At 40.6% G+C, this 72,089-nt stretch overlaps 1 long non-coding RNA gene across 1 annotated transcript; it reads right to left on the bottom strand.

The window, feature by feature from the left end:
- Positions 1–42,340: 42,340 nt before the first annotated feature.
- On the bottom strand, positions 42,341–61,678 carry LOC120506913. Its single transcript, XR_005628632.1, has 4 exons — positions 61,279–61,678; positions 43,939–44,120; positions 43,733–43,802; positions 42,341–43,147 (listed from the first exon to the last, which is right to left on the bottom strand). It is a non-coding gene; the product is annotated as an uncharacterized LOC120506913 (long non-coding RNA).
- Between the last annotated feature and the right edge of the window lie 10,411 nt (positions 61,679–72,089).

Below are 72,089 nucleotides of genomic sequence, written 5' to 3'. Positions count from 1 at the left end.
TCTACATGATTCGCCCCCTTAAAAAAAAGAACAGAAGTGGTGACAGGGACCCACCTCTACATGCTTCGCCCCCTTAAAAAAACCCACCAAAACACCAAAACAAAACAAAATATATAAAAAAACCAAACAAAACAAAACAAAACAAAACAAAAAACCAAAAAACCAGAAAAACCTCTACATGCTTCGCCCCCTTAAAAAAACCCACCAAAACACCAAAACAAAACAAAATATATAAAAAAACCAAACAAAACAAAACAAAACACCAAAAAACCAAAAAAAAACACCCCACAAACCAATCTCCCAAAAAACCCAAACCAACCCAACAAAACAAAAGAGAGAAAAATCCTTTGTGGTTTCTCCATCAACAAGTAGTAGTAGAAAGCTGACCCGCTTTCAAGATGTTTCTGGCCAAATTTTGGTATCTTCTTAAACCTGGAAATCCCAGCTATGGGGATTAACTATTTACTATCCAAAAAAACTCATACCTCTTAAATTTCTTCTGTCCTTCACTTTTCTCAAGCCGAAGAATTACGTGATTTCACCAAGGTGAAAAAAAGTTCATAACCTGTCTCCATGACTGTCCTGTCTGGATGTATTCTTTACATGACGCTGCTTTCAAAAAAAGATAATATACCAGCAGTCCAATACATTGGACTGTTAAAATAAATGGATAACTTAAAAATAAAAGTTGGAGATTTTTGTCTATAAGAACCATAAAAATACATCATTCTGTAAAATGAAAAACTGAAATGCTACCCACCACTTCTGCAAACACAACAATTTCAATGTGTAAATATCTTCAGCTTTCCTACAGTCACCAGAGGAAGAATATTATTCTCTAGGGCAGACAGAAAGATCCAAGGCCAAATAAATGATGCTAAAGCCTCTGAACAAAAATGAGCTCTGACTTTCCTTTATGGAGCCCTTTGAAAGCTCCAGCTACATTTAAACATCTCCTCCTCATCCCCTCCATGTTTCCCCCACTTATTTCAGCTAACAGATGCTCAATCTCCCAGCAGCTGGCTGAAATGCCAGACAAGGTTCTCTCTTCCTAGAAATGCTTATCTGCACAGAACAAAGCAGCATCTTGCCAGTCACATTTAGTGATGTCTTGAGGTGCTCTCTTAAGCAAGAAATCACCAAATACCAGTGGCTGTCTTGGCTCTGGGCATTACCCTCTGTTAGTGTACTTGTCTTTCCCCACCATAAAATGTTTGTTGGCAAGAGTGAGCACCTACACTTACATGGAAGGCAGACTCACACACCACGAGGAAGGCTTTTTCCCGCCCTCCACCCCCCTTTATGAATTGCTGTCTTTGATCCATTTTTCATATGTTTCCCCACGCAAGTGCACAAAGACAAATATTCATTGTAATATTTATGAACGCAGCCTGATAGTTACTATGGTTTCAAAGAAAACAGGAAAAATGGGCACAAAACTGGATGCGCTTCACGTCAGGCAGCCATAGGTATGGCACATGTTATAAATTCTGTTCAAACTGACTCACTTCTTTCGATGAGGTAAGTGTTGACGTTAGACAATTTGGTGGGGAGCATTTATTTCTGCATTTATTAAAACGTCAGTAACAGCAGGAGTAACACCTCCTAAAAGGCTTGCAGGTGCTTGTCTTCAAAAATGCAACATTTGAAGAGGATGAAAAGGCACAAACTACATTTGAAATTATTCACCAGTGGCTGGAAGAGAATAGATATATTTGGGTGATTAATTAATACATGTGATGCACAATTGACATTGCTCAAATCCAGGGGACTGCCCAAACTGCTAAATTTCAGCATGTCCAGAATGCTCTGGAGAATCAAAGCAAAAAAGAAGGATTTGTGCAGATCTCAATATGCTGCCAAAACAAAACATTTAATTTATTCAAGGGACATGCTTTCGACATACCCAAATGCAGGTAAGTACTACCTCTGAAATGCAAAGTACTCGAGTGAAAAGGAAAGGGATGAAAAATATATCAGTAAAAATGCATTCAATATATAAAAATAACTCTGCAGAGGTCAGGCATTAAGTGGAGGCAATGTCTAGTGGCTACAGATGAAGCCTTGGGCTCAGGCTGGTACCACAGCAAGATTTTTTCATTCTGTCTCTCTGAAAACCTTTCAGGAGGCTACATGCATCCCCATTTGCTCAGTTTGCCAAAGAAATTGGTAAGGCCGGAATAAGACGCTGGCTTGTTCACATCAGAAGGAAATATAAACTGAGGTCAAGGAAACCACAACATCTGGAACGTGAGAAAAGGATTTACTGTTAAGGGCTTAATGAACTCTGAAAATAAAGTTCTCAACTCTGCTAATTTGTTTGGGCTTCGAAGAGGAATAAAACATAAAGCTGGAAGAAGGTTTTATGGCTCTCCCAAAGAAATAAGAACTACATCTGTGCTAAAATTAGCCAAACCCAATGACAGTAGGGAGTGTGTCACTATTACTTAGCCGATGCTAGGAAAAAAGGCTACATTGTAACTGCTGGCTGTTTATGTGCAAATTATTGTGGGAAAAGAGGAATTATGGACTCTTAGGCTTTGCAGCTGTGGGAAAGACAGTATTCCCAAGCTGGTGGGGGGTGGGGCTGGGTGGGGATATGCAGGTTCTTGCAGGTAATAACGATGTGGCTAATGCCAATCACTCAGTATTGGACGGATGGAAGGATGCATCTGTCCTCTCATTTTAGTTTGAATTAGGAATGTGTACAACTATAGCACTTTGATTCAAACCATGAGCTGTTTTCATGGTGTGCAAAGCAAAGATCCATTCAGATGAAACGAAAGCTGGAAGATATATATTTAATGCATTCCAGGCACTACACCAGGCACTCAGTCCATGGGAACCAGATGAGAGCTAATCCCGGGGAAACCCTTCTACAGCGCATGCACAGCATTGGCTGTCTTGCTCTATACATTCATTGTGACTTTGCTGCCCCTGTGCTAAAGTAAACAGCAGCAAAGCATAGCCATCATCAATTGTTTGGGCTATTTCTACAGAGCACCTCATACCTTCAGGCATCAGTTCTTCCCTTCATTCCCTCAAAGAACAGCATCTAGTCACCAGTGAGGCCAGGGACAAGAAGCTGGGTGAAGACACAGGTACAGATTGTTCCCAGGGAGCTTTTACTGCAGTGATGTGTCCAACAAACAAGAAGTAAAAAATCCTTTTTAGATTTTGCAGCTCACTCCCACAGAGTAGCGAATGCGCTTTTCTTGCAACTGTCAACACGAAGAGCAAAATCTTCCCTTGCAAAAATGCCACAGATTTGATCCCAAGTCTCCTCACTGGGCTAATCAGATCCAATTCTGGTGTTTGACCCCCAGGAACAGGATCTAATTAGGATTGACACATGCTTCCCTACTTGTAGCAAGGGGCCATCTTCTGCCAGATAATTGGAACTGTAATAACTACAGTGATCCAGGCTGGGAGGTCAGTGGAAGGAGAGCATATGGAGTAGCAACTGGGACACAAGACTTTGATGACATTTATGATGCTTTTGCCCCCAGCCATCAATACAGCTGAGGTTTGCTCACCACACAGATCTTCAGGCTGCAAATTGGCTGTAAAAAGCAGGGGTTGATACATAGCAAAATATAGTTCTCATTCTGCTCCTACCTGGGAGATCCCAGTTTTCCTATAAGCAGCAAGTGCCTTTAGGCTTGGGCTACTTTTGTTTGAGCAGTGGAAGACGATCCTGGAAGAGCAAGGAGAGAAACAGCAGCTGTTCTCCATAGGATGTTACTTAAAGGATTTTCACCAAAATCAGGGTTTTGCAAACTGGAGTGAGCAACAATGTAAGAATAACAGTGTTTGGGGCAGTGATCTTCAGCAAACAGACTACTCCTGCCCTGCACATGCACATGTCTGCATCACTGATGTCAGCTCACATACTGCTGGCCCAGCCATTAAAAGCTATACACATGTGTGGACACATTTCTGCCCATGTTTGTGTGTACATGTGCTCAGCTTATGGTGGGACAGAATGCCCTGTTCTCCCTCTGGAAAATCACAGCAGGAATTGCCTTCATGAGACAGCACCATGGGCACTGATTTCCCCACTCTCTCAGTTTGCTTCTGCCCTTCAAGTGCAACGTACTAAATAATGATCACTTACCCCAACATGACTTATCAGTCCTCTTCTACACAAGAAAAACAAACATTTCTCTGTACCTCCACTGGGTTTTGAGATTCCTCACTGCATGGAAAATACATAACAAAACAAACGCACTAAGTTAGGATATAAATATTACAGGTTTGTGTTCTTCGTGGTGCTCACTGAAGGTATTGGTGGGTGCAGGTGTCCTCACTACAACTTCACCACCACAGATAGCAGTAAATGCTCTTTATCTCCTACCCAAAAGGTACAGTCTCATAATGACCCTTTTTTTCTCTTTTCCATATCACAACCCCAGTTACACAGCCTCCTCCCTGCAAGGATTTCTACTGACATTACCAATATCAGCAATTTACTGCTCGGGGCACCCCTGCGATGAGCATTATTTCTCAGGGACTAAAGACATCAGAAATCCCATGTGCCCAGGGCAGACACCAAGAACCCACATAAGGGATGAGAAATGAACTTGAACCTCCAGGCAGATAAACTGGTCACGGTCATCATGCCCATATGCAGCACTGTGCAAAACAAGGACATCATGTCAGGAGCCTAACCAGCCACCAGAGAGTTCCACCAGTGGAGACACAAACCCGCTACACGTCAGCAGTCATTTCCCTAAGTGACCACACTGAGCCATAATGTCACCTCAAAGAGAAGTACGGGGTGTGGGTTCCACTTATTTCCTTCACTGAGGCTTCTGCCATGGAAAGGACTCAGGAAAGAGCTGGTGGGGATGGCTGGTAAGTGGCAGGTGGGATGGGGACAGTATGGGGACAAGGCAGCTTCAACTACAAGGACCACCAAGGGCAATTTGACTCAGACCAACCCAAGAACTTTCCTATGACAGTGGGAATAGAGGCAGGCTTCCCTTCTTTCTGCAAGTATTAATTGTAAAATAATGATTTCCTCAAGAAAGAATGTTAATTCTTCAAGTTAACAGTACACCCACATCTGTTTGCACTAAATATTTCAGAGTGACTTTGGGGGAGAAGGAAAATCCCCACCACCCAAACTTACATGTGTTTAAATCAACTATTTGCAAACATATAAAATATTGTGTAGAAAAGATTGATTGAAGTGCTGATGAAAACATCATATTTGTGACACCAAGAAGGTTACTCAGAGCAATACATCTTGAAGCCATTCCCTTTTGCTCCTGCACTGATGGGGCATTGGGCTGAACAGAAGCAGGTTCCCCACTCTCCCTCCCCACTTAGGAAAAATGGCAAAAATTGACCATTAGCTGGAGATTAGCTCATACATTAAATAATGTTGTAAAATACTTTTATGGTGCTGCTTCTAGTGGTCTTAAAATTACTATTCAGGACATCGAATTCTCAGGTTAAAAGATATATATACACTTTTTTTTCTTTTTCTTTTTTTTTTTTTTTTTAACAGGAGTGTAATCTTTAAAAGGAAGAAGACGATTGTAAAAAGGCAGAGCATTGACCTTTACAGTGAAATTGTTCTTCCCTACCAAATTCAAAATATCATAAATATAATCAACTCATAATAACTACCTAATCCTTATTATTTTGCTTTTAGAATATTTTTTTAGGCTTGGGTTACTAAATTTTCAAATAAAATGGGGTCTGCTGTCATGGGGTTTTGTCCAAATGACTCGTAGTCTCTTGTAAACAGTTCTGTGATCTGATTTCCATTGGGACACGAGTTGTAAAAGGCCAGGGATTTGCGATGGATTTACACGTATACTGTTTCAGTTAAGTTACCAAGGTCGACTTAACAGCCCTTTTCCTCAGAGTCTTAAATGCATTTGCCACCCAGCCTTTCAGGACATGGTGAAGGAAAAGGGTGATGCCAGTGCAAAGGGTACTTGAACTTTACTGGAAACTCCAATTTACATTCTTTTAATCAGCAGTAGAATGAATTTATTTATTTATTTATTTGTATTTAGAATAGGCTTTGTGAAGTAGCTAGAAAAGTAATTCTTGCACATGTGCCTGACACAGACTCCTCCAAAGGTCATTCAGGCTTTGGAATACAACAGAGGCCAACACTTGGAACTCAGTTGTATTGCAGATATTAGCCTAGCCCTCTGAAGTCCAAGTCAGGAACAGAATATCAGATTACCGACCCATGCTAATAGAACTTTTTTAAAAGCAAAGGTCCTCCAGACTAAATACCAAACAAACAAACATCAGTCCCCTTTGATGGCTCACCACTTCTGAATAAAGTTCAAATAGTCTGACTTGTGATTGTGCAGAAATGTACTGATAACGAAGGTAAATGAAATTTGTGGTTATTTCTGAAGGTTGAATGACTAGTCTGATTGTCTCATTCACTAGGCAAACAATTTCTTTTCTATATATTATTGTAGCCACAGATGTAATGTCTCTGGCACTGTAGAAAGAATCAGATTAAAATATGATACAGAAGGAGCACTTACCTTGGGCTGATTAATATGTTTAAGCTGTTATCATGCCACCATGCTTAAAAGCACAAAGATACGCCTTTCTACACTAGTCTATATATATTGATACCTCCCGTGTGCCAGCAAAACCTCTTTGATTAGTCACACTAAACCATTCCTTAAGTGGTATGAATTTCTCAGACCTGCACTTTCAATAATCAAGTAATAAATTTTGGGACTAATCATGAGCCGTGCTGTCTCTCCTAGGTGATGTGCAAGGAGATTCATCAAGAGTTTCTTTAAGAAGAAAAAACTAAAATGCCTTAAGTAATAAAAACTGCATGCCATAATTTGGAGCTAAATTAATTTCAGAGGTCAGACATAGACCACATGGTACACCACTCCATGGCAGCCACTTGACTCTGTGTTTTGTAAAGGAGTTTTGTTGGACGGCGAACTGCTATGTCCTACTAGGTTCAGCCTGTGAAAAAAATAGCCATTTCAGCAGGTAAAACCTAAGTGTTAATGAAATAAAGATAGCTGGGTTTTTCTTTTCATCTTTCACAGACTGACAGCAACAGCCTGGGGAGGCACATACATGGTGATCTTCTACAATCCAGAAGCTTTTCTCAACCCATGTGCCAGCCCTTGGAGCTGCAACAATGAGCTTTGAGCAAGGGGCAAGGACATCTGAGCCAGACTTCTGAACTTGAATATACAAATATATGAAACCCTAGGACCTACACAGCTCTCTGTGCACTCTGCTGCCCTAAATGACAACATTCTTTAAAACTGTGCATGAAATTTAATCTAATTCTTTTGTACTCATGTTACCATTCACTTGGCTAAAACATTGTGTTTTTGAGCCAAAACACAAAGTTAATCTATCATAATGCTCCTCCAGGTGAGATTTATTATAGATCACTTTCTAAAACCCGTGTGTTCTATGTGCATGTGCATACCATATTCATCTTATTATTATCCAGTTGAAAAATTCCCAGTGTGTGCAACGCCTCAGATATAATAGCAGGCATGCCAACAGAATATGACACTTATGCTAATCTGCACCCCGCTGTGGAAAAACATACACAAGGATTCCATTACCACATTCATTAGGCTGCAGTGCACTTCATCTTGAATAGGGATTATGAACTATAATAGAGTGAAAACAGTTGATTGAATCCACTTAGCTAAATCTATGACATTAACCAAATATTTCGGCATCAGGAAGAGGAGGAGTTGAACCTTCTCCTGGTGGGATGTGTTGCCTTTGCCTTGTCTTTCCCTGGCACTTTAGTTAGTATGAGAAAAGGTCTGAGAAGGCCAATGACACAACAAAACTTTGCTTTGAGACAGAGTTTTAAATATTCAAAGTGCTGCCCAAGAACTAGTCAAAAGGGACGTGACATTGATGCTGTTGGGACAGATGGGGACTTTCCAGACACATGCACTATTTCTTGTTTTGCACAGGTTCTTCAGAGCACATTAGCAAATCCTCCATGCACCTGTTATACATCTTTTTGGCACCCATGGAGACTTCCAAGCTGACCATACGTGCAGCAAAACCTCCCAGTGACAACATTACACTGCTTGAATGGCAAACACATTCAGATGAAAAAAAGATATTTTCCAGTTTTGTGTTCAGCTTTCCCAAGTACACTTGGAGTGTATACTCCATTTTTTCGGTCCTACACAATACAGTTGTCGTCTGACAGCCTGCCTTTCTTGGCTAAAAATTAAACTCAAACTATTTAAAATATTGTCAAAAATAATAAAGACTGGAATACAAGTTACCACTCGAGAAATATTTTGGAACTTGATTGTGCCTAGAAAAAAATAAAAAGAAAAAAGAACGAATGAAACCTTCCCTGTGTACAAGACTCAAAAGATGATAATAAAAACCTCCTGTGCCTAGTATTTAGTCATTTCTGTGACTCTCCTGTTTATATACATCCTTTTTAATGTAGCAAGTAAACAGGAAGTTCCTGTTAGGAGCAGCGCAATGGAACTGAAAGGGGAATTGCTGAAACTGGCAATAGAAGCTCTGCCATGATCCTTTATTTCAGTTTAAAAGCCAAGAAAAAGGAAAAGAGTAGAAAAACATGGGAAGTGTCATCAAGCAACCAAATATATTCAGTATGTCTGAGATTTGTTTTCCTTCCATACATCTGACCCACACTGCATGGTGCTTACTCGGGGGGTCTTGCTGAGCTCAGTTATCCCCCACACGTGGTTCCCACTCCCACTACTCTCTCAGCTCTTTTTCCATTCAAGTTTTGCAAAGCTGGAGGTAGCTCCCATCAGGACAGATGAATACAGCAGCAGCCAACACCAGTGTGGAGAGGGGACACCCTCCCACATCCAGCCAGCCACAGGAGGTTAACCCAACTGGCATGGATGACTCCTGAGCCCTTCCCTCCTGGAAACACAGTACCATGGAACTGGGGGATGAACAGAACTTGCAGGTGCTCCTTTCTGCACTTCCTTCTGACTGAGGCTGGTGAAGAAGCTAAGGAATTATATAGATAAAAACATGAGTATTAAAACAGGAAAAAAAGGATGGATGAAGTTGATGGGAAGGTTGGAAAAAAAAAAAAGTAGGATTTTGTGGCAGAATGCATGTTATGAGAAAGGTGATAGAGGTCAGATGGGACTTGGCAGTGAAGAAGCTGGAAAAGACCAGTTTGCTGATGCTGTGGGACTAAATACTGAAGTGATTTGAAGTTTGGGACGAAAGAATTTCTGGAAAAAAGAAGGAGCTTGCATTATGGCAAAATATCCAGCATTGTGTTAATCAATGTGCTTGGGAGACAAGGTAACTAATCACCACACAGGTGCTGGGTACAGACTGCAGGGCGGCTGGTGAAGAAGCTAAGGAATTATATAGATAAAAACATGAGTATTAAAACAGGAAAAAAAGGATGGATGAAGTTGATGGGAAGGTTGGAAAAAAAAAAAAAAGTAGGATTTTGTGGCAGAATTCATGTTATGAGAAAGGTGATAGAGGTCAGATGGGACTTGGCAGTGAAGAAGCTGGAAAAGACCAGTTTGCTGATGCTGTGGGACTAAGTACTGAAGTGATTTGAAGTTTGGGAAGAAAGAATTTCTGGTAAAAAGAAGGAGCTTGCATAATGGCAAAATATCCAGCATTGTGTTAATCAATGTGCTTGGGAGACAAGGTAACTAACTAATCACCACACAGGCACTGGGTACAGACTGCAGGGGCTCAGGGATAAAATCATGTGTCATGGACAAGGCTTACTGCTGATGTTATTACATTTGTGTTTTTATAAATAATATCTTTTGTATGGGATTTCTGGAGAGTTAACAATACCCTCAGTGGAAACGGTACCAGACTCCAGCCAGCCTCATAAATCCCCTTTTGGATTTTGTATCTGGCAGTAATCCCTGCAGGTGAAATCTTTTTTGCCAGCATTACTTACCCAGTTTTCAAAGTCTTGCCCAAAAATAAAGAATTTAGTTTCTGCATACACATAGGTATTTATCTCAGGAGGATGCTGAGTTCTGTCTGAAAGGGTGATTTCAGCAGAAACTAAGGTAAGTTGTTATTTTATGGCAGATCTTTGGACTACAGGCTCAGTGTTAGTGGAGAAAGTTTTATTGCTAACTACAGAGGGACAACCCTGTGGCCTGTATAAAATATCCAGGAAAAGAAGCAGCACTCTATAAACTCCTGAAGGAAATGTGACACTCAGGAACAGCACGAGAAACCCTGAAATTTCACTAAAGGTAAACCACTTAATTTACCAGAGAGAAGGAACACACCCTTGGGACAATATTTTTCCCTTTTTTTTTTTTTCAGTTGAGGTCCAGCTTTGGCTTTTCAAGTTTGAAAGGTGAGTGGGAGCATCAAACAGGTTGAACGAGGCCCTGTTTTCTTGCTACGGGAACATGGCCCTTTGCACTGAGATTGTAATACAATCCATCCTCTCTGGGACTGCAAATGCTACAGTGCAAAACTGTGTTTGAAAACCTCTTTTATCATTCATCGTCTCCAGACTGAAATCATTTTTGACAACCTCTGCAGAAAACAAGCAGCTTTCTGGCTACTGGCGAGCCGATTAAAGGGAGGAAACACATGTTCACTGTCAGACAGAGCCCCTGGAGAAAGCATTGACAACCTTTTAACCTCCTTTCCCAGTGAAAGTGCCCAAATGTTTCTCTGGAACAAAACCCCAGCATTGTTTTAAGCATCTTTTCATTTAATGCACTATATTTTTCAAGATACGTTAAGAGTCAGAAGAATTCCATTTTAATATGGAGGTTTCACAATCAGTACAATTCCTATGCAAATGGTCATATAAATAATTATTAAGAGGGAATTTCTTTTCATTAACTTCTTTCTTCTCTTTCTTACATTTTTCTTTTCTTTTTTTTCTTTTTTTTTCTCCTTCACTGTCTGACCACAGTTTAAATACCAACACATTGAAAAGTTCACTAACCTCTACAGTGATTTCTCAAAACAAGCCAAAAAGCCACAGGAGTGAAATTTCCTGAGCAGTAGGAAGGCTGACTAGCAGACATTATTAGCACTTTGAGTATTCAAATCTAGCCATGGAAACTTTTGTGAGTTACAAGATGCTGGAGCAGGAAGCACCACACGTTACTGATATATTTGTTATCAAGGGAACTACTTTCCACTGTGATTAATCATCAGCAATGGGGGAAAATAAATTTTCTTTTGAGAAGTAAAACAAGAATTTTTTTTTTTAATGGAAAGTGCTTTCAGAGCAACTGGTCTGGTTTTCTTTGTAGTTATAAAAGTCCACTCAGAGGTTGTTTAACATTTAACCTTGCTATTTTTACCTTAATATCAGCAGCTGGAATAGTTCTGTCTGTTTTGATAAAACAAGACTTTTTTCCATGTTGCCTATTTGCTTTTACAGCTGAAAGGAACTGTTCCAGCTGAAGTAGGTAACTATAAAACTGCAGTGGGCTAAGCCGCCTGGGAGAAGAATAGATTATTTGATTAAATGTTCCTGCAAGTAACTGCACAAGGTACTGTCCAATAACACACAATATCTGCTAATGAAAGATAAAAGGCCGTGAGGTATCTGCAGGTATGGGATCCCATGGGGATTTGCTTTTCCTTTTCCAAAGGCCTTGTTCTAGCCATGCTCAATAGCTCTGTTACCATTTAACTTGTCTCAGTTTTCACACAGATTACGACTTAGCTAACGATAGTTGTGGTGGGGAAAAATTTTTGAAGTTGGAGTTTGGCATCTCCAATGTTTCTCCAAAAGTACTTACTCTATTTTATGACTTTTTTTTTAATTATTTTTTTTTCTTTCTTCAAAAATATCCTTGCTCCAATAGCAGAGTTCAAAACGCAGCCGACAATTTTTAGATGACAGCTTCATCTGCTTTTACAGGCATGGCAGCTGCTCACAAACTAGTTGGGTTTTTGCATTACTCTTCATCACTCAGGCAGTGTTTCAAGCTGACATGCTGGGACACGTGGCACAGATGATGTCCCTCCTGATGTTATTTCTGTTGGATCCCCAGTTGCCTGAACTTAGGTAACGGGAGCAGGATGCAAACCGAGCTCCTGCAGCAGTGTTTTGTACAAGACTGGAAATCAGTGGGACTTGTGCCCCTGAGTTATTTAAATGCCTTTGGAAAAGGGCCACCCATGGAGGGAAGGTATGTTTCAACTGAGCACCTTGAATCAGGCAGGTGGTCAAACAATCACCACTTTCTCCTGACCCACTCCTGCAGACATTCCTATCTAATGCATCTGACACAGTTACAGGAAGCAATCTCATTCATATTCTAACTAACACAACAGCTTTAAAGGAAAAATTTCCCCTCAGAACTAAGTTATAAAAGCAAAAGAAGCAATTCCTCAACGTTTCTCCTTTCCAGGAGATGCCCATTTTACAATTTTGACTTTCCCCTGATATCTAAGAGATTCACAGCAGGACATGACCATTAAAAAGTCACATTTTTCATCTTCTTCTCCAGTCCAAAAGGGGGCCCTCCCCTCTTTTGAGCTAGAGACTAAAAAATTCAGCTTCCATCTAGCAACTTATGAAATCCTTCAGAAGCCAAGAGTATTTACAGAAGTGTCAAGAAATAAATCCGAACACATATAGGCAAAAATGTGACACAACAATAAATAGTAATATCCCTTAACATTTTTGTAGCTGAAGATCACGACATACTTCTATAACAAGGTAAATACTGTTATGCCATTTTATAATTGGGACAGATGAAGAATAGCCTGAAGTCAGCCAGTTGGTTGCAGGGCTGGAAATGGATCCCAGGCCCTCCTCGTCTCCAAACCGCGTTCCACACCTCCCACAACATACACAGCTTGCACGCAACAGCTCCCTGCAATTTGAGTTTAGGGGAAACACAACTTTGTCCTGGCTGAACTGTTTATCACAGGCTATGAAATGCCACGGATGAAGTTTCCCTTGTAGTAAACTCTGCTAATTGCCTTCAGCCAAAATCACATGCTCAGCTACAGATAGATGCAGAAAAACAGAGTTTACTCACTGCTAATTTAGGCATATGTAGCTGACTCTTTTCTGTGTGGAAAACTCCAAGCAGGTGAGTTTAAGGGTTTTTTTTTATTTTCCCACTGTGCTTCTATTATAGGAAACTATTTTCTAGTAAACAGCCTTCTGTCTTAATTTGAAAGCACAAAAATCTACCTCTCATACAGGCAGTTTGTTTGAGCAGTTATTTATTCCAGGAACATCTACATTTCCAATTTACATTTGTCTCATTTCAGCTTCCTGATACAGGTTTTGTTTTGCATCATTTATCCACCAAATTAAACAATGTTGTATTCCTTGGTACTTTCCTCCCCTGAGAGCTTCTTCAAGTCAAGCCACCTTTCCATTTCCTTTTTACAACAATGAGTAGAGGAGGTCTCTCCTCTCTATCACCTTCAGGGGTTTCCTACAGCTATTTGCTGCATTCTCACACTTGAACATCCTCAGAAATGGAAACCCAAACTGCACATCCTGGCAGGAGTCTCAGCGATGCAAAGCCTCAGTAAATGCAGCTCCTGTCTTTCCCTTCCATTTGTCTATCCAAAGATGGTGGCAGCAACTGCTGCTACACCATCGTGGTGCTCTGCTTGAGCATCATAACCTCTAAATGTTTCCTGGAATCTAAAACCTCCCCAAGGCCACTCTGTTCTTTTGGCATGAAAATACATTTGCAAACATCTTTTAATTGGTGTAGGCCAGTGAGAGACTGAGCTCGCTCTAAATGATTTCTCTTCCTCATTATTTACTGGTGTAAATATAGAAATAATTCACTGTTATTACCTCATTATTATTTACCAACATAAGTTTATAAATAATTCAGTGATATTCATGTTATTATTATGCATAATACCATGAATTATAGGAATAAAAAAATCACAGTGGTTACCATTAAAAAGTCAACATTAATCAACTTGTGCCTGAAAGTTCTGTAAGAGGTAGTGCAGTTTGCTCTGTCCTCAGAATAGGAAATAAGTGTGGGACCTCAGATACCACAGTATGGTAACAGTTGGCAGATGGTTCTTCTAAAATGGTAACCACTGCAACTAGAAGTGTAATTGGAAAACACATCATGTCATGTTTGTTTAGTAAAAGGGAAAGCCACAGTTATTTAGTACTCACCTAAACTATCAACTGCAATACCTTCAAACAAATCTGGCCAGAGAGACTACTCAAACCACCATCAAATACTTCCAAAAACTTCTGTAGAGCTGATTGAAAATCTTGTTAAAAGCTTCTGTTTGAACGGTAAATGCATTTTGGAGATGGAACATACCAAATTTAGTTTTTTCTTTTTTTTTTTAATGTTAGACTTTTAAATAAATAGAACTATTTATTTAAATAAAAGGCAGGCCTACACACACACAAAAAGACGGGAAGAGAGCCTGTTTTTCTTTATGCTAATTTTGTAAACATCGGTCATTTTGCAAATAATTGTCACATCATGTCCCAGAGGTTTAGGCTGCTGTCTTAGTACCAGAAATCTCAGAAAGCAAAGGTAAAACATCACATTTCTTCACTGCCCAGCACCTGACTAAATTTGCTTGTCCCACTAGGCTGCTTTAAATTCAAGTCTAATGCCTTACTTTATAGTAAGGACAGTGACTGAAGAGTTTAAACTCGTAGTACCACATGATGACTTTGATTAAAAAGGGAGTGGTAGTTAAAATTTTCAGCAGCAAATTACATAGACATGCTCAAACTGCAGATTTAAGTTCCTGTTAAGGGGACAGGAGTGAATTTAAAAAAACAAAAATCAACATCTCTAATTTCTTTATGGAAAAACAAAATTAACTATTCAAACATTGTCAGTGGATGAAGAGGATATGTCCAAGAGTGAAGACAATTAGTAAATTAGGGAACAGTAGAAAGATCAGTTTCAAAAAATGTAGAAATATCTAAAATGTCCTTTTTTTACTAAACTCTAGCATAAGAAAAACAAGGGAAAAACACACATCTTCCATAAAACTAATGGAATATTCTACAAGACAAAAAAAGGAGGCAATATCCCTCTTCTCAGCTATTCCTCTCCCACAGTTCATCCCTGCTTTCCTCACCAAGAAGTGATGACCATACCAACTTCTTTATAATTCTCAAATTTGACATAAAATTACTCTTGCTATGCCAGACTACCCATGGTCTGAGAGGACCAACAACCAGAGAGTAAGGGTGATGAAAAACTCTTCCATTTCACAAAGACTTCCTAAACCAACAAGAGATTACAAAACATTTATCAATATTCCCTACACATCCAACCAAATGACATATTTTTCCTCTGAATCTGAAAGTGCTGCAGCAAAAATCATTCAGTGCTTTCATCACTTGAAAATTTTTGCATGGTGATGCAATGGACGTTGAAAACAATAATGGTCACCTTGTTTGATGTACTTCATCAGAGAAGAGGCGACAGTTCCAGGTGACACATAGTTATTTATTAGATGCATCAACTCTGTTTCCAGAGGAAAACCTGGCACTCAGCTATTTAGAGTGACAGCTTTCAGGTAGGAACAGCACAGCTCGAGGCTGGAATGACTGAACACCTTGAGGGCTTGATTCAAAACACAAGCAATGGCATTTATTTAGCTGGGTAGCAATAAAACCCTTTGCAAATGGCACAGATGTACATCAACTTCTCTGTGTTTCACACAATGTGACTCTCACATTAATTGTTTTAAATACTAAACTCAGTCAGGAAAGAAAATTACATCCCACTGGGCTGGCCACTCTGGGAGTTTCATGGTCTGTGGAGTTATCAAGCCACCTTTCAATTCTTCTTTGTGTATAAATGAATATAAGGGAGTTGTCCCATACCTAAAAATGCTTAATTACCTTAATTACTTTGGGATTGTTTCTTACAGCCTGTACATAGAGCTTACTTGTTCCTCCCTAACTTAAAACTTGAAGAACAAGATACGGAGTGTTGATTTTTCCTCTGGCTCTCAGTCATTTATCCCACACCCCAGTAAAACATGGATTTTAGAAAATAAATATTAAATTTCATGCAAATATCCATTCTAAAGAAACCAAACACCAATTGAAGTTTGTCTGTTGAAACTGGCTGTAAAAAGTCTTGATAAAGCATAAGTGCAAGCAGTTCTTTCACTGTATTTCAGCCTTGTTGTATCAGCCTATTTAGCAAAACTAGAAGGAAACAGGAAAATTAAACAAAAACCATCATAAAGATCAGAAAACTGTTTTAGGGGTTTGGAAAAAAAATTATCAATGCCTTTCTGCACACATGCAGATTCTTGGCATTCACTATCTTCTCTTTCTCAGGTATCTATGCAACATGTACCCTGACGATGTCTAACTCACAAACAAGTAAGGCCTTGGGTTCTGCTCCCCAGTCTGGCTGGGCTCCAAAACCCAGTGGGAAAGCCTGTCCATGAGATTTTCAGGCTTATGCTGCAGGCATTAGAAATTCAGAGAGCTGGGAGAAGCCCCAGAAATTAAATGACGAAATTTTTTGAGATTCACCTCTCTGCAAAAAAGAGACCAAGCCCAACATGCAGCTGTGTCATTAAGCCTAAGTGCCCATTCTTCCAAGCCTTGCCTCAAATTCAGTACGTGTGGTAACTCATGAGTCATTAAAATGGAAAGGCTCCCTTTTGGCTTCAAGGGCAACTGGATCTGATTATACATGCTGCTGTACCTCAGCACAATGGGATGAGTGAAATACACACTGTCAGCCCCAGCTCTGAATTGGCTTTCTCATAGCACGAGCCTTACCTGAAACGCAGTACTTTATGTGTTAATAACATATTTGTTACAGCTATCCTATGCAGTGCTTAATTAAAGTGATATTTTGTTTCAGTTGAATGATCTCTGACTGTTTTATTGTCATTTGACATTAAATTGCAATTTGCCATGCCACGTACATTTCTGCACACGTTGTCAATATGATTATAAAGGCAATGTTATTGACCAAGAACATGATACTTACTAAGTGTCTTGAGAAAATACTCAGATTTTTTTAAAGTCCTACACATTCTCTCTTTTTTTTCTTTTGTGGTTGTTAAACCTGAATTACTTTGGTTTCTTTAAAGCTCTTTGCTGCTGAATAACTTCAAGTGCTAACAGAATTTAATATTCACTTGTCATGCATGTCTCAGCTCTCACCACAGTGCACTGTGCTCAAACTCAGGTCAGTTTTCCCAAGCATTTATAAGGGTGTGTGTGTGTATATCTATTTTTTGTACACTTATACATATATGTATATAAGAAATATATGTATATCCATATATCTGCGCCACGGCTCAGGTCACCACATGCACCCAGGACACCAGAGGTGACGCTGCCCCCTCCACACCCTCTCTGTCCCTTCCACAAGAGCCAGCAAGGGCAGAGCCTGGGACGGGGACACCCAGCAGCCTCAGCCCCCACTCTCCTCTCAGGTCTCACTGAATTTGGGCTCCCTCCTCCAGGCTATATGAATCACTTCTGCCATGAACTTGTGACCCTGGCTCTGTAACAGTGCTCTGCTCTACCAGGACCATACGGCAGATAATGCACAGCTACTTTGGTCTGTACGAGACCTGACGTTTGCAAAGCTGCACTGAATTAGGGCAAGGCAGTACAAACTGCAGCGGAGCTCAACGTGAGCTGGGAATAAAACGCTTGGGTACTATTTCCTAAATTCGGAGGGGAAAAAGCTAAATCCAGGCCCTCTCCTATTTCACTCTGATTGAAGAGGAAAATAAAATAAAATAGGCTTACATTAAAATGTTGTCTGTTTTACTGCCATGTTATTTCTGCTATACCAGTAGGATGAAAAAAACTTGTTGCACATTTTTTTTCTATTTTTTTTTCTATTTCCTGCCTTGATTTTGGATAACTGGAATCAAGTTAGTGTGTTTTCTTCAACAGGAGTTTCAGCATACTACATTCCATTTAGGTTAAGTTTAATTTCAGCTCTATATTCCAAGTTTACCAATCTTAAATACAGTATGGCATAAGAAGTATTCCTGTAACAGCCTGAAAATTTAATCAACCGAAAATTACTAAGTTTGATGTAGCAGGTTACTGTTTTCCAGTTGCAAATCCAACCGTGATGACAAATAAGAGCATCCCAATGATGTACTGGAAAACATAAGCGTGGTCTGGTTTATCAGTTACAGAAAGGTCATCATTAGTTACTCTTTTAATGGCTCATTTAATTAAATACAGAGCTATTGTCTTGCAATTATGTCTATCAAGTGGAATAAATACTCAAGTTCAATTAGGGATGTATTTTTTACTGGAATGGGTTTAATAAAGTTGCTGTGTTGCCACAAATGACTAATAATGAATATACTTTTCTGACAATGACAAAATAAGTATTCTCACAGAAGTGCCTGGTATGTGTAATTCGATGAGTTCTCTTAAATAGTTCGACTCTGGATCAAAAAAGCAAATTATACTCACTTGAATAGTTCGACTGCGGATCAAAAAAGTAAATTATATAAGTGGATACTGCAAGGCAGAAACATGTGGACACAGCTGTAGTGTCATGTGTCACAGCTTCGCTCTGTGCCAGCTGGCATCGGCACAAAGGCAGGCCAAGCCAAACAATTCCTGTTATTCATAACAGCAAATGTGCATTCAAAACACACAGTGAAGGCTTTATAAAATAACTTGGTATTCAAATGGATCCACACTGTGGAATTGTTTTTTAATCACACATTGCTCTGCGCCAGGCCGATATGCCAAATTGTCCTAGTAGTCCAGAAGTTCTTGTCTTTACCCAAAACAGTGCAAATGCAGGTCTTGGCCCGCATATCTATGGGATATTTGTGCTCAGGGTTCGTAGCTTTCCTTGTGCGCTCAGTAAATAGATGTGCACCCTCAGCGCATTAAATATTCAGGCTTTCAATTAACAAGGGTGCACGACATGCACATTTGTGCCTACATTATAATCAGAACTTCCCTAGCATAGAAAATCACACCATTAAGAAGTATAGCTAGTGAGAAAGACAGCAGTTAGGATAGTTTCACAAACAAACTCCTTCTAGACTACATTTATATTTAGAACTTAAATATGAAATGCAAGAGGTATTCTCTGTACTCCTCTAAAAGGGGACGTCTTCCAAGTATGCAAATAGGCTTAGCGTATCTAACCTCAATGGGGACTTCATGAAATATGCCCCTAGTGATGGAAAAAAAAAGAAAAATAAGGAAGGGGGAGTTCAATTCACCTCTTTTCATTGCTATTGAGACAATTCTTACTTGAGAAAACATCTCCCCCAGTCATTAGCCTCTTTCTCCTTCCCAGTGATCCAAACCTATTTGATTATTGCAGGATCCAGCCTTATTTTAGCATATCTGAAGTTTCATCATACCAAGTAAACGAATGCTGATCATGGAATGTTATGCGTGAAGTCATGCAAAAATGGGAATTTTCAATAAAATTAGGTTTAATTTCTCAGAAGGTGTGTCAGCATCGCCACACTGAAGCCCATATCAACCTGCTAACATGCACCAGGTAACAATCTGTAAAGAAGTTGAGAGTTTAAATACAGCCAAACTGGCAGTAATACTCTGTCTCTTGCAGATTCCCCCTACTTTAAGAAAAATAATAGAGCTCAGCCCTTCAGGGCAGGCCCCTTGGTTTCTTCTACAACACCCACCGAGTGCTTTATCTTAGCAGTGCCAGAGGAGAGGGGAGGGGGCCGGGAGCAGACATTGCTCTCGGAGGAAACGAGGGAAGCTGCATTCCAAGGAAAGGGAATATTTGGATCTCTGACCACAACGCTACACAGCCTTCCACTGATTACGGCTTGCTGCTGGCTGCAGGAGCTTTGTGTGTGCTCACGGCCATCTCCCCAAGTCACATTAGTTTAGCTAGAAAAGGAATAACAAACTTTCCACGTAAACAAAACCAGTGGAAAAGGCTCAGTAGTAATACCCCTTTTTTCTCCTTCCCCACCCGCTGGCTCCATGTTGTAGACAACTGGGCATAGCTTCTGATGAAATGGATTGAACTTTCTTCAGGGAGGTCTCCAGTACTATTCCACTCTCCACCTTCCCGGGAATCTGGCCCTTTGTTTTTTTCAAAACCAGACCTTTCTTCACTCCAAAAACAAGAGACATCTTTTCCCAGGAAACATAAAAAAGGGCTGCACATTGAGATGATGGGGAGGGTTGACATGGCTTCTATTACCTTGTTTACAGTAGGTAATAGTAGTTGTTTACTCTTTAATGTCCAGTGCCTAAGATTTGCCAGGAACATTCTATTTTTCCCCCTTTGGAAACAGAGGTGAGGAAAATTACACCAACACATTCATTTCTGTTCATTTTTTACAGTCTGTGCTCTTAAAAAGTAGCCTTTTTCCCATCTTCTGAGTATAATTGGTATTCGGGTTAATAGATACCAGGCATCTCCTATCAGGCAACATGGTTTAAATAGGCACATCATTAACATGGATTACTTAGGCCATGTCTCCTATTGAATTAGTGGTCTGCAGGCCAGCTCCAGGGAAGGGGTTGGGGGCCTGTATGCTGGGTATTGAAACATCTAAACTTTGGCCCCAACCTCAAAAGAAAGTGTGAAATGCCTTGGAAAAAATCCCAGCTCTTAGGCTATAACTGACGTTAAAAGCAAAGCTCCTGCAGACATCCAGAGGACTATTCCACACCAAACTACAACACCAGCAAAATCAAGCAGGAGGTTTTAAAAGGACATTGGGACTCCAGTTTAACCCTTTGCCAGATAATGCTGCTGTCAGCAGGAGGCAAGAGAGGTAGGCATCAGTCCCTTTGGAAGTTCCACTCCCCTTTTAATTATGCAAATCTTTTACAGGGTGCTTTCAAAAAGTGGATCTGAAATGTCTGGTGAAAGATTAAACCAGACAGACAGAGTGGGTACATCTACCAGATGTCTGCAGATGTTCCCAAGGCCTTTAGTGGTGAGTGGCACAACCTCGTGTGGCTGAGCAGGCAAAGCTGGGTGACAGCTTCTTCTCCTTTTTGCAGGAGGAGGGAAATGACATGGTACCAGCAAGGAGAGGTGGTCAGCATGAAAACAAAATAATCCTCCCTTTATCAGTGTTAAAAACTCCAGATATTAATAAAACAAGGAAGGGTATTCATTTGGGTTTTTTTTTTCTTTAAATATAGGAATTTTTGAATAATATTAGTCAGATTTACATTACACTCAGTAATAAAATTAACTGAGTTCCATGTAAAGCACCAGTGTTTGGGGTGTTTTTCAGTCCACATATAATTGCTCACAGATGTTACCTGCCCTATCCCAATGATGCTGTTGAACCTTCTGGTTTGGGCTTAGAGTTAGTGATGAGCAAGTTAAAAAGCAGAATATAAAGCAGGGAATATGTAGTTGTATATCAGCTGATCTGTCAGATCCACAAAAACTGGGACTGGTGTCTCATGTAAGGAAACCAGAAGTAGACATTCCAAGCATATTACTGCACATCAAGCCCTGGCTGAAACTCCTGCTGAGACTGTTTATGACAGCATAATCCTATCCAAAAAGTGCTAATATTATATCCTACTTTTTTTATTTGGCCGTGATGTGGATAGCAATACCAACTTAATGGGGGGGACACATAAAAAAAGGCAATACAATCTTGAAAATGCCCTGTGTTTCCTTTTTTCCTCCATATTCTACTGTAATAACTTTACTGAGCTGTGGGGAAAAAACATGTCTGGAATAAAGACATATTGTTACAGCCTCTGAACTGGAAAACGAATGCTTGTACTTAATATGATGTAACGTGTTTGCAGGGATGGAGCCACAATTCTGAGATGGATTCATGCTGCTTACAAGACTTGCTTAATATCACAGCTTGTGGGTCAGGCTGTACCAAGCTCAAGTCTACTACCCTGCCATGGCCACCAAAACCATCTTTGGATCTCACTCATTTTATGGGCTGTGCAACACTGAGAATGGAGAGAAAAGGACAGCAGAAATTCATTTTCCTTCCCTCCATTGTTAAAGAGGAAAAGTGTACAGAAGAAAGGGGACATTTCTCCCTCTCTTTACCTAAATGAACAAGATTAAAATTTGAGTGGAGGTTACTTGCCTCTGTTGGGAAAGTATAGATTTAGACATAGATCAGCACCAGTAATGACATCGTCTTTGGACCTCCTTTATGAAGAGAGGATTTTATTTAATTAAAAAAATAGAAAACTAACCAACAAACCAACCAACCTCGGAATTTTTGGGACCATTTCCTGTGCTTATTTTCTAAATAGAGTCTATTCTTATAATATCACTTGCTAAAACAGGCTCATCTCCAAAGGCGTGAGTTACGCAGTTAAGGTGGAGCAAGACTCTCAAGTGGCTGCAGAGGTGTGAGGCAGCTGAATTTCACTGGCCTCATGTCCCAAAAGTTGCTGTATGCAGTTTAGATTTAGACCCTGCAGCCTTACATATTTAAGGTGCTAAGATAGGAAATGCCTTCAGGAAGATAATTGCTTTTAATTGGATTATGTTCTCGAGGCTTTTGAAGTGTCTTGGTTCTTTTGGACAGGTTTCAGTGGAAGTGTTGTGCAGCCAGCACAGAGCATTTCTGAGTGCCACACAAGATGGATCCGGCTGTGATGACCACAAAAGAAGGCAAAGCAACAAAAGTACCAATTACTGATCATTTCTTTCCTTTAGCTTTGTCCTTCAGATTACTTGCCAGGCTTTGAAGAAGCCCTCTGGATCTGCAGCCACCAAGAATATCTGCAGGAGTGATAGAGTAGGACAGGAACTTCATCAGTTCCCTGCCCATAGATGCTGCCCTACTGAGCATCCTGATAGCTCCACCTAATTAGCACCTTATTAACTCCAATCCCCCATCCCTTTTTGCAGCATCATCTTTCTCCCTGTCTAGTTCCCATAGTTCCAGGAAACAGTCATAAGGACATGACCAAAACATGATAAAATCCTCAATTAGTAAATTAACTTTATGCTTGTAGCCATAATCTTGATAAATGAAACCATTTTTTCCATTAGTATTGCCAGTTTTGATTGAAAACCAGAGGCCATCTACAAGTCTGTACTTGTATACAGGCACACAAATTTGTCTATAGCTGTCTGCTACGAAGTAACACAAGATAAATCTGGACTATATTCCAATAAAGCTTTATCTTGTTTCAGTTTGTAGTGGCAAAATTTTCTCTCCTATTGTCAAAAGTCTTGTAGGAGGAGGTTGAGCTTTTCCTTATGACTCATAAATGTGTTTTAAAAATACTAAAAAGAAAGAATTGACCAGCAATTTCTGCAGCAGCTAATATTTAGGGTGTCCAAGTCTATATAAGTGTTGATTTTAAAGAGGACAGATGCCCTGGCACCTTAGCAAAGATTTTGCCTTAAGCTGAGTCCCTAAAATCGTTAGTAAACATCCAGCAGTAGGAACAGGATTTTGCTTTGCGAAGACAGACTCATAAAAGCACCTAATCAAGTTGAGCTTAAGGTGGCCAAGACATCAGTGAGAACCTCTGAGTAAGTAACAAAAGATTTCTGCACATTTAGATTGCAGGCAGGATAACAAAAGCCCTCAAAGCCCCTCGCTGCCCGGTCTGCTGCAAAGCCAACCCAGCAGCTCCTACGTGTACAGCCACTATGCAGTCCCTCCACCTTATCTGGGCTTGCTCACTGCCCATCAGGGAGGGAATCCCATCCTGCAGGCTCCTTCCCCGGGAGTAATTGAGGTCCAAGAGCCAGTGAGGTCACCCCCAGTCTCGCCAAAGCCTGTATACCATTACAATGAAGTAATAATGTATTTATAACACACCTAACCACTGATGGCTTCTATTCCTGTTGAGGCTCTTTTTATTTTTTTTCTTCCCCTGCATTTGCACAGATGTTTTTTGAGAACTGGTCTCCAGAAAGAGCCTTGCAGAAAACAAGCTATGTCTGTTGATTCTGGCTGGCTTTTATAACGATAGTTGTTAGCACGCAGGATTTATGTTTCAAATATCATTTTAATTTCTTGGGCTGCATTTTTAACCACAAAATGTTAATTCAATGGTGCACTATAAATGCTGCAGCTCCTTTATAAAAATGTAGGACAAGCTGTTTCTAAGGAAGAATTCTGAGAGTCTGATTCATAGAAATACGACTCACATACATTTTCCATGGAATTTGCTCTGAAATATGTGTGGAATACATTCTACAATAAATTATGTACTTTTGTGATTCATTAAATCCTCTCCCTGCTCACAAGTAGTAAGCTCTTCATTATACACAGAAAAAAGTGCAATCAGCCCAAACCAGCAACATTCTTATCATATTTGGTGGATGCTTTGTTTCTGATCTTAAAAAAAAAAATTGTAAAGACATTTAGAGAAAGCACATAAATTAAGCTGGCATCCAGCTTTAATTTAGACTAAAGCAAATTAAGGATATCTACACCCATAATTATTTCCATGTTCAATGGAAGGAGTTAGGGCTTAGAATGACTCTCTCAAAAATCACAGGGATTATTAAGAATGGAGGACTACTGAAAAAGACATTTCTAGGAATAATTCCTCTCACATTATTTTTCTTTTTATCACTTTGTCCCAGCAGTGGTAACACTCCTTTTGTGCTTCCTGCCAGTGTGCAGGCACCTGTGATGTGGTTTCGCTAGCATGCACCTTCCTGAACAGAGAAATTGGAGGTGTCACCTGTGACATTATTCATGTGCCATTTCAGCTCACACAGTGCATATCGTAAGCACTTACTGGACAGTCAAATAGGGGACAGGAAAAAAAATAATGTGTAGCTTATGTGGCTGATGACATTTAAAAAACTTCAGCCAACTAGCTTGGCTAGCAAAAACCCAGCCTGCTCATAATCACTTCTATGGGATAAATTACCTACTTTGCCCTTCCTAGGCGTCCAGATACGTTGAAAATAGATATTTCTGCCCTCAGACTTCAGCTTTCCCTTATTCTTTCCCACTTTGCTAATAAAACCATTTTTCTTGAATGTCAATATCACCAGAGCTTAGTTAAACCATCTTACATCTTGCTGGGAGTTACATCTCTGAAATATTCCTTTTCAGCCTTTCTACACCCTGCTGCCATTTGTCTCCAAGAATGTCACAGGGAGCAGCCCTACAGTGGAGACCCCTGGTAGTGCTGCCCGTGGGCACTGTCCAGGGGAAACTCAGGATCCAGCTTGGGACTCCACCGTGTGCTTTGGGTACTGTCTGCAGCAGTAAGACAAAAGGGAAGGAGGAAGGAGTGGACAGTGTGGCTTCTATTTTGAAGGAAGGAACCAGACTACAAGTACCCCACAATCACACACGTTGTACAGAAAGCCAAGATGCATTCTCTCAGCACAAAGGAAAATAAGAAATATAATTTCACCATTCTTTTTAAATGTCATGTCCCAGCATATCAAACTCATTTCATCTTCAGATCATCCCAACATGCTCTGTTAGCTACCAGAAGATGCGAGCCAGTGTTACCACCACAACAAACTCCCAGTACAACCATATAATTTCAATTCTTCACACATTTTCTTCCCGTGCACACAATGCCTTTGGTAGCTCAGTAAAAGTCTCCTCTCTCCAGTCCACTGCCACGGGCTACCAGGCTGAAACAAAGCTCAGTTTCAAAGCTGAAGCATAATGACCAAGCGGGAGGGAAAGAATAAAAGAAATAATTGGCGGTAGCTGTGCCTGTGTCTCCAGAGGTTCTCCTGGCTGAGGATTCGACCCAGGGTGGGCCATCAGCTCTGCTGCCCGCCTTCCCCATCCTTCTTGGATGCGTGGCATTGAAATGCCACCTCTTGAAGAGCCGCATGGCGAAGCGAGGCAGGCTGCCAACCCGAAAAACATCAACATGTGAAAACCTCAAGGCCCCTGCAGCGGAGTTTTCTTTTGTCCCATTTTTCCTCTGCAAATACAGGTTGGGAAACAGGCAGGCTGAATGAAAGATATTCAGGGCAGGAATCATCTTTTGTTGTTGTTCCAGGCTGTACCCAGTGTATTGGGGTCACAATGGCCATGATACGAACATTTGCAGCAAAATAAGCAGGGGTCATGAAAATAGCAAACAGCACCAGATATGAGATCTGACAGGGCAAGGAGGGTTAGCAGTATCCTTGACAAATAATCTCTGCCAGGCCAAAAAGAAGGAGGCCCTGGATGGCATGGAGAAATAATGTCTAAATGAAGAAGGGGTTCAGTAGTCAGACTGTAAAAGTACTTATAAATATTGCTCTAACAGAATGAAAAGTGCACAAGGAGAAAGAGGGCAGCAAGAGGAAGAGAGAAGGAACATTTTTCCTCCTCTTGTTTTTCCCTTCTGGAGTGAATTTCAATCCAAGAGATCTTTCAGCCAGTTCCCCTTTCCCTTGTGAGTCTGGGCCTGACTTTTCACTCTCCACACCTTGCCTAGTCATTTGCAATCATATGAAGCCAAGCCAGAGATAAATAAAAATGCTCTCAAATTTGGCAGCATTTTACACCTCTGTGGTTAATGCAAAACAGAGCTGCAAAGTTGGCCTTTTTTTTTTCTTGTGAGAAAAACACACATATCTCACCAGTGTAACCATCTGTTGTGTATCTCACTGGGAAAAAAAAAATTATGGCTAATAAGAAATGTCACTACTCTGAAAGGGGGGAAAATGGTCTCAAAGAACATCAGGTTGAAGACAAGAGTCTGTAGCCAGCATGGCAGAGGTCTCTAGATTTCTTCTCTTCTCCCACTCTCCTGTCTCAGGACACAACCATGGGAGGTCATACCTCAGAGACCATCACCAGCAGCCGACCATAAGGACTATTAATCCTCTAGACATGGTTTCAAGGTTTCCAGACATGAAGGCATTAGTGTGGTGTGGGGATGGGGGTTGGTTACCCCTGCCCTCCCCCTTCTCACTGGTTAGGCAAGTACTGATAGTGGGTTTTGGCTAAGTTTTACCTTGTTTGGGTGCACCCCAGAGAGCTGCAGTGCTCTTAGAGCAATGCTGATCAGTAGCTCTGGGCAGTCATAGCAACAGGGCAGTGACAGTGTGGGCTTCCCAAAGGAGCTGCTTTCACTGTCCTAAAACAATACTTAAATTCAGACCAAACTTAGGAAAAAAACAGGGTTTTGTCATTTGTGTAGTGCCTACTGACACCGTGCAGGGGCTGTGTGAGAAGACAGAGCCTCCAACTCCACCACATATACAGAGCTGGTGTCTTAAAAATTAAAAGAGATGGGGAAAAAAAGAGCCCTTTATAAAAGCACGTGAAAATATTATGGGCCATGAACCTTCATTTCATCTTGGAACAGTGGGTCCAAACAAGGCCACTCTTCCTCTCTCTTTACTGTCTCCTTTACCCACCCATCATTTCACTCCTCTCAGAATTCTGCACAATAAAATAATTATAAAAATGAAATGTAACAAAGCTAAAACTTTTTCTACAAGACTAAATTGAAAAGACTGGTTGAGTTTCTACATTTCCTGAGTACTTACAGGCACCTGCAGAAGAGCATAAGGACTGGCAGAACATGAAATACACTATCCTGAAGTAAGTGCATCACAATAAAACATACTTTTATATTGCAGCTCTCACAAGTAATTATCACAAAGTCCTTTACAAGGATAAGTAAGTAGAATTTTGAGGGCAATGTATTAAGAGAATGAGAGACTCATCAGTATACTCCTGAAAAATGAAAATTTGGAGGAGTAAAGAAAGGAAATATTCTTTGTCAACCTGACCTACATTTAAGTGATTGTTTCTTGCAAAACCAAATACACATAAATTTATTTAGCTTGAGAATGCCATTAGACCAGATAAAAAACATTTTGCTGCAAACACTTGTAAGAAAAATCAAACAACCTAGAGGGCTGGATTTTTCCCACCACTGCTGCTGGTTTATTCCATAGTTCAATGAGTAGAGTGATGCTGCTTAACCTTTCTATAATCCAAGGTCCAAGTAGCATTTCACATGAAACCAAGTAAAGACACTTTTTCTCCCCATTATTTTTTTTTTTTTGCTACTTCTTTGCAGATTTGCACAAATGGATTTAAAAGGGTGATTACAACAGTTTCATGAAGCATAGCATGCTCCCTAAAATCTCCACCCCCCAAATGGGACATCTCCACAGAAGGGATCAATTCTGGCTTCTCTCTTTAAATGAAACAGCCTGGGGATTTAAGCTGTTCACCCAGGACCAAACCACACATTCAAACCCTGCCATTTCACTGTTAGAGCAGAGTTTTGATCCCAATGTCTCCCACATTCTTGCAAAAATATCTCAATCCATCAGGCTTTAGGCAGGCTTGCCATAAATTTCTGTTGCTCGGGTTGTCCCATTTTCACCCATAATTAAATATTCATGGGCTAAGGAAGAGACGTGTTTATGGAGGGGGTCATTCATGTGTATTCAGTTCCCTTCAACAAGTCTGAGACAAGTGCTGTAAGCTGCAGTCAGACTTCCATTTTCCCTTTCCATTTAAAATATCTAGTCTAAATTTTGTTTCATTTCTGGCAAGTTTGGAATGAAATTTTTAAGTCTTTTCAGAGAAACAGAAATGTAACTAACTAGCCCTCAATGTTTGAAAGCAGTTCAGTTAAGTCTGTTTGGTAATACAGAAAAACAATTGGACCAACCCAAGATATCCTTACTGGCCCAGGCCAAACTGAAGGAATGCTAAGGAAAAAAAAAAGTAGAAAAGGTAAATTTTGGGTGAATACAAGATAGAGACACAAGAAAAAGTGGGGAGCTGTGCAACAAGACAGATTGAATTGGATGGAGAAACCAGGGACAGCAGGGAACTTCAAGCAAAACCACTCAGATGAGAGAAACTGATGAACCAGTCAATGTTTCTAAAGGGAAACCAAAGTTTCCTTTGGTTTAATGCAGAAAGTCAGGAGCAAACCTGAGATTTTTCTCTGTTCTGTACCTTGCTCCATGAAGCAGCAAAGGCTCCCAAGGGATATGAGAAGGGGCAAGACTTTCTCAAGATGTGGGTTGGGAAATGTGGCAGGGTCCAGGTGTGGGAGCAACTGCACCATCTCTGAAGGCTCTGCATTTAATGAGCCCCCTCTGCAAGTCACAGGAACTCGAGCTCTTCCCCAGCAATGCATCTTCATGTCACCCTCTGGCTGCCAGCCACCATGGAGGTTTCTGTGGTGACAGGAGAAGCCAGGGATCCATAGTGCTTGGGGGAACGGGGCCATGGCCCCATCAGCTCAGCCATTAATCCACCTCTGGGCAGAAGTGACAAGGGCTGAGTCTGACATAAAAATTCCATTTGCTGGATGAACCAGTAAATGTACTTCATCATGTCCATGGGACACTTCAGGAGAGCTGCTTTTCTCTCTCCTAGGTTCTGCCTAAAGGCTGGAAATTCCCTTAAATACACACACCCACCCCAAATATCCATGGGGAAACTGTGATGGGTGGCAGATTCAATTTTAGGCTAGTAACACAGCAAGAACAGAGCAATACCACAGCTACCATAGCCTATAAAGGGCCAGAGAGCCTTTCTAGGGACACAAACTTCATACAATCTACCACACAACTAAAAAGGGTGGAAGCTTTGTTTAAAAAAATCCCAATGAAGAAGTCACAGATTCCTCTACAATATGAGAACAAGTATGAGTCAGGAATGTTCAATGCTTTGGCTGTCAAATTCTAGATTAGTATGGAATACCCACTCAAAGCCTACTGACAAACACATTTAAAAAAAAAAAGAAAATAGACATAAGTGCATAAGAAGAAAAAGGAAAGGAAGCAGCTATTCTGCAAGATGTAATGAGGAATCATTTCGGTTTCACCAAGTGTTTTAATCTCCTGACACAAACAGGGAATTGAGTAGTTCTGTGCTGATATTGTGGTTGTACAAAATGTCCAACGTCTCTAAAAGGAGAATTTTCTCATGTGATGCTGAGCTGGGCTTCGGTGAACATGAATTCAGTGGGAAAAGGATGTTGTACTGTCAAAGGATTTCACAGTCTAGACCTTACAGGGCAATTAACTGAGCAGTTCAGTTTCAAGTGCTTCTCAGCTCTGTAATTCTTTTCACTACCTGATTTTCTTCCTCAAGTACTGAAGACTCAACAGCAACCAAATAAGTGTAGATGAGTAAAATGGTACTTCCCATGGAAACGTTACATCAGGATTGCATATCATCCCTTGCATTACCTAGAGGGGTAAAGACTGGTGCACTGTGCATAAAAAGTGAGTATCAGTTTCTTGTGCAATGCCAAACACATCACAGTATAAGACCAAAATGCAAACATGAGAGGATCCTCCATGTTATATGGCTCTACTGCTCTTTTTCTAAGTTTACAGTCAATTGCCATCACTAGAGAAAATCACCAGGCTTCACTTCAGAAAGTTCTTCTGCAAAAGCACAGATTGTACACCCTATGAATTGTACATAATTAAATTTTAACTATTTGGCTTAATTAATTTGTGCAACTGCCCCTGATGCATATATGTGCAGAAGTGACTGCAACCAATTGAGGCACACAATGAGTCCAACAGTGACACAAAATACCCTTAATGCCCCTGATGCATATATGTGCAGAAGTGACTGCAACCAATTGAGGCACACGAGCCCAACAGTGACACAAAATACCCTTATAACCAGGGCAGCAGGTTTTAATAAACACAAGATGTAAAAAAAGTCCGCTTTTATCAGAAAATAATTACCTCCTTTAAAGAAAATCATGAAAAGAAAAAAAATCACAGCAATAATTAATCTAGAGTGAATATCTTTTCAAAGTGGTTTCCGCACAACAAATCCCATTTAGGCCAAGAGGACATGGTCCTAGGCTGCTCCAGGAGAAATTTAGGTTGGATATTGTGAGGAACTTCTACACAGAAAGGGTGGTTTGACATTGGAATGGGCTTCCCAGAGAGGTGGTGGAGTCACCATCCCTGGGGATATTTGAGGGAAGACTGGAGGTGGCACTAATTGCCACGATCTGACACAGTGTTCAGTCATAGCTTGGACTTGATGACCTCAGAGGGAATGGGCTTCCCAGAGAGGTGGTGGAGTCACCATCCCTGGGGATATTTAAGGGAAGACTGGAGGTGGCACTCACTGCCACGGTCTGACTGATACAGTGTTCAGTCATAGCTTGGACTTGATGACCTCAGAGGTCTTTCCCAACCTGATTGATTCTGTGATTCTGTGATTATTACTATTGGTTTCCAGATATCTTTGCCTGTTGCTACCTGTGCTATTCCAATAATTGTCAAAAACTGCAGAATAATTGCAAAATTCACCTAAAAGGTTCATCAAACTTGTCTTTACTCTTGTCTGTTGGTTTGCTTCGGGATTTTTGAGGGGAGTTGTGACCAAGCACAGAAGATGGTCACTCCTGGAGCATTTCTTTGTTATAGAATCACAAATTTAAAAATGTCACCAACGACACACTGTTGGTTTTATTTTGTTTTCAAACAATCCAACCTTGTTTCCAGGTGTGGAAATACACCCTGTGTACAACCTCAGTCTGGGGGAAAGCTCCTGAAGCAAATAGCCTGGTATTCCTGCAATCTGAATAACTAAGCACCGTGGATCCAGGAGCTGCCACACTGCACAGGAGCAGAGCTGGGTGATAGTAGCAACAACAGGCACTGAGAAATGTCAGACATTTGACTACTTGGGATTAATCCAAAGCCCAATGACAAACCACAGACATTAGTTATGTGTATGTGTGGGGGAAATCAGTTAAACCTATACTTACATCTCTGCCTCACTTCATGCTTCTCATTGAGAGCATGGTCTGAATCTTACAGAGATTCCTCACTAATGGCTGATCTGCAAGAGCAGAGAGTCTAATTTATGGCAGAGTCCAATTCCAGCTTGAACTGTAGACATTTTTCCCATTGTATGTGGAAAATCATCATTATGCTACTCCTAATAGACATCCAGTGAAAGCACAAAAATGGTAGAGTCTGTTTGCAGATATTACTAAGATTCCTTAACTTTCACAGGATATGTTTTCATGATGGCATACAGTGAGTGAGTCCATTCAGATTTAGGTATAATTCTTACCACAGTAGTAATAGCATCAGCAGTACCCTATAAAAGGAATCTGAGGTACAAGTCTGCAGAGGACTGACTACAATAGTAAATATTTAAAGTGTTGACTCTTCACCTGGAAGAAATCTACAGGGTTTCCTGAAAATGTACCAATTTCCTAGCATAGGATCAGCCCCCTGGGTTTCAAAGCAAGATTTTTTTGGAGGCTGATATCAAGCTAGAAGAATACTATCTGAAACAATGATGGACTTTGTGTTAGCTTTTAGTGCTTAGCCTTATTACATAGAGCTCCCTAACAGTATTTTGCAGCTTAAAGCAACTCAACAGTATTTAAATACTGACCTTATTTGGGGTCAAAGAGATAACAGTCTGTAGCTCAACACTTGCTGAATGTATTTTCTGTATCTATAGGTTTTGCTTAATTACTATTACCTCTACTTCAAGTAGTCATAAGTAACATTTATTAATTAATGGGGTATTTGCTGAAGTTCGTTTCCTTTCTTCTTTCCTTTTACTGAAAAAAGGCACAGGGGGACAAGCAGAGAAGAGCTGAAGACATGCGTATTCCATTTGAAATCCGTGATTAAAAAGCTTAAAAATTCAAATCAACGTAAAAAACTGTTTTATTTTAATACTGTGGAAGGTTTCAGTGAACTCCATTATTTTCACTCACTATTTGCTTGAATAATTTAGGCAAGAAAGCTAAATTATACATAAAGTGTACAGTTAGAAGAAAAAGTTCATGCACAGCCTCGGGCTATAGCCATCCCCTAATGATGTCTGTAGTCAGTGGAAAAGAACTCGTTAGACTGAGAGTAATTTCTCAGGGTTTAAGTTTTTTTCTTAAAGCAATAATGTTCTTATAAAAATCTGACAAACACACTCAACCAAAAACCACAAAAGAGAGGCCGTTCCTAAAACCACAGCCTTATAACTTTTCATTTAATTTCATTGGAAATCTGGCTTTTCACATACTATTTATTCTTGTTGGCTGTCCTCAATGATCTGATTAAATGAGGGGAAAGCAAGTCTTTATATCATTCAGCTCCTACTTTGTTTAATCAGAGACCTAAAGTTTGCAGGGAGTTAAAATAAATGTTATACAGCTCTCTGAGCAAAACTGAAATCTGCTGTGAAAGAAGGTTGCTTTTACACTCAGTACACAGTCATTTTTGCTAGTGGTTGCAACTTGCCCCACTATTGTATTCAAGGAGCAACTCATACAATTAAACATTTACGGCTCAATTCACTAAAGCTTTACATGCCCTTTAAACTTGACTGGGGAAATGTGCATGCCCAAGTGGACCAGGTTACCAATAAATTGCTTCACCTCTGATCTCACATTTCTTCTTTCTGCTCCTCAAAATCCGATGTTGTAGAGAACAGAGCTCCCAAGAGCAGCAAGCTGGGTTTGAGCTAGGCATGAGCAGGAGTAAGAACAAGAATTCATTGTATGGAAATTAGCTGATAGTAAGTTTGTTGATCACGCTTATCTTTTGATCAAAGTAGCTCAATTAGATCAGAGAAAGAGACAAGGAATTTTATTAAAATTACTCCTTAGAATCCTTTGTATAAAATTAGTAACTTTCTATAATATTAATGGTTTTACATCACTTTATACTTGTATTATTCTGTCACATTAGTTTAACATTACTACCATGTACAGTGGTTTAGCATTAATGTGATCAGAGGACAAATTACACGTGCACTTCCATATTGTTATATTGAAATCAAGGCCTTCTATGACACTAATACGAAGCAAACTTCAATAAAATATAGACTGTCTAATATAAAGTCATTTTTATATCCTGTTGGAGCAAGAACACTATTATTTCTTCTCAAAATCACTTGCAGCATGGCACCCAAGCAAGGTGAGAGGTGTAATGCTATATCAAGATAGAAATCAGTGGAGCCATCCCCCATCCAGGAAGGATCCCACTCCCCGGAGTCGCACTCTGCCTCCTGGGTTCTGTGGGTGACACATGCTCCCCAAAGCCCACAGTCAAAAGCCCAGGGGAGTGCAGCCCAGTGCCCTTGAAGCAGATTAAAAACTGCTTCCCAAATTTCAGGGATAATGCAGGCCACTGAATAAAGGCAGAGTTTCCATGACTCTCCAGCAACCCTTTCCCAAGTGAGAGCAGGCCTGGACCAGACAGACTGGAAGTCCTTCCATGACCTGCCTCCTTCCTCTACAGCATATGGTGCAGCTCAGAAGCAGCAAGCTTTGGAATAACCTGGAAAGGAAGAAATTTTGGTCCCTCTGGGGGACATCCCCTCCAGCAGTTTGAGGACAAAACATCCAGAGCACCCTGAATGCCAGAAGAACCAATGCAGCTGCCTCTCCTTCTGCCTTCCGCCCTACAGGAAGCATGGCTGGAGGACAAGGAGCCAAAGACAGCTTGGGGAAAGATCAGAGTACAGAGTATTTGGCTAAGAGTTGGGTGGAAAATAGGAACAAGTGCTTGCAGACACAGCTGGGACCAAGTTAGAAAGAACACAGGCTTTGTAGCCAGCTGTGAGATGACCCCGACCTCTGCTGCATGAGAGCTGGATGCAACGAAAGGCAGTGCCCAGCAAATCCACATGGACATTAGGCTATGTATCTCAGGTTACAAGTACAAAACTTCACTGCTCAATGCAATTTTCTGGGCTTATTGTACTCACCTTTTTGGAGCATGAGGATATTACATATAGAGCAGATGAGCTCATGGAAAAAGAAAAGAACCAAAAACACCAAAAAAAAAACCAACCCCACAAAAAACCCCAAAAAACAACCCACAAGTAAAGCAGTACTGATGAATTAAAAGTCCTAAATAAGTGACTTCCACCAAGCATAGAGGTATGTCCTGCTCCTGGACCATCCAATGGCAAAGGGTTCTTGCCAAACACACCTTGACAAAGAACCATGTAAGTCCATGCTGGAAATGCCCCAAAAGAACCCAGGCAGAGCGTGGACCTGACAAAGTGCCTCTGTGTGAGGACAGGCAGTGCTGAACCTCTGGACCCACCATCCGGCACACCAGCATCCTTCTCCCCACAGAAGGAGCTGAATTAGGTAAGTGTTGACTTCAGCTTTGCCACATAGCTGAGAAAAGCACCAGTCATCCCTCCTCCAACCTCAATCCCACAATGCTATCCTAACCCCAGCCGCTCATTGATATATTTTTGTCCTCTTTGGTAAAATAGAAGAGAAACCCTTATTATGTTTGTTTCTCTATGCATTTCCTACACCTGCCATATTCCATCATATCTTAAAAACATCACCATGATCTTTCCACATTTTCTCTGGCAGGAATTTTCACAGAACTAATAGCAATGGAACTGAATCTCCAAGTCTTAAGTGAGAAAATAAACTGGGAAACCAGCAACTGAGAGGTAATGTCTCTACAGAAAGCTATAGGAAAACCTCACTTAAGAGAATCTTTTTTAAAAAATTGTTTATTTTTAAATTATAGCAGCTCTCTCATCCCAAAATCAAGTTTATCCATGTCAAACTGGTTCATCATTATTATTAAAAACTCCTTCTTCCTGCTCTCCAAGGTGCCCTCATCAGTTCTACAAGCTAAATTATTACCTACCTTTACATTGCACTCACCCCACCACCACCAAGACTTTTCTTCCTGGCTCTTTTCCACACCATCATCATCAGGAGATCCCAGAAGAGCATGTCTGCTCAGGAGCACATATTTCAGTCACTGAAGCTTTTCAGGCAATGGCAGGGTAGGGAAACATTTATCTTTTTAAGTACAAGGCCATGATTATAGTTGCTGGTTTGTTCATATAACCATTGACCATTCAAAATCCCATCTGCCGCGCCAGGGGAGCTCATAGCAAGACAAGAGTTACAAGGAGGAATCCAACTTTAGATCCACCAAGGAATGCAGATTGAGACTGGTCAGGCTTGGGTCCCTAACCATGCTCATCATGACCATTTGCTGTTATCCAGGAAAGCTCCCCTTCACTTTCTTCCTGACTGTCTCCAGAATAAAACACTTCATCCAGAAGCACAAACACTTGCTTATCAAGCTGAATTTTTCACATAATCATAGAAAGGCTTGATAGTGACCTTAGAAATTATCTTGTTTCAACCCCCTACCATGGGCAGGGACACTTTCTGCTAGACCAGGTTGTTCAGAGCCTCATCCAGCCTGGCCTTGAACACTTCCAGGGATGGGGTATCCACTGCTTCTCTGGGCAATCTTTTGACAGGCCCTTACCACCCACTCAGGGAAGAATTTTTTCCTGTTATTATCTCACTCACTAAGCAGGAAATGTGATCGAGTTGGGCAAATCAAATTATTAACCACCTAAAGTAGGGAAATCTTCTTCTGAGATACATGGAAGTATTTCTGCAGCCACCAAGAAGCAGCACTGTAGATTCTGCCTTCACATCCTTCACCCACTTCCAGCACTGCCCAGAACAAATTTTGCAAGTGTGGTATGCTCAACCCCTTCAGCTGGGTGGGAGAATCAAGGGAAGGGGAAGAGCTTTTGATACTCCATCTGTGAAGCAGCAGGGAACATGTGCCAGACTGAAACCCTGTGGTCTACTATCTCCATTTTCTCAGCTGAGACTGTAGTGGCACAATGAGCCTGGACTGACTGACCACAGCTTGTCAGGGCTAAATACGAAACTAGCCTCAAGATGGATGTTGGGTTTTTTCCTGCCAACAGTGTTTATTCCAAGTATCACTTTAAGCACAGGCACTGGAAAGGAATTCTATTCAAAATGAAATGTGAATTTATTATGTTTTTAAACCCCCAAGGTTCCATTTTGGTATGTAAAACTGTGACCAGATTTTCTGAGTGGAGGAACTCTTGCTGTTCACGATGCTTTTGAAATCTGACTGCTGCCATTTTACAGAATATTCTGAGTTGGAAGGGACCCACGAGGATCATCAAGTCCACCTCTTAAGTGAATGTTCTATATGGGGATCAAACCCACAGCCATGGTGTTATTAGTACAATGCTCTAACCCTGAACGTATCTCAGTGTTAAGATTCTTTACAATTTTCTCCCTAATTATGGCTGCTGAAGAGTGGGTGGGGGGGGAAAGTCTTCTGAAATTTTTAAAAACATGCTCCTAATTATATAAGTCATTAGATTGCTCTTCTGTTATAAAATTAACAGCCCATCTTGAAAAGAGGGGAAAAAAAATGGTATTCATCTTTATTTAGACGCTGACGCAAATGAGAGGCAAACTGCTGAGCACGTTCAGGCTGGGGCTCAGTCAGTGAGCACCAGACCACAACGCCATCGATTATGCAGCCATCAGGGACAAACATGCTCAGCTGGCACAGCCACAGTGCTTTGAGAGCTGATTCCTGGGAAAGATCTCTCTCAGAAAACTTGACATCTCCTTTTGAACATTTTTCATGATGAACAACATGTTGCCTTTCCCTCTCAGCCCTTGGGAAGTTCATGATCTTCATCCTGCTACGTTTTGAGGCTGAATGGGTCTAGCTCCACCAAACATTGTTTGGGCATAAGGGGACAGAGTGGGGGAGAATGGGATAACAGGCTGGGAAGTCTCTCAGAAGCCCCTCTGAGGACTGCACGGGGATCTGGCAGATTTAACAGGGGCTTTGTGCTCCCCCTGAGTGTTGTCCCAGCAGGTGATTGAGTCTCCTCAAGATAATGAGGCTGGGCTTTCCTGAGCTTTTCACAGTAAGTCAGATTTCCCAATCCTTTAGTCATTTTTGTGCGTTCCCTGATGCTCACTCCTCTGTCCTCGTGATGCCCATACACCAGAACTGTTGAAACTCTGACAATTACTCATCCCCAATCAAGGATCTCTAGCATTTATTTGCTTACTCAGACACCCTTTCTGTCAGCCTTTATGACCTTTGGACCCTCACAACACCAAGACCTCCTCACTTCAGACAAGTACATCCCTCCAGCCACCAGCACAGGACAATCTCTGCCAGGCTGCTGCTGCAGGATGGATCCCCCAGGCAGCCCTATAGGTCCTAGAGCACTGCAGGCAGCCACCTCAAATCTCAAATTCTCACTTAAAATCCGTGTAGCTTTCTAATTTTTATTTTTTTTTTTTAATTTCAATTATTCCTGCAGGAAGTTTGCTCCAGTCTCACACTTCAGATGGTTAGGCACTTTTTTTCTCATCTCCAGCATAAAGGTATTCATGGCCAACCTACAGCCATTTGTTCTCATTTATAGCCATTTGTCCCTGTTTTGATGCAGTGTTGCAGCCCAGCATTTGCCTGCCACAAAGGACACAGAGGACACTGGGATTCTCACCATTGACTCTGGAATGGGTCACTGCAGCAGGAGTGGGGGAGGAGAGAAGAGATAATCTTCATACAGAATACAGAAGTATGAAAATAATCATATTCAAGAAGCTACTTTATTCTGATTTGTTTATACATTATCCAAGCATTTTATTTTATTATGCATTTTAATAATGCAAAGGCTTAAAAGCTGAAAATGAGCATATTCCATGAGCTCAATATATTTCAGTTTGCACATCATCAATTGTTTTTCCTTGCGATTATGCAGTTTTACTTTATCATCCCTTTGATAACAATTTCTGCATAAAACCTGACTTTATATTTCATTTTTCCCATCTGTTATCTTAGCAAAATACATCCAAAACACCCTTTGTATTGCTGTACTAATATAACAGATCAGGAGAAGCTGTGGCATAAGAAATCAAAACCATAATAATGTCTTTGGGTTTTGCATTTTAAATACTGCATTCATTGTTGCACTGAGGTTTGAGATCCCTTTTCAGACATTACTGAGATTACCTTTGGTAATGCCTATTTCATTGTACTTTGATATAAAATAATGTATGTCATAAATCATCTAAGTGACTGTCATTAGAGTGAAAAGCACCTACTTATGATATGTAACAATTTGCTTTTCTAATTTGAAGAGGATTGAGGTATTTTAATTATATAAGGTCTAAAGCCCTTGTGAATGAAATTACAATTCAATGTAAAATCACTTTCTGCACAGAGCTGTAAGTTAGGAAACGATAACAGCTATACTCATCAATTCGTACTTTTTGTCTGGACTAAATACAGGAAAAAATAGAAAAACTTTTAAAGGGAAAAATGGGAAACACCATTTCAGTAACTAAAAACCTGAGAAAGTCCTTAATATTTTTAACTTTAAAAAAAAATGTCTTACTATAGTAGACAAAAATCATCTTTACAGACTACAAGCAGAATTTTTTTCAACAGAAATAAAACACTGAAATTCTGAGATGTATGAATTTCATGGAAGCATGGGTAGGGTTGGGCAGAGAGGTTTATTGAAAAGTTATTGGTATGCTTCACATTTTCAAGACTTCTTCCATTTGGTAGTGAAATGGGGGTTCAGAGCCTATTCTGTGCAGAACAATTTAAAGTTTTTGGAGCACTTCACTTTGAAGGTGATCAGGGCTCTGAACACGCACATTGCAGAGGGATTTAAAATTATGAGAGCTTTTCAAATTGTTTAAAACATTGATTTTTTTATAAAATTGATTTCTCAACGTTTTATTTCTTCAGTGGCTGGGTAATTACAGTAGACCAGAAGCTGAAGTGCTTCTGTCTGAAACCCAGACTCGCTTTCAGTCTCTCTTTCTCATTCTCTCTCTTCTTTCCCCCTCCCTTCTTTCTTAATAAGTTTTCTGGTTTCCCTTGCTGCTGGGACAGACACATCACACTTTGTCCTTGCTCATAAATCTCTCTCTGACCGAGCAACCAGGAAGTTATTAGGGGTGAGGAGAAGGTCAGGTTGAAAATGCAGTTTGATCAGACATGTTCTGGCAAAACAGCACTATACCCACCTCAAGAGTAATGCCAAACACAACTGGGATGGGCTTTTAACCAAATATTCCAGCCACAAGCACCCTCCCATATGTCTCTCAGAGGAGGTCACAGGGACTCCAAAGGATAAAGGAGTAAAACTATTAAGCTGGAATTTGGTTACATGCATGGTTTTCCCCAAAATTCTTTTTTCTCTTGCTCAACACGAGCAGCAATACAGAAAGCCCCACGGACTCATTCAGAAGATTCAGGTGTGCAGCATTTAAAAATCTCCCCAAAGATTTTTGGTTCAATCAGACACAGGGACAATGCATATAAAGTTTGCATCCTTTCACATATTTATGAATTATGATTTTGGGAGGGTTGGGAGGGCATAGGGTTTTTGGTTTGGAATTTTTTGTTTATTTGTCTTTAAATAGAAATACAAGCACTAACCCTGCAGGCTAAAGAGGTCTTCTTATACAGGCCATATTTAGGATGCCATGGGTGTACTGGGCAGATTAGCCATATATCAACTATGTCCTGGCTCATGTAAAGCAGAAAAGCTCAGCACTGACCACTAGAACCAGGATGTTTCACTCTGCTAAAGATCCCAGATCACTTTAATTATGACTGCTGGACTGCCAGTGATGGGTAACTCACCAAGACATTTCTTAGGAATTTATATATGTAGTGTGCATGATATATTATATATAATATATATAAGAAGTTTGCAATTTTCCTCAGTGTTATCATTCTTGGAAAATAAGAGCCCAAAACATTTTACTGATCCACCAGAAAGTATGTAAATGCATCTCAACAGAGAAGCTTTAATTGTAGGGAATAATAATAAATAACTTCTTAGGGAAACATTTCATGAATATATTTTTAAATAAACATAAACACATGCACATATATAAGTTAATTGTTAATTTATCCTAGTCCAGAAAATGCCCCATTTGCCTTTTTTAAAAAAATAAAACTATATTGCCAAGGTTTGGATCAGTGCTTTATGCATTTTTGTAAAAGGCTATATCAAAGAAAAATGAACATATTACTGAATTTTTGTCAGCTTGAAATAACACCTGCCACACACAAGGTCTTTAGCCTTTCATGCACATCATAACTTCATTCTAAATTTAAAGGAACAGGGAAAGCAATAGAGCAAAGCTACCCAGATGTTGTGCGGTCTGTGCAATTGTAAATTTAAAAGTACCAGCTTTCCATCCAGATTTTAACGCACCAGAAACAATTTGAAAATTCCAAGCCACACTGGATTATTGAAATGTCTGGCCATTTTGAAATGAATTTTGGAACAGATGTACAGAGGTAGGCAATAAAGCTGTGATAATAAGGAACATTTCTACATCATCTCACAAAACTACTAATCTATAATGAGGACCAAAACTATTCATGAGAGAGGATGGTTTTCATTATTTTCTTTTTCGGCTTCAGTTTGAGTATTCCGATTCCTTTACTCGCTTGCTAGATTTTGCTATTTCTGTAAAGCATTTGGTAGCTATTTGACTTTATCACTCCTAATCCACAACACAGGCAAGTGTCTAAGTAACTTCATTTCTTCTTCCTCTTTGCTGAAGACAAACAACACAGAAGAAGAGAAACTTAACTAATTTATTGTCTTTTATCTTATTACAATTAACTTCAAAATCTGTGCTTTTCAATAGTGGTTACTGACTTTAAATGTCTCCTTTGGATACACAAATTCAAATATCACAAGAGGCTCTGATTTTCATACAATACAGAATATCTACAGCACAGAGCAGATGACCAGCAAAGAAAATCTGGGTACCCCAAAACCTAAACCACCCAAGCCCAGCTGTTCTGAAATTTTTCCTGTTAACACACAGTAACATTTGAAAGAAGGAAATTATTGTACTCTTGGGTGGATAAGTTAGTCTCTAGACATCATGTAGACAAGGTAGAATAAATCCTTCATAAAACTAAGCAGAAAAGATTGAGAGAGCAGGCAAGCTTTAAGCTCCCAACTGTTTCCACAGGTCAGCTAAAAGCAAAGGTGACACCTTCTTTTAAGCTTTCAGGTGGTCTGCAGAAGGACTTATATGCCTGAAACCTTGTCTAATACTACTAACAGATAGCCAACTAAATTACTTTGTCTACTAAAAGATATCATCACTTCCAACAAACCTTGTCATGCTGACATAAAGCAGATTAGTCAGGCAAGTTGGGTGCTGTGCCAGATTAAGCTGCATACCAAAGGCTTGAGTTTACATATATTACTCACTGCATTTTTCAGCCTATCTGTTCAGTTCATCCTGTTCTGAAAAACACACATTAATCTGGGTCAATTTTAATTTTAAGATTTCTAGATTTAAGTTGTTTTTTTTTTTTTCCTGCAGGGATAAGAAATTTTCCTCTACATGTGAACATCCCCCAAGCTATCTGTTCAGTTCATCCTGTTCTGAAAAACACACATTAATCTGGGTCAATTTTAATTTTAAGATTTCTAGATTTAAGTTGGTTTTTTTTTTTCCTGCAGGGATGAGAAATTTTCCTCTACATGTTAACATCCCCCAAATTGTGCAAAGCCATCTCATTTTTCCACAGCACAAAGAAGGAGCAAAAGACTGAGGGAGGAGGGAAGAACATCTAGTTCCAAGAAAAGAGCAATGATATCTTTATTTAGGCGAGTTATCCCCTGGAGTTTGGCCAGCTCCCTGAAGCATTAACCTGAACGTAGGTGACTGACAGCACTGCCCTGACAGTCAACAGATACTCAGCTTCTAAATCTCTGCCAAACCCTGGCAGTCAGGCAGCTAGGAGCAACTACTGGGCTGATTGCAGGAAAGCCACTGACTTCTGAACTGCCATTTCCCACTCTTCTTTCCCTTTTTCTTGGAAGTTTTCTGCCCCCAAACCTGCCTAATGATTATGAAACAGGACAGGAACACAACCCAAGATAATTTTGCTTTGGTATGCACCTGCTCATTCACTCCAACCCCACCCAACAACTGCAGCGTTTTAGATGTTTTTCAGCTTTGTTTTAGCTTCAGGTGTATGCACAACACTCCCTGTGCCTTGCACAGGTCACCGAAGGATGAGAGAATGTCACAGAACGAGTTTGCTGTTTTCTTAACCTGAAGAAAGGCCTTACTAAGCGCACTCTTTCACACCCACATATGTCTGAGATAGCACATATTTCTCCCTGAACAAGCTCCTGGGATTAAAAGCGTGGGGGGAGGGGAGAAAAATAAATTGCTGAGTAGGAATTTTCATCTGATCTCTGGAGCTTAAATTATCTGGGGGAAGTGCGAGTGGGGAAATAGGAGAGCAGCAAAGAGGAGGGGTCCAAGAATGTCACAAGCAGTGCTGATATCCCGGCCACACTGGCTGCAGCTCCAGCTTCCCACGATGGCACTTCTCTAACAGCACAGCTGGCCTCCGTGTCCCCAGCCAGGGATCGGGAGCGATAACCGCGGCAGGAGCCACACCGAGGGCTGCGGAGACAAGTGTGAGATACATCACAAAGGTGGCAGCAATGTGGCACTTCTTGACGTGACACCTAATGGGTCAAGCCTGACGCAAGACTGGTTCCTATCCATTTGGCCACATCTCCCTGGCTTTGGCGTGAAATCATCATTTTCCAGTTAGTCACACCAGTGTTCCAGCTCCGTGTTCCAGCAGAGCGAAGAAAGGTTTCATTTAGAAACAAAATAGTTAAAGGCCTAAGTGATGACGCTTGTTATGTACAAGGGAACAACTTGGAAATTTAAAAACAGCCTTGTAATTAGGGATTTGAGTGAGATATCACAAAGTTCAGGCTTGAATCCATGCTCTGCCTCAGTTTTTCTGTATTATTTTTGGACAGTCTCTTAGTTCTGTGTGATTCAGTTTCCCATCTGTACAGTAAATGCCTCTTTCCCTTTTTTGTATCTTGAATTACATGCATTAAACTGTACTGAAATCCAGATTTCATCTGGGACTTTGAAGAATTGAATAAAGGAAATTACTATGATTATTTAGACACAGAGGTGCATGCACACACAATGAACCATTCAAATGACTGCTCCAAACTCACTCACTATTACAAAATGCAGAAAAATGGTCTCTTCTTCCTAAATGCTGTCCCAAGCAGCAGACTGCCTGTCCACACTGAAAGCATAAAAGCCAAGAAAATGCTTGAGTACTTAAAGAAAACAGTATTTCCAAAGATGATAAAAATTTGGGAAATTTAAAGTTTTTAAATGTTTCAAGTGTGATAAATTAAGGAATATAATTTGGCATTTACCTTATAATTGTGACCTCTCTCCCAGCCTTTCAAAACACTGCAATGCATTTTCCAGATATGTTCTGTGTGTGAAGAAGACTCTATCTTCAGTGGTGCCTCACATCACAGGCGAAAAAGCTGACTGGGGGCATCCTCCATCCTACCTGCCTACCCTTCCTTGTATTTTTATGCAGAGGTAACAGCTGTAGAAGGGACATGATAAGAGAACAAGGAGGTTGGTATATGGTTCTAGATGTGTTTAATGCAGAAAAAAATACATGGTCATATGATTTTATTTCCTATATTTGACAGCAAAAATATTGCCAAATCCTAGACCAGGATCCTCTTTGGAATGTTATAGCGTGATTGGGAATAAAACTTCATAGTAAACAGCCATGCATTTGAAAAGCAGGTATCCCTGTGTACACAACTGAGCTGCTCTCAGAAGGTCCTGATCCGGTCCTAGCTACTCATGGAGAGTCTAGAAATAATTAAACTAATTACCTGCAAAGATTAAAATAGTAGCACAAATATCCAGTTGAGTAACTGTTGCCCCTGGATACTACTCCAAGTACTCTACTGATTGCTCTCAAGTCCTCAGACCAAAAAAGGCCCCAAGAAGTCCTCAGTCATCCCACAGGACAGGGGTGACTATATTAATTACACTGCTGATAAACTCATTTCTCAACTGTTTCTACTGACCACCAATAACAGACACTACACCAGGCAATCTGCCCTACCCCAATCCTACCATTATTTCTGGAGAAACTTTCCTAGCATCTAATCTGGAACTCTCCTGCTGTGATTTTGGCACCAACACAAACTTGTAAAAGAGGTACCAACATAATTTTTTTTAAAGTCTTTAATATACTTAAAGAGTATTTATGCCTAACTTCAGTGTCTTTTAGAAGACAAGAAAACTGTAGGTTTTCCAGTTTCTCCTCCTAAGCCATTTTTCCCAGACCCATAAATATTCTCAGTGTTTATTCAAAATCTTTCCAACTTTGAAGAATAGTAGCAAACCTAGTCCACACCTTTCCAGTGCCAAGTGACATAACCCTATCCTGAGAGGTAAATGCCTACTCAGTTCCAGTTACAAGGTCTGCCTTTCTTTGCAATACCCTGACATGACTGGTTTTAGGGTTAAGTTTCCATTCAGCTTGTGATCTAACTATAATTCATCAAAACCCTCCTAAAGTGTCATCACCTGCATGTTATGCATCCCATGCTCATGCAGTCAATGACTTGTGAGCTTAGTCCTCGGTTGAATTTTATCCCTTCTTTTACATTGTTTTTTTTACCAGTTCCTCAATTTCTATATGCCTTTCTAAATTCCTAATCCCATCCCCTAGTATATTTGCAGGCCTTTATAACTTCATGTTGTCTGCAAATTTAATAAGCATATTCTGTACTGCTCTGTGCAAGTCATTAGTGAGAACATTGAACAGAGCTGGAAGCAGGACAAATAGCTGTGGAATATTACGCATCACATTCTTCCAATTGGATAGGGGAATGCTGATAACAATACTTGGGATACAATTAACTAACTCAGAGGAGTCTCATCTGGTTTAATCTCTTTTCCTTTCTCCATTCAAGTACGTGTATTCCATCCACCCTTTTCCAGTCCATTTTCAGTGCATTCTCAGAAAAAACCCAAGCAAAAACAACAAACCAAATCCAAAAAACTAATGATTTTAGGAACAGGATCAAAAGCTACAATTCATCAGACCTATACAAGCAGGCAAGGTCCATTCTGTCTAGGTACTTCTTACTCCCCTGGTCTAGGTTGAAATCTAACATCCTCACTGATGCAGTATTAAATTTATTTATTAATTAAAATATCCTTATTTGAGTTGCATGTTAATTGTCAAAGATGTCAAAGAATCTAGTTGTGCACCCAGCGCTTAAGCCTGGCAATTTAAGAACTCAAAGACCTTACCTACACCTCCTGGCTTCTCTTGAAATTAGAGCCTTGATTCCTCAAGAAAAAGGTGAGATGTACCCAAAACACAAGTCCCAGCTCCAGTACTAACTTTGGTAATGAAATGCACAGACTGAATGGGTGGCAAATTTAGATTAGATAATACAAGATCTTTGCTCCCCATCCAAATGGGCTCAAGACATGGGATGCTGCAGAAGTACTGTGTGCATCCCAGAATGTGATGGCATTAGTTACTAGGAGAGTTAAGCACTTCTGTCTCTCTGAGGACAGCCAAGGAAAGTAATCCAAATTCATTTTAAAGAAGGATTAGTTAAATCAGCTAATTAGATAATTATATCTCAGCAAGAAAATTCTTACTGAGACCTAGGGTGGACTAAATCCATTTTCAAAGCCAAGCCAACTTCAGGCAGCTTTCATTTTGCACAAGGGTGTCTACACAGCTCATACTCTGTGAATTCACACCTAATCTGAATGAACTTCCTGAGTGTCCTTCTGGGGGAAAACTAACATGGAAAGGATGGATTTGGAGGGAAAAAAAACCCCAAAAAAACCAAAAAACCCCACCCCCCCAAACAAACCAAAACCAACCACTTTTTAAAAAATTAATAGCTTGATGATTCAGACTTGGATTGAAATCTGTTTCCTATGTGTTATTTAATCAGACAGTTTCATTTGAGCAAATAAAGAGCCAGAAATAGAGTTGTGTAAAAGCGTTCTGAGCAGAATGGAGCTCCATCCCTGTTCCCAGGCTGCCCTGGCATCCCATGCCTTTGGGTGGCTGGGGACTTGCTGATGAAGTCTACAAGGTTTCAGCAGGATGTGGTGCTAGCAGTAAAGTCTGCCTAAAATATGGGTTTGCGTCAAAATCACATATTGAAAAAGGAGCAAAAGGTTGTAAACAAACTAGTTTAATGGCATTTTCACAGCAGAGCAGAGAGAAAGTGGTTGGTCTTGAATATGTTTGCCATGAGAAAAGCAGAGGACAACTTATTTCTGATTCTTCCCCACCCCCAAAGTGTTTTGTGTAACTGTTAAAGCAGCACTTTCCACTGACCCTTTGGAAGTAGTTAAGAGGAAGATATTTTTGAATTTCTACCTAAAAAGAGACTCATAAAACCAGGCAAAGATGGGCCAGCTTTACCCACCGAGCTAGACAGCTGCTCTCTCGCAACCAAAAAAGGAGATTTTGATGGTTTTATTGCCTTCAGCACAATGCAAAAGCTTATACCAAATTCTCTGGCATCTAGTTGCACATCAAGGAAAAGATCATTTACAAGTGACACTGGAAAATTGCCATTTTATATAGGACACGTAGAGAGTGGAAAGTCTGCATTTCCCTCCAGATTGTTCACACCATTTTCTCAGATAAAACCCAGCTTTACAGGAGAGCACTTAAGCAACCTCTGAACAGAGCCAAAAAACTTTCTGTCATTCTTTTTGGATGATCACAGGTTCTAGCACCTTCTCTGGCCACAAGACCAACTTTATGGCACTAGTTTTCCTTTTGGCCTGGTAGTGTGGCCTGGCCTCATGGCACAAAACTCATGGTTGTTCTCAGAACCAGGCTGCATCACCAGAACACAGCTCATTCTTAGGGGAAGCAATGAAATGTTGTGTTCTAGAGAAACTGTAAGAGCTTGAGATCTCTTTGGCCCATCTGTACCTCCACACAGACCGTAGCTCCAACACAAGATGATGCAAGGCTCAATGGCAGACTCCTTTAGTGCCTCCTCAATCTTACACCACTAAACCAGATAGACACTTGGTCTCGGGTTAGGGTTCCACTCAGTGAGTTTCAGGAGAAGCAGACAGCTCTGGACAGCTTGTTTGAACACATGGTGACTTCAGGCACATCTGAAGGGGCTCCAACTCAGCCAGAACGGAACCTGCTGCTTAAACAGCCAGTAACACATCAGCAGCTCCAAAGACACTCATTAGCTCTATCACTAGATGTTATCAGAACAGAAACTGCAGTAATTGACTTTTAAAATAGCTAAAAATCAGTGGGCCAAACAAAGAATAAAGAGAGGCTTTGTCAACTAATCATCCCAACTTAACCAAAAAGGTTCTTTCCTGCAAGGCTGCTCTCAACCTTCCCGACGTTCCTGAGCCACAGCAAACTCTCAGGCCTAGAAATCACTTCCTGATCTTCTAAGATTAAAGTCCATCTCAACATCCATAAAAACAGGTTGCAAGGTCTAGAGTACTTCTTGTGCTGTTTGCAAACCTTACTGGAGTTTGAGGACTTATAGATAATTTTTGGCATTTTGCAGTATCAAATACTGCTCAAACCTGTATTAAAAGAGCATCTCAGCCAGATAGGAAAGCTGTTGAGTAAACACGAATTGGTAAAACTGACTTCAATAAAGAAATCACTTCAGTGCCTTGAAATGCCTGAACCTGTAGAATTAGTAGTTTGGGGATTTGACTTCATTGCTATGAACCCCCAAAGAGAAAATAGTCTGTCAAACCCAGAAAATACAATCTTTTATTTCACTAATTCCTTAAGTGAATGCCGGTCTTCTGTAAGGGTTATTCTTTTCTCAGGCACTTAGGAATACTTTTTTTTTTTCTTCTTGGAAAGACAGTGGAGAAAAATGGGAAGTATTACGTGCACATACATAAGGAGATGGTTAAGGAGAGGATGGAACTCTTGGCTCTTTGCTCCCTCATCTGGGTATTTACCTTTTGTTCAAAGTACTGAGACATTGGTAATTGCAACTTTATGACAAGGACAGGTTTCTGCTGTAGCATTTGTATATCAGCAAGGAGTGATTATCTTGTGACACAGTTTTATTACACCATCCTCCCACTGACTAATTTTTCTTGGTGCTACTGAAGCACTTGAGTGGTTTCTTTCTTTTTTCCTTGTGCCTAAGAACAGCAGAATGACTGTGTAAATAACTGAAGAATTAAGAGTCCTATTTATCCAAATGAGTCCTTTGGTGCCTTCTTGTACCTAGTCTGCGTTATTCTATTTAGCTTGATTAATAAAAACACAAACAAGTGAGAATTTTTTCCTTTGCCAGCAATTAAAGGATGCCGTTGCAAAATGAAACACACCTTCATGTGGAGACTCTTCCAGGCAAAATCTCCTCAGAAACAAATGTATTTCGAGAGCTCATGGGTAAATTCCTTCACACTGAGGAGTTTCCCCAAACCTACCGCCTTAGCAATCACAGCCAAAATGATAATGCATGGACAGAGACAAAGTTCTTGCATTACCTGAGGGTAAGTCCTAAACAACTCTCCAAGTGAAGCTGAAGAAAACACATGGCTGTGCTTTCCTAGGATGTGAGACCTCTCCCACAAAGAGAATAGTGCAATTCCCATCTGCTATAGCAAGCAGCTCAGCAGTGTGCCCCTGATGATAGATATCACCCATGTTATATTCACTATCAGCTTCGATGACCAGGCTGACTAAAGTCTGACATTGCCATCACCTAATTTGAGGTGTCAGAGACAGAAACGGGACAAAAACAAGTCTCCAGAGGTCAGTCTGTCAGAAACCAGGAAAAAGCCACCTGGAAGGGTGATGGTGCTCAGCTAGGGATCCACCAACCCCAATAACAGGATATTGCCATAAAGCAAACCACCACAGTCCTTGTCATTTGTCATCGCCACAATCCTGAGCTCATCCAAGGGCCCTTTTGCCAAGGATATTTAAGTCACTGAGCACTATCCGGCACGAAGCTCTCAGTACCAGCCAAGTGACAAAACTCAGCAGCTCACAGAGGAACGCTGCCATGCTGAAGTGCACTCTGAGCAGCACCACACTGCTCCTGCCTCTGGTCTCCTCCAGCACACCAACAACACTGCCCAGCTTTCAACCACGTCTTTACTTCTGCATGGGAGGGAAGCCCTACAAAATGCTGCAGAGGCAGCAATGGCACGCACAGGTGTGGGAGAAACCTCCAGGCAGGTTTCAGTGACAGAGGTAAAGCCCTTCCTCTCACTAAGGCACAGGAAGGTGCTTTATTCATCAGTGACACTGATGGCTGTTAAAAGCATTAGAGATTTTTCTCAGCTGTCACCACCCCTGCTCCAGTGTTAAGCGTTGGTAGAAGCTCTAGTTCTGGAATTAAAAGCAGCTTCTCGGTGTGATTCAAATCACCAACATGGGCTTCAGGTCCTTCCCAGCCTAACTCTGCTCTTCTCAGCTGTCACCACCCCTGCTCCAGTGTTAAGCGTTGGTAGAAGCTCTAGTTCTGGAATTAAAAGCAGCTTCTCGGTGTGATTCAAATCACCAACACGGGCTCAGGTCCTTCCCAGCCTAACTCTGCTCTCCTCCCAGCCCTTGCAGGGATTAAGCTCTAAGAATGACAAACTTGGTAGCTCTGAAGGTGCTAATACATACCCAAGAAAACAGAAGAGCCCCAAATTACTGTCACAGCAGAAGCCCAACAACTTTACAAATTGAAGGGAAATAAAGACCAAACAAAAGCAAAAAAGGCCCAGCAAATTAAAAGAAACCAATGAAACAAAAACCCCCAAAACATATAGTTTTGCCATCCATCCAGCTGGACAGATACAACATGAAACAACAGTGCATCTGAATGTGACAAAACCCACCTGAAGACAGAGAAGGCTAAGGGAGGAATTGGTGACTGCACAAAGACACCACAGGCACAGCCTACCACTGCCCCCTGAACCCGTCAGAGCGCCTACAGTTATTCTGTCCTCAACAATGTTCATTTATCCAGGACTAAATATGAGATTTCTAAGCTGGATTTGTGAATTCCTGCAGAGGCTTTGATTTAGCTCCTGACAAGCTGCAGGGGAGGCATAACCCGAGTCAAGAGTTACACATCATGCTCGCTTAATCTTCTCTGCAAAATGCTACAAATAGGAGATCCCCTTAAAAACACATGAAAAAAGGAAAGAGCAACAGCAAAAGCACCTTCTTGTGTCAGGGGGAGACTTGCCTGCATAAGAAGCAGGGCTGGTGGGAGATACTTTCTGCCACACAGCTAATTACCTTGGGTCCTCTTATCAAACAAATGGACTGGGATGATATGCCAATAACAGGAGGAAGGATCTAATTGGGGGATACCAGGGGGTAACACAGATCATCTTGTTAAACTAAATTTGTTAATCTAGTGTATATGAGAAAAGGGCAAATGGGAGGGAGAATTCATCCTTGTTAAACATTTACCAAATGTTGGGTTATTTGAGCCCTGGGGAGAAGTAAATGTATTCACTACTTAAAGGCTGCAGCATTTGGTCTTCTCAGTTGGAATTTATCCCTGATCTGAAAGGAACATTTTTTCCCACTTGGAAAGGTTAGCAGTCTTTGTCTGTGTGAGTGATTTAATATAATGGACCATGATTATTGTTGGATTATTATAATGGCACATTGGCACAGTTATAGTTAAAGTTTTGGCAGAGTTTGTCTCATAAACTGCTATTTTACAACTCGGCTGTAAAAGTTTACTTCAGTCTGAAACTTGAGATACAAGATCTCAGTCCAGGAGGAGTCTTTTTTACTTTTTTTAAAAGTCAAATTAAAGGAAAAAAAATGCTTAAAATTCTCTTGGCTAATGTTTAAGTTATGCAAGTATTAAATACAAATTTAAATCTACTGGCTGAAGACACTTGACACCATTTTCTTGCTCCTGAATGCCTTTGAGTTAAATCAAAAATAGTTTCAAGCACTTTTATGTAGAAACATGGTTTTCTCACTTTCAGTATTTTGAAGAAAAATGTGGACTAGTAAAATAGCTGGGATGTTAAATAGAAAAATGGAGAGTGTGCCACAAGCACTTTTTTCAACAGAATTACAGGCATATATTTGTTATTAAGAGCACAATTGATTTTTATTTTGCATATCTAAATACACAATCATTAGTATTAAATCTAACATTTGCAAAAGTTTTCAGAATGCATAATGAGAAAAAATTCAGTTTGTTTTGAGAGCCCGTGTGGCCTTTGTAGAGTAAGACTACAGGACAAGCTAAGTCCAGCACTGTATCATCTGCACAAAGCCTCCAAATTTCTCAGTTCTTAAAGGCACAGTAGCCAAGTGACCACATCAGTTCTCATATCTGCTTCCCCAAAGTACTCTAAAGGAATTCAAATACCAGACTATGAAAACACTGCTCACTGGTACTGTAAATCTACCATTTATATCCACCTGGTGCCAGAAACATTGCAGTTGGCAAACATACAATCAATCCCAGAAAAAAAAAAGTTTGCAGGAAATACAGGGCAGTAAGTAATTTCTGGACTGAGGCTGCAGACTGTAAAGAATAGAATCATTCAAGATAAAGCTAAACACAATAAGCTGGGGAAGAGCCAACATAACTTTTTTTAGGAGAACGTCATGGCTTAGATTTGGGGATGTGAAGGAGGAACAACGACACAGCCAATACAAACCCTGGCCAGATCCAGGTGCCTTTAGCCAGCAAACTTATGGCCTGAAGTAATACACCAGAAAGTTACTGTTTTGGCATGAATGCGAGTTTCCAAACCCATAGCATGTAAGCTATTTCTGCCCAGTATTTTGAGGTTAATCTCTGTGTTTTCTTTGAAGCCTCTCTTTCCCTATTGGGACATTTATATGCAGGGGGTTGATGCAAACAGCCAGAATCATCAATCTTGGGGCACTTTTGAGGAGATGTGGGAGTATGTCACTCCCTGCCATATGGCAGGTCTTGGAAAATGCTGGTGACTCACCAGTGAAGACTTATCCATCCAGTTTTCTACTTACCAAACAAAAACTGTTTCCCCAAAAAAATGTCCTTACAGAGATGTTTTATCACCTGATCCCTGTGGCTTATGCTTTTGCTGTACAGAACACAAATAAAAACTAGAAGTTATTTTTCCCTCATTGAGTGTGACACATGGAAACTCGTCTAAGAGATCTCAAGGTCACAAAACTCAAAATTAAAGCTAATCTGCTATCTGCTTAGTCAGAGTTAACATTTTTCACAGGGTGAAACGCATTAAAGGCAGTCTATAGCTTTCATTATTGAGTCAAATTAATTTTTTACTTTTAAATCCCACTTGTAGCACAGTTTGTAGCATTCCAAGTCATATTTATCTTTTGCATATTAAAATATGATGCCTTTCTATAAATAGCTACAGGTTTCTTGGCAGCATTGGTGTGACAGAGGATTAATTAAACTGGAAAGCAGGGAGTGTGGGGACCAGATTTATATAATGAAAACAATATATCTGCTAAGTCCAGAGAAGTGCTGACACTGTAATAATGCCGATATTAATATTTGGTACAGAACATTGTAGAGCACATTAGTAAGGTGGTTAAACCTGGTGGGCTGAGAAATGAACAGAAATTACCAGAAGAAAATAAGGCTGTTACTTTGCTACTAATATTACAAGTCTCACTCCCATTCAGAAAGATTCACTGATATCTTGTATTTTAATACCCAGAGCCTGCAAAGAATCCACTGACCTCCCATGCGAGCTCCACAGCGGCTCTGAGAATATTGGGAAGTTTGATGGATTTTGTCCCTAGATAATATCACAGAAATCTGCAGTCAAATGGGGACTAGAAACACCAGTAAGAAAAAAAGAATTAAAATTTGTCCTCTCCTCCAGTCTACCAGCTAGTTAACAAAGCCAACTTGTTACATGGTTTTATGTTAACATAGCCTTATTTACTTCAAAAACAATGAGAGAATGAACATCCAAACACCACATCAAAACAACCCATTTGACCTTATGAACATTTTCCAGGATTTCATAGAAAGTCACAAGCAAAAAATTACCTTTGAAGTTTATACAAAACAGGGAAGAAAAAAAGAGAAAATACACAAAGAAACTAATAAAAAAAATCCTTCTAAATACAAGATGCCCCAGGGCATTTAAATATTCAAGAATATTAAAACACATTCAAACTTTACTTCACTACTCTTGGAAAACAAAAGGCACCACCTAGTAATTTCCATTTGATTCCTTCTGCATTCCAACTTCCACCTCATCCCAGGACATTACACATGATGAAAACAAGTATTAAAACTAAGTTATTTATTAAAACTCTAGAAAAAAATGTCAGAGTAAAGATATATATGCATGTCGGCGCTCCAAATAAATTAGGGTCATTTTCATCAGTAGATGACAATTTTTACATTTATTACAATATTTTCCCCATAACTATTCTGTCTGGTGACATTTTTGCACATGTATTAAATATATGTGACAGTATATAATGTATAGCTAGATGTTTGACCATTGCTAAATGCTGTAGTATTTTGAATACATTTGCAGACTGTCAAATATTTTAGACTTTTAAGTGATGCATTTTAAAACACAGTAAAATGAAGATAATTTACAGAAGAAGAGACAGATTCCACTCTTGGCTACTAATAAGAAAACTCAGCCTCCCAACAGGTCTGAGAGTACGAGACCACATCTTTATTATCTTTAAAGGCATAAACCATGTTAGGAAATAACAGAGGTGGGAAAATGCTTATGGAGCGAGGCTGTCTACATAAATCTGTAAGAAGTTATTGATAAAGTTAAACCAGGTGTCACCAGCTCAGAACCTGGCCAAATAACTTAAATTCTAGTTCCTGAAGACTATGTGCTGGCACAGGAAAAGGAACATGATCAAAGGTAGGGACGTTTCAATTTGGGGGGCAGACTTTATCCTGTCACTTGTCATTTTTATTTACCACATTTAGCCCGGAATGAGCACAGATGAAGTTTATAGGGAGAGTATAACAGAAGCCTCACCTACTTCAACCCAGCTCTTGTCTCTGTTCTCCTCCCCAGCCAGCTCTCACCCCTTCAAACCTTAATTCACAACTCTGCCCCTCCATGCTCCAGCCTCTTCTCCTGCCTCATCCTTCATCTTTGTGGCCACAGTCCAAGGACTTGGGCCTTTGCCAAGTCCTCAGCAGGGCTTATTGTCTCTTTCCTCCTCCTCTCCTTCCTTCCCAGTCCTTCACCTTTCCAACCAAATTCCAAGCTTCTGCTCTCAGGTTGCCTTCTCTGCCACTCCTCTCATCTACATTCAGAGCAGAAAGCCCTCAAGGCTGCTCTGGCAGAAATAAGCCAACACAGAGGTGTAGGTTTCCTAGCACAAGAGCTTGCCATCCTCTAAAAGCGCTGAGGAAACGGGCAGCACACGGAATGTGGATCTGCTTCCCCTTCCACCCTGCAGTGCTCCCACCTCTGGTATGAGGCTGGCTCTCCTTGGGCAGAGACCATTAGGCACTGCTGAAATCCACCTCCTTGCTGCTGAACATGCATGAACCAAGACGGTTAAAAGCTTGGCAGCTGTGCCAAATTTGTGTGGATTTTGACAAAAACTGCGAAAGGCATATACTTGAAACAAAAGTCAGTTTGTTGCCAGCTTTCATGCCTCTGCTCCAAAACATGGGTGTGCCATACAGTTTTAAAGAAAATACCACCAGAATTGGGTGTTTCTCTTTTTTTTCTCCCCCACCTACTACTGCAATACACTGTTCCAGCCTTCTCCCTGTACTGCTCCACCCTACCAACCCTATTTTTTTGGGATTGCTTCATCTAAAATTTTGTGGTTTAAAGTAGATAGCTGGACTGGAAAGCATGTCACTCAAACAATTAAACTTAGCAAAGACACAGAAATCCAGGATCTCCCTAAAGGTCTGTTGATGGTGAAATGCTCTTCCAGTTTCCCAAAACTTAGATCACACAGTGTACTCCACATTCTTTCATAGCTAGATCCACAGGCCACTGCAAGGTGTTGTCCAGCAGCCTTGGGATTGAGCACTTTCAGGGGGCTGCAGGTTTCTGCTGATGTGCCAAGGTGTTTGGCTTTTCATTAAAAATCAGTTCCAGCAAAAAAAGGATGAACCAAAGTACAAAAGACAGGCATCTAGTATTTGTTAATGGCTTGTTTTAAAAATTTGTGAGGTGCTTTAAATTCAGGGTGGGTTCCAGACACTCTGAATAAAGATAAGCAATATTTCCTCTCTGCCATGACTGGGATATAAGTAACAACTGACAAGCTTAGGGAAGGAAACAGATGTAGAAACTTTTATAGGCAATTCCTCGGATTCTCTAGGAACACTGGTTAAGCGTTAAAAAAGAAAGAGCTCAACATAATCAGTCTTTTATGTGCATCTAAAACTGACTTGAGCCAAGAGCCAAGCCAGCCTCCAAGCTACCGGAGGTACCATCCTGGTCCTCACTTTCTCCTGGGGAAAACTAACCAGGCAGCACCTGTCCAAGGGCTGTGCTGCATCCCAGAAGGCAGCACAGCACCGTCTGTGCTTCTCATCTATTTATTATAAGCCTTGGAAGCTTCAGCTTCTGTCAGTTGTAGCCACTGGTGCATTTGACAAAACTTTATTTTTCTGCTTCTTGCAGCAGACGGGGAGGGCAGGGGCTGATGAGCCACCAGCACCCTCTGCCCATCCTTCATGCAATGCAAGATGCAGTATTGCAGCAGACAATCACTCAAATCCATCTGGCTCTCCTTTCACTGATGAACTTACCTAGTGAAAACCTAAGAAAGCCCCCAGTATGGCTTTCTACTTCTGAACTGAGACTTCAAACTATTCAGGGCAAAGTTTCTTCTCAGTCAAAACCATAAAATGCTGCATGCTTCAGGAGGAAAGAAACGTGGCGTCATCAAGTAGTCCAGATGATGGAAAACTATGCAAACAATTTCTTTCAGAGTATATTGCAGAAAGCTCTGCCTGCATTTGTACCTGTTCTGCTATGTGCATGGCCAGGCTAGAAGCTTTGCCTCCATTAATGACAACCCAAATAGGACATGGAATCCACTGAAACACCGAGCTCCAGTTTTGGAGGTTCTGGGCAATGTCCCAAACTTCTCAGTAAGTGCCTTTCCCAGTTTGGAAGAAAACCCTTATGTTCCTACAAACCTAGAGAAATTCTCTGATCCCCAACCTCTGTACCAAAACAGGGGCTCAATTGGATGAGTCTCAGTGGGTGATGGGATGTGTCTATTCCAGCATCCCACCAAAATCCTTCCCCTTGAGGGCCCATGCAGTTTCAGGCCAGGCAGGTCTGCCAGAACTTCCCTTTGTCAAAGCCTCTTCAAGGTGCACACACTAATTTAATCCCTTCTCTTGAGAAATGGTTTCATTAAAAACACCCAAAATGAAGGTTTTTACTACAGGCTCAGCCTTGTCAGGTATTAAACACCTCTTCCTTGCTTGATGACCATCAAGTGATAGCCCTGGAAGCCAAAAACCCATCTCCACCCTGTGGCAAGGTGAGCAGGAAGCCCGGAATGAACCAGCCCTAGTTCATTTACAACGCCTTACAGGTCAGTGAAGTTTCACTTGCAGGAAAACTGTATCAAAGCAGAATTTCCTATCAATAGGGCACAACCCCAATAGTCAAGAATCAATAGATCAGCTTCCCCTTCTTGTTAGGATACCAGCTCAGTGCCACTGAATGAAACATTTCCTTTAAACTTGACTCCAACTCCTCTGCTGACAAACATCTGCACACACACACCAGTAAGAGGAATAGTAATTATTTCCCCAGAGAAAAACAATTTTGCTATAAATCTCAGAAGCAGCTTGATTTAACAAATTAAGCTAAGAGCTAAGGACGCTAAATGCAGTTAACTTCTTTGAAGCTAGTGGAATAAGAAATTACTTGCAACACTCCTTTAAACACTTTCACTTTTGAAAGGATGAATACAGAGCTCTTGACAAAACTCCTGGCTTGGGTTTTCAGAGGGTCAAGAAATTAAAACTGACTCTAGAGAAACATCTTTCCAACTAATAAATCACAAGTGCATTTCTCTTCCTAACACTTCTTAGAATTTCCTGCATGAATTAATAGATAGAACTAGAATAGAAAATATCAACAGAAGCATCCCATTCAGAGCATTTGAACTTTTGCATTCATTATTCAAACTTTGGGGTTTTTCCACGTATTAAATGACATTTTTCATTTCTTTCTATTACTTGGCATAGGGAGGTTCTTGTTGTTTTATAACTACCTTATGAAAGACAACAAACTGCTAAAAAAGGGGAAAAGGTACAGTTTTCCTTAAGGAAAACAGCAGGACAGTCCTGCTGTCATACAGCCTGGACATTACAACTGTTCAAGGATTTCTGTGCAGCTGAGGGCTTCTGCTCAAATGTCTTTTTCCCCGTTCTTTTGGTGACATAGGGAGGAACATATAAAACTCCTAAAAGATCCTTTCCTCTGTGAATTGTTCCTTCTCCCTCTGCTGTGATAAATGCCATCTCAGAGATGGTGACACACATAAACTATGAGGATTTATAGCACATTTCCAACACTAATATTAAACACATCCTTTAAACTTCTTCTTTGGAAAGACTTCGATTTTTTTCCCTCCTTTACTATCATTTAATAGCTGTTAAGTCACCTTCAAAGCATTTGTAAAACCTTTGAAGTACCATACAAAAAATAGACTCCAACATCGTCCCAACAATTGCAGGTAATGTGCAGATATTGTTGAAGGCACACAGAAATGGAGCTTTCTAATGCCAAGTTACCACCTCCCACTCCACAGCCTTACTCCTGCCAACGTCAATTTTGCAAACATGCTTTTGTTCCATTCCCTTACACTACTGAAGCATTGGGGATTAATGACACAGACCAAGTTACCACCTCCCACTCCACAGCCTTCCCCCCCACCCCCCGCCTTTTTAGATAAGTTACATATATTTTATTTTTAGAAAGGATACTCTTCTCCAATTCCTTTGCAGCAGGGCTTGGGTTTGTGACTTCTTGCTTTCCCTCCATGAGGACAAGGGATAACTTTGCTGCCTAATTTTTTACTTCAAATCTCATTTGGCCAGCAATACGGAGGATTACTGCCTACCTGTCTTAGATTTTTCTGTTCTGTTACCATATGTCCATGGACTGCCAAGAGTAAACCTTTAGGAAAAGCTTAGGAAATTTTTAGAACAAAGATCTCCAATTTTAACTCACTCCAAACTCTCTTAACATACATGTGGCCCATGTGGTTCTCATTTGGCCAGCAAGACGGAGGATTACTGCCTACCTGTCTTAGATTTTTCTTCTGTTACCATATGTCCATGGATTGCCAAGAATAAACCTTTAGGAAAAGCTTAGGAAATTTTTAGAACAAAGATCTCCAATTTTAACTCACTCCAAACTCTCTTAACATACATGTGGCCAAGAGATGCTATTGCCCAACCACATGAAAACAAAGACTTTTAGCATATGAAAAAATAATTATCTTTATTTTAAAAGTTCAGAGTGCAGAAGTTCTGCATAATCATAACATTTTCTGAATCTTGCTAGTGGCCCAAAGGTTAAGTACTTTTCTTTGCTAGCATAGACCACATAATTGAGAGGAAGCAAGTGAGTTTATTCTTTGAAAGGCCATTAAAAAAAAACCAAAAGACCACCACAAGTTTATTTGTACTTGCAAATCCTTTCAGGTCTAAAGAAAGATAATAATTTGGTTTCGCTGAAAACAGGAAGTTTGGCAGAGATGCAAAAGGACAGCTAAACTTTGGCTAGACAGCGTAAAACCCTGTGTTCTACTTTAAGAGTACTTCCAAAATTTAAAATAAACAAATAAATAAATAAATAAAATAAAGAAAACCGAAGTGCCTCAATTCCATAGACAGCTAAATGAACAACATAGGCATCTGGCAGTGGTAATTTGTTGCCAGATTTGTGGTTGTCTTGTGCTGGCTTCCAGTCTGGTTTGCCAGTTTGCAGTAACTTCCATCAAGTGCAGCTGAAACCCATATTTATAAAGCCTCAAATGCTGTCAAAGCTAGATAAGTCTCAAGTAGTCTTTTCTTTTTTCTTTTTTTTTAACTTTTTTAATTTTTTTTTATTTTTTAATCTGACCAAGACCAAAGGAATAAATAAATAAACACCATTCACAACATTCTGGTATATAAAGGGAGACAAGATAATTTTTGGTCTCAGGACTAAGTCCCCATCAGGTTTTTTCCATGTAGAACTCAACAGGGCAACACAACACCCCCCTGCTCTGCCACATTATTGTCACTCCTACCCCATCATCAGGCCACCAGCAGGACCTTCTGACAGGAGAAATCATCTTTCAGCACAAGAGCAACTCCAAGAAATGTGTGAAGTGCGGGATCTTTAAGAAAAGTGTCTGTTCAAAACAGATCCATTACACAACTAGAAATTAGCACAGACTCCAGCCCTTAGAGGGATTTTGATTAGCTTCTAGGACACGACCACTAGCCAAAGCCTGTGAACAAAGCCAGGCTCAGAGCAGGCTCCAGCACTGCCCTCTTTTTGTTGCTTTAGTGGCACTTTCTGGCCCCCTTCTAGCCTGGGTGGATTGGCTCCCTCCTCACCAAGGACCAAGTGGAGTTCAGGGCCTGCCACAGGACAGGGTTTGCTCCTAGGAAGCCAATCGAGCATTGCTGATTTCTTGTGGGAGGTGAAGATTTCAGACTACAAGTACCATGATATTTGCTCAAAATAACGGAGAACAAATCCACAACACAATTTCAGAAAAGGATTCAAAGGGTCCCTCTCAATTCAATACTCATACGAATGCATTCATGTGAGGAAGGGAATCTTAAATACATTAACTTTGTTTTTTGGGTTAGAACTTCCCATGATTAATCTGAGACCTCCCTCCAAAATGCTGGGGGTTTTTTCCACCCTCTTTTTTTCTTTCTTTTCTCCCTCCCCACTCACACTTATTATGAAAATGCAGATCCTCAAAGCATCTATCACAAAGCATCACTGAATCCTTTGGGGCAACCAAAATATAAATATAAACAACAGCATAAATATTATCTTCTGAAACACACAACCCTGAAATTCAATGGTCATAGACCAATCTTTTTTTCCACTACTATTGTTATGCAGTCTTAACACCCAACTTAAAACAAGAGATCCTCTTCACTCTATCTGGGTTTTTTTATTCTTGAATCATGAGCTCATAACAAAGTCCAAAAATAGAGCATGCAAGAACATGAGCTCAGATCTTCAAACTTTTTTCCTTAGTACAATTACTAGCCTAATTTAAGTGCAGAATCCCTCACACCTGCAGGAGCACAGTCAAGACAAAAGCAACGCACTGGTATACTGTGAAGATGGAACATGCAGAAAGCTTGAAAGATCCGGAGAAGTTTTAATAAGTACCAAGAATAGCAAAAAGGGGGGTGGGGGGGGAACCAAATCAGCAAACCCTTATTTTTGTTTTTACAGTGTTCACTAAGGGACTCTTAAAAAATCAAGCTTTTAGATGAACTTCAGCAAAAACCCTGATATTCTCAGTCCCTCTGGAAACCTAGACCATGTATTTTATATTAAGCCCTCCCAGCATCTGCTCTTTAATAGTTGCAACAGTGATGATATCAACAACACCCACACCTTAGAACACAGCACTTTTCATCTGCTGGAAACATAACACTTCCCAAAGGAGGCAGAGCATTATCATTCCTTGTTTAGAAAGAGAAATTCAGCTATGGAGAAATGAAACCACTTACCCAGGACCATTCAGCTGGAGCAGCAGCAGAGCCAGGTGAAGAAGCCAGAGCCCCTCTGCAGATGTCCAGTGTAAGCCTTTAACACTCAGCACCCCACCTCCAACTTCAGCAGAGCAGGTAATGTTATACTCTCCTCCCCCACAGATCTGGGCTCAGCTTTAGGTACAATCTGGAAGCACTTCAAAAGCTGTGGGTTAAAAAGCCCTGTATAAATGCAAAGTGTGATTATAATTCAACCAATATTGGAAAAATTACAGCAGTTTATATTTGTTTTTCTGTATTTGTGGAATTTATGTTGTTTCAACACTTGAACAGCTTTTGATAATGACACCATCTGTTAATTCTCACCCCTCACTAAATTAGAACAAGTGGTGGAATTGTTAGACTGCAGTTTTACAGATCCCAGCTTATCAAACAAACCCGAGCCCAGGGTCAGTGAGAGGCATTACCAGCAACAGGAGGCAGCAACCAGGCAGGTACAATTTCCAGGCCAATCAGAAGAAAAGGATGGGATAATCAGGAACAGCACACCTCTCAGCAGCTCCTCTGGAGCAGTTTTTTGTTAGGCTGTGCTTCCTTTCCCAACCCTGCTGGGTGAACAGCATTTACTCCAAGGCTGCTCAGATTGGTGTAACAGCAGTGGGTGGGGTATTCCTGCCAGGACCCGAGACCACTGCCAAGGGGAACACACACCTGGGTACAAGTTAAACACTCTCCAATTGCAACAAGTGGGAAGAGCTTTGAATGGCTCTGTTAAATTAAAGTTGCCAGATTAGTGTCCAAACTGATGTAAATTGCTGAAATTTACACATTCTTTACCTGCAGAAATACCAGTTCAGAGCATGAGAAGGAGCACAGGCCTTGGTAATACGCTAGAAAGTAAAACTGAAGCTGATAACCAGCCTTTCAGCTACACTTGGCTTCCACCCACCCCCCCACCCCCTCCCCCCCATTTTCCCTAATTATTCATATCCTTCCCTCTGCTCTACAAAATGCTCTTCCTCTGTTTTCAGGTTATATGAGAATCTATTTAATACACTTGTATCTACAAAAGGGTCAGATTATGTCACATGCAGATCAAACAGTGAAAATACACATCTCCTGGTCTCTAGACTAATTTTGCATATGTTAAACACCCCTTCGTTCTTCTATGAACCTTTCAGTTCTCTCTTTTTGAACTTGTGTCCATAATTTCATTATTTTCTTAGATAGTGAACCAAATCCCCAGTAGCTGTAATCTTCTATTTCACAAAGACTTTTAGTAAATGGGATGGGCTTTTACTAATGACACAAGCATGATACATCACTACACAAGGAACAGGGAGTTTGCACATTTTATTTATGAATGTTCAGGACACAGCAATGGAAACCTCAGACCTTGTTATTCCTGGTAATACAGGAGTCAGGCACAGGACTGCAGTTACACCTGTCTAGGAAGAGCCTTGGTGTTCTTCAAATAAGGCACATTTGGTTTTCAGCAGCATGGTAGGTAATACCTAATTACCTCACACACCCAGGAATGAAACAGGTTTCCCACCTGCCATTAACACAATTCCCTGAAGCCTTTAGTGGGCTTCTACGAAATCTGCCCAGAGAAGTTGTGGATGCCCCATCTCTGGAGCAGTTCAAGTTCAGAATTTGTTTGGAGCTGTTGTTTGGAGCTCTGAGCAACCGGCTCTAGGGAAAGGGGTCAATGTATGAGACCACACTGAAAATGAACCTTCTGGTAACCCCAAGAATGGTAGGTCAAGAACCTCAGCCCAAAATGAAAAGGAACCTTCTGGTAGCCCCAAAAATGGTAGGTCAAGAACCTCAGCCCAAAAGGTGTTGATGCTGCTCTGATGGGGTAAGAATGATGTCTGAGGTGCAAAATCTGCCTGACAAAAACTGTTTGGTCCTCAGTTCCACTGATCGTGGAAGCAATATTGGGAGTACATAATAATCAGCTCACAGGGACCTAATCAGCCAAGGGACCTAAATTCATTTGTTGCTGTCATTAAGGGGTAATTATTCCTAGAAAAGAAAAAGAATGAGACATTTTCTGGGCATTATAGGCACACGGTTGACATCATTAGGAGCCAATCCAGACCCCTGAGTTCAGGCCAGCTTTCTAAAACCCTTTATGTCATTGTTTTACACAAGGTGTTTGATACCACTGCTGCCTTCTCAGATGTGATCTCATCCTTGACCCTGAGTGGCAGTTTTAGGAATAGCTCCCTCAGGTTTACTTTTATCAGATCATAAAGTGCATCATATTCCCTTGCCTATGAGATGTGCTAAGACTTGTATCATTTGTAACTGGAAATCCTATAAAGCTGCCTGACATTTTTTTGTCCACGAAAAATTGAAGTCAAAGTTGGAATGGATGAAAAAGTAGCTTCCAATATTAAAAAAGTGCTTGTTTGATAGAGAAAACTATAATCTGGTGCACTTTTCCATGAATACAGTAAGAGCTAAAATTTTTTGTAATGACAGCAGGGCTGTATCCCTTCTTGAAGTAATAAACACAAGGTCCTTGACTGACTTGCTCTGCCAATGTTACAAATATATGATATTTGATACATTAAATACATTCTACAGAGAAAGCAGAGTGGTGCACAAATATCCAGCATCACATCTTACAGCATCCCGTCAGGACTCTCGGAGTGATCCTCTATTTTGCAGATCTGCAGACGAAGTATGAGGGATTAAAAGACTTGCCCAAAGTCTCTGAGCAAGGCAGCTGCCCAGTCAGATTTTCACAGTGGAAGATAAGCACCATGCCAGCAAACAGCGTGACACTAAACAAGCAGCCAGGTTGGAGGATGTCAGCAAGAGGGGCCAGGAAGGCTTGAGTCACAGCTGGCATGGGTCAGCATGTAAGCTGAGGGGCAGAGAATAAGCTGAAGCTAAATATACTCCAACTCCTCGCAGACTCTGTGCTGGCAGTAGGCCAGGCTGCAGCAGGATGGCTGGGGTAGGTTTAAAGTGCTCTCCCCTGCCAGCTAGTCAGCCCTGCCTTAAATTAACCCAGCTGACTTTAGACTGAAACAGATGATGGTTCCTCATAAACTCAATTACACCAGCTCAGCCATGAGTGGAGAAGGCTCCAGATGAAATGTGGTGCTTTACCAGTATCTTGAATCTCCACTGCCTTCCCTGCAGTAACTGTTGACAGTGACTTAAATTCTTTAAATCCATCTGAAAGACAAAACTTCAGTTCAAGCAACATCACTTTCAGGGGCCTCTGCCTAAGGTTGCTGTATAGATGATGAAAGGAGGTTTCTGAGACTATTTCTCCACTGGATGTCAACATGTAGCAATGAATTCACTCAAGATGTTGCTGTGGATTTCTTTGCTGGTAGGGTCATCCATTTCTATGGACTCCTTTTATTACGGTCTCTGATCTTTCCAACTGCAAGAAACCACAATACTGCTTTACTGGAGACTTGTTTAAGTCTTGATATAAAATGATGCTCGTGTATACCCTTAACAATTCCATTGCAATCCAACCATTTTAGTGAGGGTAAGATAAAACCCTGGTGTCTGTAACAGTATGTATATTTGCACACATATAAATACAGTTTGACTGCTAAACTTACACGCTAAGCCTTCATTTTCTATAATAAAATATTTAAGTGGTTTCAACTCCACAGACGGATTTTTAAAACCCTGACATAGCAAAAGACATCAGTGCAGGACAGCATCCACTGGACACAATCAGTCACTCAAATGAGTAATAAAATGAGTGTCTTCATTATGGGCTGACAAGCACCAATACAGATTTTCCCAGAGAGAAATAACCTCAGTACTACCACCTCATGCCACCATAAAGAAAGCTCAAATCTTCATTTTAAGATGAATTTCTAATGCCTAGAATTTAAATACCAGAAAAGTCTGATAAAGAATTGTCTGAGGCTAAGCCAAAGCAGAGTAAATAGCAGGACTGTAGTAACACAGAAACTTGTGGAGGTTTTGGAGAGCAGTTTATCACTTCTCTGGAATTTAGTAAGAGCTAAATTTTGTGACACCTAATTTTTTTTTTCTGTGCTTCTTCAGAAATTAGGCTCTCCTGAAAAGTCACCTTTCAGGATGGTTTATCATAGCTAGGGCTGGACTAGTGGCAGGAGTTGCTTGAGCTGAGTCCTGGTAGTTCAAGTAGAAGCTCTCCCACTTGTCATCACAGAATATATGACCTTATTACTCCTCCCTCAGTTCTGGCACTGATTGTTGATGCTGTTTGCAGCCAGTGAAGTTTCCTCAGTGCTCTCTGCTGCCGTCTCTCCCAGCCCCTTCTGCTTCTGTTTTCCAATTACAGCAAAAAATATGTGAATCCAAATTTCTGCCAACACCTAGATGAACCAGCTCCAGAAAATAACATGGAAGATAGCAAATCAGGAAGATTTGTATTAAGAGTTATACTAATAGCTAAGAGTACATTGAAAATTGCAGGAATTTATCTGTATATCGATGACACAATGCCACTTCCTACTGTAGGACCTGAACAAATTAGCTACCAAAGTCCAGCCCTCAACAGCTCAGATTTATCTGAGATTTTATGGGCAGTGAGAATGAGAGTCAGTGACAGGACCAGGCCATGATTGTGAAGAAAGACCCAGTAGAAGCAGTAGACCCAGACCTGCTGGCTCACTTCCCTGGACATTTGACTTTCCACAAGCTTCCTGTTAGCCAGGGGTATTGCAGAGAGCTGGAGAACCTGATGGTTTTGGGCAAAGCTTTTCCACTGGCACTGAGCAGGTCACCAGGCAGGGCTGGAGAGATGTCAGGGCTGCAGCCGACTCCCCTCTGCCTGTGAGCAGCCCCTCTGTCAGAGCGTGAGCTCTCCCCTTGCTCGCTCACAGCCCTATCCAAAAGGCATTGTCTGGAAGCAATTATAGATTTTTAAAATTTTTTTTCTTTTTTTTCCATCGTTGCCTGACAACTTCAGCAGACACACATGTAGCCATCCCCCTACGCTTCTAAAGAACTTTGCTTACTGTTAACTATTTAAATGTTGAAAGTATTAAAGCTAATTGAACTCACTGCTCAGAGAACCAAGTCTGAGGTCAGCTGTCATAGACGGTAACACTGTTGTGGTAAAAGAACTTTGGGGTAGTTTAGAAATCTTTAGAAAAGCATTCGTGCCTGTCCACATACTTGTCAGTCCTACCTGTCACTGCTAATGTCAGGGGGTGTTTTAGGTTAGGGAAACAGATGGAGCTGCTCTGGGGAGCTCCTCCAGGAACTGCTGCAGTTAGTGCTGAACGTGATGACAGGAGATGATACTCAGCTGGCCAAATTTTAAGCACCTTGCTTCAGGTGCTTAACCTGGCAGGGTCTTAATGGTTCCAGTGAGGGCAAAGGGATGGCATTGGAAGTGGAGAATAAAACATAGTCTCTTCCACAGAGTAATTGAGATTCATATTTAAATACTCTAATTGCCTTCCAGAGCAACTGATTATCTCCTTGTCAATTTTTTTTGAAACGTGGAGAAATCCTCCTGTATATGTAGATATTGTGAATATGCTCTTAGTATCACACTGAAAAAGTGTCTCAGATGGTAAATGAGAAAAATTCTCTTGACTTCAAAGGTGTTACTGTTTACTTTCATGCTGCTGAGGATTTAGACCAGTATTTTTAAAATTCTAATGCTCCTTGGCCCCTGTGTGAAAAGTTTATTCTGACTGCCATACTTTTTTCTCTGTGTGAGATAAAAGGAAAGGAAGAAGTAGTTGGTGGCTGCTAATGGTACAACAGCAACAGAGGATTTGTCCCTAAAGGGAACCTTGCCTTCTCTAAATCCAGAGCCAAGGACACACATCAGGATTAGATCTGTGGAACAAAGATGTTCATAACATTGTGAGATCATCTGCTGCATGCACAAACAGACTGTCTTCCATAACCCTGAACTGGTGGCATTGGGGGTACAGTCTTGTTCCTACCTGGACAAAGCAACCTGCTAGAAATAAATTGCAGGTTATGCTGATTTTATAGAAGGCTGAGTTGCCTTTAAGGAATACTGAGGAATGTGACCATTCCACATATCTGGCCAATCTTTCCCATCAAAGACTGAAAGGAGGAAGAAAAGACAAAAATGAACGCACCAAGTTAGGCTCAATTCTTTCTCATCTGGCAGGCCTAAGGCCTTCTGTTTTGTAGGAGAAAAGGAAATCTGTTGCAAGATTGATTCTGGAAGGCTATAAGGAGACACACTGCTCTTGGAGAGGTCATGGGACCAGAGGCAGACAAGTTTTAAAGCATAGCTGCAGTTATGGTTTGTCTACATTGTCTTGTCATTAATTCTCTAGCCAGTCTTCTGGGGGATAACAGGAAACTTCCAGATGGCAAAATCCATGCCGTAGAAACATTCATATCCTTTCACATCTGTGACTATAGCCTTGCAAAGAACAACATTTGAGATTACACCATGCTTTGAACCACAGGCAAGAGGCTTAGATCCCCAGCAGCACAGGGAACGATCATAAACTACTCAGTCTTGCTTACTCCACAATCAGTCAGACTTTATACAAAACAATGAATTCTATCAAAAGAATATGAACAGCCCAAAGCAGCTGCAGGGCTCTTCTGGGGGAAAGCAAGAGTCTTGCATTTGTCTTCCACTTATATCAGAATGGGAACAACCTAATGACCTAAGAAATGGAGTAATTTTTAATACCTGCTCCTTCCTCCCAGTACCTGGAGGGGTAGAGTCCTGCATGCCTCATCTCACTGGTTATCATTATTATGTCATCCAGATCAATCATTTCAAGCTCATTGGGCTGTAAATGCAGCTTTGATCATTCGTTACACTTTGTTAGTATTTATCAGAGCCAGGGCTCTGTTAATCCAAAACAGCAGCGCTCAAACAGCAAGGAAACCTGGGCTCCAAGAGCACTTACAGCAAGTTGGAGGGGTGGTGTTGGGTTTTGTTTGTTTTCTAAATTATTCGCTTCTAAAAATTTCCCAACTGCTGCAGGGTTAAGCTCTGAAAGGCAAAGGAAATCTTTCTCAAGGCAGGCACAGCAAGAGCGAAATGCAGAGGGCTCGCCTGTTGCTGTGAGCCCACGGCTGCTCCGGAGGATCAGAAACAGGCACAGGAGAGGGAGGGATTCCTCTGTGAGCAAAACCTCTTTTATGTCAAAGTACGTGTAAGGCTGCTGGGGCTGATCCACAGCTCACTGAAGTCATCAAAGCTGAGAGGAGGTCTCTCACTGGTCTGGGCTCCTTGCAGGCCCCAGCTGATCCCGCGCTCAGGACACGGCAAAACCACCTCTCTCCACCCGCGAGCCCAGGAAGCGAACAGAGGGTTGGACTCCAAATGGTCTCCTCAGCGATGACAAGCACAAATTCTTTAGCACCATCTAGCTAACACAGAGGTAACCCACACCAACACTCCTGCCTGCAGAGGCTCCCAAAGCCGGAGCCGCATGCGGATGAGGGGAAGGAGAGGGCGGATTCAGCGCAGCACCAAGAGCGCAGTGAGCGGCTCACACGGAGCCAGATGGAGCACGGACCAACTCCTTCCTGATAAAATAAATAAATAAATAAATAAATAAATAAATATGTATATATATATATAAACAAATGGCCATGGGAAGGACAAGTGCAAATTTTATAAAACAAATGAAATGGTGCCTTGTCTAACAATCTGAGAAAATGTGAGAGCAGGACATGGAAGAGAATGCCTTTCCTGCTGGAATGTCAGAGGGAAAACGGATGAGAAAAATGCTGTGGAAGCAAAACTGAGTGCAGAAAACTTAACAAAGGGCCACAAAATTAGTGGAAGGTGCCTAGAAAACTTTGAGGGAATAATCTGATAGTAAAAAAAAATCTTGAAACATTTCATGCACTACTTGCTGAAGTGTTCCTGTAGATATAAAAAAAATATTCACTAGGGTGAACAGTTCAGAAGAGTACAGTGTTTCGAAGTGAAAGATTTGCAATTTTCCTTTTTGAAAGCAAATTCTTTTTAAATATTTTATAATGCTGTATTATTATACAAAATAATTATACAAAATTATATAGATTATATAAAATTATATACAATTAGTATATACAATTATATTATTATATGAAATGTAAAAACAAATCCCCCAAAATGGAGTTAGTAATATGCATTGTAATTTTATAAAAGGAACGTTTCTGAGTCCCTTTTATTCCCAGCTGGTGGAAAAAATTGAAACTGATGGACAATGCATTTTTGAATGGACCCAAAGATTAAAAAACTCAAAGAAAGTATTTTTTTCCCTAAGAGTTTCATGAAAAGTTTTCATAACTTCTTTTTTCTCCCTTATAATTCTGATGAGAAGTCAATTAAGCTGATCCTGGAACTGCCTGCAAGATAAGGCACAATATTTAAAGAACTATTTGTCTGGGAAACATCCCCAAAGAATTGCTAGTATGTATTTACCTAAATTATTTGACTAAATATTTTTCAGAAAAGAATACATCTTCAATTTTCATGGCTTTGTCAAGGAAGAAATAATTAAAATACACAAAAATAGGAAGTATTTTGATTTTGCACAGCCCCAATTATCTATTTATATTTAGGCCTTCAGAAAAATCCAACTGAGTTTTATTTTCACAACCAACTAAACCAATACTTTAATTTTTGATCTCTACTTTTGACCTAAGTTATTTTAAACCACTTGCTAGACAGTCTTAAGCTTCCCCCCACAGAGTATTTATCTTTTTTTTGCTTGGTTGGATTTTATTATTTAAAGAAACATCCTAAAACACTCGTGGAGCAGGCAGACCATGAGCCAACTGATGTATTTTTTTGTTGTTGTTTTGGGGTTTTTTGTTTTTGGGTTTTTTTTTTTTTTTGGTTTTTGTTTTTTTGGTTTTTTTAGCACTAGTACCCAATTTTTAGACTATAAAGACCCAAATTCAAGCCCTAGGTTAACTTGTGGGCCAGTGTTAAAAAAAAAGTTTGTGTGGACAGCCTTCCATGCACATCTGAGCTTTGAAGATGTACAGAGGCAGCCTTATCCTTGGGCTTGGTCACCCTTCATGAGCTTCACACACCCCACCAGAGCAGGCTGACAGAGGCTCCTCACTCCTGATAAAACAGACATCACCCTACGAGGGCTGGTCGTACAGACCACATTCTTCAGAAAGGAAAGGCCCAAAGAAAGTCCAGACTTTGGGAATGCAGCTTGTGTGAGGACAGAACGACACAGAACTGCAGTGGAGCACAACCTCTTCTACAGCAATACAGAGAATTTCTGCCAAGCCGTGTTACACCCAGCAACACATCTAAAGTGGTCAAAAAGTGGAGGAAAAGGAAGCTGCTTGAAGTCTGATGAAATTAATACCCACGTTGCTGAGATGTGGAGTTGCCAGTGCCAAGGAAACGGGAGCCAACACTCCCACGGGTCCTCCAAGCCACGCAGCATGTGGCCAGCTCAGCTAGCATGGCAGTGCTGCCAAGGCTTTGGAAACAGCCTGTGTTTGGCTGGATCTGCTTACCTAAGGAGAGAATCGAGAGATGAGCTTTTGTTTGCTTTCCTTTCTTCGCTTGCCTGCGTTACTGGGTTCTTTTATAATTGGGCTTGTACAAAATATTCTGTCAAGATGCATGTGGTGGAGTTGCCTCTGAGACTCCAAGCACACGCTAGTCCCACGCCCTCTCACACCCTGTAATAAGCTTTTTATTCTACTGTAATTAACTGCCAGGAACCAGCCACTCTGCTTAAAATCACAAACAGCCCTACACTTACTATTTTGTGCTGCTTTTGCTTTACCTGCTAATAAACCCTTCCCCTCCCTGAATTGCTTTCATATAGTCACTGCCTGTCCAGTCACTACATGCTGAATTCAAACTCCTTAATTGCTTAATTAAGTAATTTTTTATAAATGCTGTATTTTTCATACCATAATATTCTGTGCCTGTGAAATCAAGGAATACTTTCTGCAAACCAGACATACATATTTTGGGGAGATGGACCACTGGGGTAAATACAGACTTTTAGTCATATCCACAAGTTGTTCCTGAATGTTTTGCTAGTCCTCTTATTTCATACTTCTAAATTTCATGGCAATATTTTTTTGTGCAATACCAGCATATGCAATTTTATTTCTCCAGAAGACAGGTGATTTCCAGTGGTCCCAAAGAAGCAAGACACTTATATGTTCCCTACTTGTATATGAAATTAAGACTCTCAGCTTCATTGAAAAACTAATAAAACAAGGTAAAATTAGGAATTTTAACCTAGTTTATGTAGATCATTTACAATATTTCATGGGGTTTATCATCAAATATAGGTTTCTCATCAAATATAGGACACCCCTGCTTGAATTTATGTCAACTTAAACAGAAAAGGTATTCAACAGCAGTGGTTCAGGTTACTAATAATTATTGGTAATTTTAAAGGATAAAAAAATATAGTATTCACACAGGAATAGGATCCAAACCCCTCCTGCAGTTGGTGGACTTCCCATTTAGGCATTAGATCAGGCTGATTATATCGACTGATGTGGGGACAGAAACTGACTCTTCTGGCTTCGTAAAAGCAAATGTCTTTTTATCCGAATAATTATTATTATCGTTGAAACAAAATGTATATTTTCTCAGCTTTTTATTTACAATGTAAAGTGCTTTCCCCAGTAAATCAACAAATATGAGTATTCATGTCACCAAAAGCTGATGATTAAAAATAATTACTTTAATGGTAGCTGGCCTGGTGCCAAACATGATTAGCTTTCGCATTTCAAGCATGATAGTAGATAATTTACATCTCCTTTCACACCAATACCAAGCTACTCCTAATGGATTCTATTTTAGTTTTTATGAATTAATAGAAATTTAGTGTCCAATTCACTATGTTATA

Source organism: Passer montanus, unplaced genomic scaffold, assembly GCF_014805655.1.
Source record: "Passer montanus isolate IOZ18808 unplaced genomic scaffold, ASM1480565v1 scaffold40, whole genome shotgun sequence".
Lineage (NCBI taxonomy): Eukaryota > Metazoa > Chordata > Aves > Passeriformes > Passeridae > Passer > Passer montanus.
Note: the sequence above shows the minus strand (reverse complement) of the source record. Positions and strands in the feature narration are given on the sequence as shown.